We start from the raw sequence: 60,661 nt of genomic DNA on the forward strand, positions 1-60,661 counted from the left end.
TCATGGCTCACATCAACACCATTATCCCAGAAACCCTAGACCCACTCCAATTTGCATACCGCCCTAACTGATCCACAGATGACGCAATCTCTATTGCACTCCACACTGCCCTTTTTCAACTGGACAAAAGGAACACCTATGTTCCGACGAGACAGCCTATATGGAGGAGGTCAGAGACCTGGCCGTGTGGTGCCAGGACCACAACCTCTCCCTCAATGTGATCAAGACAAAGGAGATGATTGTGGACAACTGGAAAAGGAGGACAGTGCATGCCCCCATTCTCATCGACAAGGCTGTAGCGAAACAGGTTGAGAGCTTCATGTTCCTTGATGTCCACATCACCAACAAATTAACATGGTCCAAGCACACCAAGACAGTCATGAAGATGGCACGACGAAACCTATTCCCCCTCAGGATACTGAAAACATTTGGCATGGGTCCTCAGATCCTGAAAAGGTTCTACAGCTGCACCATCAAGAGCATCCTGACTGGTTGCATCACTGCCTGGTATGGCAAATGCTCGGCCTCTGACCGCAAGGCACTACATAGGGTAGTGCATACGACCCAGTACATCACCGCGGCTAAGCTTCCTGCCATCCAGGACCTCTATACCAGCCGGTGTCAGAAGGCCCTAAAAATTGTCAAAGACTCCAGCCACCATAGTCATAGACTGTTCTCTCTGCTACTGCATGGCAAGCAGTATCAGAGTGCCAAATCTAGGTCCAAGAGGCTTCTAAACAGCTTCTTCCCTCAAGCCATAAGACGCCTGAACATCTATTCAAATGCCTACCCAGACTATTTGCATTGACCCCCCCCCCCCCCCCCCCAAGGTGGACTCCAATCAAGTTGTAGAAACATCTCAAGGATGATCAATGGAAACAGGATGCACCTGACCTCAATTTCGTGTCTCATAGAAAAGGGGTCTGAATACTTATTAAAATTAAAAAACAGAAATTCCTTATCTACATAAATGTGCACATTTTTTTGTTGCTAAAAACCTGTTTTCACTTTGTCATTTTGGGGTTTAGTTTGTAGATTGCGGAGTTTTTTATTTTCCCAGAAAATATCCAAGGCATGTCATGCTCGCTACTACTAGAGCCCCCTCAAATAATTCCAGTGAATAGCAATGGGTTGAAAAATGAACAGTCAATGAACAGTCAGTTTTATTCAGTCAAATTTGGAAGTTCTCCATGTAAATGCTATAAAATCAACTTAAGGATCAATGAGGTATCTCACTGTAGAATAATGTTTCCTTAAAAGTTCATCTGAGATTCTATTCATACATTCAGTGCATCCAAATTATTGTTAAATCGTGCTCTAGGTCATGTACACTGTGCTCATGATCATGCAATGCATGCCGTTTTAATTGTTAGCAATAATACTGTACATTTGAAGTTTGATTTCAGTTAACAGTCTGAGTTGATAAATGAAAAACTTTTGAGGTGAGCCTTACAGCTCGCTGTGCTTAATCTTCTCTTGAACCAAATGCACTTTCTCAGGGAGGATCTTTGTCATGAAGGTGAAGCGGTCCCTCTTCAGGTGTTGACCAGGTACCTGCTCCAGCCCTATCCCCAGGTAATCTCCTTCTGGTCCGTACTGTGGCCACTGAACCAGGCCGACCCCGTTGGGAGACCTACACACACACACACAGTGAAGTTAATAACCTATAACTGTTACCTATTATTTTTGTTTAAACTATGTGTTTTAAAAACATAGAACAAGATCCTACCCTGTACGAGCAAAGTTGCCCCAGTAACTCATCATGATTCCGCTTAGCTGTTCATCTTCCTCTGTACATAAGGCTGAAAGAAAAAAATTCAGAGTTAGTAAACTCAGCAAAACAATAAACGTCCCCTTTTCAGAACCCTGTCTTTCAAAGATAATTTGTCAAAATCCAAATAACTTCACAGATCTTCATTGTAAAGGGTTTAACCACTATTTCAAGCTTGTTCAATGAACCATAAACAATTAATGAACATGCACCTGTGGAAAGGTCGTTAAGACACTTACAGATGTTAGGCAATTAAGGTCACAGTTATGAAAAGTTAGGACACTAAAGAGGCCTTCCCACTGACTCTGAAAAACACCAAAAGAAAGATGCCCAGGGTCCCTGCTCATCTGCGTGAACGTGCCTTAGGCATGCTGCAAGGAGGCATGAGGACTGCAGATGCGGCCAGGGCAATAAATTGCAATGTCAGTACTGTGAAAGACAGCACTACAGGGAGACAGGATGGACAGCTGATCGTCCTCGCAGTGGCAGACCACGTGTAACAACACCTGCACAGGATCGCTACATCCGAAAATCACACCTGCGGGACAGGTACAGGATGGCAACAACAACGGCCCGAGTTACACCAGGAACGCACAATCCCTCCATCAGTGCTCAGACTGTCCGCAATAGGCTGAGAGAGGCTGGACTGAGGGCTTGTAGGCCTGTTGTAAGGCAGGTCCTCACCAGACATCACCGGCAACAACGTCGCCTATGGGTACAAACCCACCGTCGCTGGACCAGACAGGACTGGCAAAAAGTGCTCTTCACTGAAGAGTCGCGGTTTTGTCTCACCAGGGATGATGGTCGGATTCGTGTTTATCGTCGAAGGAATGAGCGTTACACCGAGGCCTGTACTCTGGAGCGGGATCGATTTGGAGGTGGAGGGTCCGTCATGGTCTGGGGCGGTGTGTCACAGCATCATCGGACTGAGCTTGTTGTCTGAGCTTGTTGTAACGCACAGCATTGAGATTGCAGGCAATATGTTGAAAGTCACTGAGCTCTTCCGTATGGCCGTTCTACTGCCAATGTTTGTATATGGAGATTGCATGGCTGTGTGCTCGATTTGATATACCTGTCAGGTACGGGTGTGGCTGAAATAGCCGAATCCACAAATTTGAAGGGTATATATAGTGTACATTATTTATGGCAAAGATCAGGGGTATTGCAGGTAGAGTTGGTAGAGTATTTCTTTACCATCAATTGTAACATGTGATGTTGTGAAGCAGTATCCAAAAACAAACATAAGCTCATCTCCATGGTCAGACCCAACGAAACTCGGCCTCATCTTCTTAAGCATGCTGGGAGTTTGCTGGAACTCATACAGGTACACAGGCACACCTGCATCTGTTGGGTGGGATAAGACAATAACAATTATGGAAAGATTGCACACAACCATCTCGACAAACTAAGAACATTGATGAAACATAACTGCAAGCAGCCATGGCAGGGTTCGAACTATGGCCCCACACTCAAGACAAATTGGACACATCACTCTAGGATGAGCTACTTCTCTACTCTTTTTTTTTTTTTTTTTTTTGGGGGGGGTGGATCAGCTTAATATTGCGGAAAGAATGTTGCTTCCAATGTAATTGTCTGCATCATTTCCAATCCCCCATATTTTTTGGGGTAAATATATATATCCATTCACGTATGCATACATATACACATATATACATACACATACCTACATAGACATACATACTTTTTTAAAGAGTATACCTTTATTATTATTCCCCGCAAACCCTACCACCGATCCCCCAATTGGAGTAAACTGATAAACATTTCTGTTTTTACCTTCAATTTATACATCTTATACACATTTTACAGACACAGTCTACTTTATAATAGTTCTCTCTTGTTTGTTCTTAGTCCTTCCTCTATTTCTGTTGTCCATCCAGTTTGATTTCCACTTGTAACTGTGCTATTTCACAATAGCTCCGCACCTATACACATTTCACAGATCCCGTATGCCCTACATTGTTTATCTTGTTATTAGTCCCACCCTTCAGCTCCACTCAACCTTTCCCATCTATCTTCCAACATCATCCATTTCGGATTTTTATTTGCCATATATTTTTCAACTGTGCTGTGATGCTTCACAAAAGATTTGAATCTTCCTATTCTCATAGCTTCCACGGATTGTAAATTAAAAATAAACATTTTTGCTAAAATAATTATTATATTATTGATTGATTGACTATGGCTTTTCAAATCCCCCAGTATTGCTATCTGTAGCGTTAGTTCTACGCAAATGTTGCAATTCTTCAACCATTCCTGGACCTGTGACCAAAAACGAGCTACATGCGGACAATACCAAAATAAATGGTCTAATGACTCTGCCTCCTCACAGCAGAATCTACAGAGCTGGGAAGATTGTATCCCCCATATATATAACATTCTATTAGTTGCAAGAATTTTGTACAATAATTTAAATTGAAAAATTCGAAGTTTTGAATCCGGCGTTGTTTTGCGTATCAATTCATACACCATGTGCCATGGAATGGGTACATCGAAAATCTCTTCCCAACTATTTTGCAATTTATATGGCACAGCTGTAAGTTTTTTGGTCCTTAAATGAAATTGGTATATGTTTTTATTTATCACACTTTTCTTTAACCATTTATGTTCTTTAATATAAGGCCGACATACAAGTTCCTTACTTTTATCCCCTTCCACCTGCCTCTTCCATTTTTGTGGTAATGCTGCAATTAATTGGTTGTAATTTTGGGTAGAGCAGACATTTCCATATGTCTGCGTTAGCTGCATGTGTGACATTACTCCACCAGTCCTATTTATGATATCATTCACAAAAATGATACCTTTTTTAAACATTTCTTCGATAAATACAGTTTTTTTATCAATTACTATATTTGAATTTAACCACAAGATTTGTTGTACTATTTGTTCCGTCCTTTCAGGTGGATTAAACTGAAATTGCAACCAACTTTCTAAGGCTTGCTTAAAAAATAAAGATATTTTGGAGATTATTTCCTTTTCAAGCAACCGAAAGTGAGCAGGTGTAATCTGAATAAAGGGAAAAAGGCCCTTCTTGAACATAGGATGAGACATTCGTACCAATCTACTAGAGAACCAGTTTGTATTTAAGTATAACTTTTGTATGACTGATGCCTTTAGTGAGAGGTCTAATGCTTTAATATTTAATAATTTCTGCCCTCCGAATTCATATTCGTTATATAAATAGGCCCTTTTAATTTTATCTGGCTTGCCGTTCCAAATAAAATTGAATATTTTTTGTTCATATAATTTAAAAAGCAGGTCACTAGGTGTAGGCAAAACCATAAGCAAATAGGTAAACTGTGATATGATTAAAGAGTTAATCAGGGTGATTTTCCCACAAATAGACAGGTATTTTCCTTTCCATGGTAGCAAGATCTTATCTATTTTTGCTAACTTTCTATAAAAATTTATTGGAGTGAGATCATTTCTTTCTTTTGGGATTTGTATACCGAGTATGTCCACATCACCGTCAGACCATTTAATTGGTAAACTACATGGCAATGTAAAATGTGTATTTTTTAGTGATCCAATACGTAATATGGTACATTTATCATAATTTGGTTTTAATCCAGAGAGGATAGCAAATATATCTAGATCCTCTAAGAGGCCGTGGAGAGATTCTAGTTGTGGTTTTAAAAGAAAACATGAATCATCAGCGTACAATGACACCTTAGTTTTTAGGCCCTGGATTTCTAATCCCTTAATATTAATGTTTGATCTAATTTTAACAGCTAACATTTCGATGGCAATAATAAATAGATATGCCGATAGTGGACAACCTTGTTTTACTCCTCTAGATAGTTTAAAACTTTCTGAGATGTAGCCATTATTTACTATTTTACACCTAGGGTTACTATACATAATTTTTACCCATTTTATAAGAGATTCCCCAAAATTGAAATATTCTAGGCATTTATATATAAACTCCAGTCGTACTTTATCAAAAGCCTTTTCAAAATCAGCTATGAAAACCAGGCCTGGTGTCCCCGATATTTCATAGTGTTCTATTGTTTCCAGTACTTGCCTTATATTATCTCCAATGTATCGTCCATGTAAAAAACCTGTCTGATTAGGATGAATAATATCTGACAAAACTTTTTTTATTCTATGCGCCAAGCATTTTGCTAGGATTTTTGCATCACAACACTGAAGTGTAAGAGGTCTCCAATTTTTTAAATGGACTGGATCTTTATATATACCACTTGGGTCCTGTTTCAGTAATAATGATATCACACCTTCTTGTTGCGTGTCTGATAATCTATCATTTATATAGGAGTGGTTAAAACAAGCTAATAATGGTCCTTTGAGTATATCAAAAAAAATGTTTGTATACTTCCACTGGTATGCCATCCAGTCCTGGAGTTTTCCCATCCTTAAAGGCCCCAATTGCATCAAGTAGTTCCTCCTCTGTAATTAGGCCTTCACATGAGTCTTTCTGTACAGATGTTAATTTTACATTATTATTAGGGAAAAAATCCATACAATTAGTTTCAGTTAGTGGAGATGGAGGAGCCTGAAACGAAAATATATTCTTAAAGTACTTTACTTCCTCTTTCAAAATATCATTTGGTGAATCATGCGTGACTCCATCATTTGTAACAAGTTTTAATACGTTTTTTTTGGTAGCATTTCTATATTGAAGATTGAAAAAGAATTTGGTGCATTTTTCCCCATATTCCATCCAGTTCGCTTTATTTTTGTAATATATTACACTGGATCTTTCTTGAATAAGTTCCTCCATTTCTTTTTGTTTTTCCTCTAACTTATTCTGTGCCTCTATGGTACCGTTTTTATTGTTATCTAACTGTACTGTTAGTCCTTCAATTTCCTTTGTTAATATGGACTCTTTTGATCGAAATTGCTTTTGTTTTATAGATGAGTACTGAATTGCATGGCCTCTAAAGCCACACTTAAAAGTGTCCCATACAATATGGGGATCTGCTGTACCTATGTTATGTCTAAAAAAGTCAGTTATAAATTCTTCTGTCCTAGTTCTAAACAATTTATCATCTAGTAGGCTTTGATTAAATTTCCAATATCCTCGCCCACGTGGAAATTCTGTAAGAGTAATATATATGCCAATTATGTGATGGTCCGACCGCATTCTGTCCCCTATCAAACACTTTTTAACTTTTGGTGCCAGAGAGAATGATATAAGAAAGTAGTCAAGGCGACTAGCTTGATTAAGCCTCCGCCATGTATATCTCACTAGGTCAGGGTATTTAAGTCTCCATATATCCACTAATTCCAATATATCCATGACATTCCTGATTTCCTTAAGTGCCTGAGGGTGATAGTTTGTAGTGTGATTTCCTTTCCGGTCCATAGAGGTATTTAAGACCGTATTAAAATCTCCCACTATAATAATAGAGTCTAGTGTTGCTTGTAGAGTTGATACATTCTTATATATATTGTCAAAGAAGCTTGGATCATCATTATTCGGACCGTATAGGTTAATAAGCCATATATGTTTATTGTCCAATAACATATTTAAAATAATCCATCTACCTTGAGGATCTGTTTGGACAAGTTGCACATTTGGATCAAAGTTATTATTAATTAAAACCATCACCCCTTTTGAATTTCTTTGCCCATGGGAGAAATATATTTCGCCCCCCCAGTTCTTTTTCCACAAAACTTCATCTAAAACTGTCGAATGGGTTTCCTGTAAACAGTAGATATTATAATCCTTCTCTTTTAGCCAGGTAAATACTGATCGTCTTTTCTTATTATCTGCTAAGCCATTACAATTGTAACTGGCTATACTTATTTCACCACTTACCATAATGAGACACACCTTTCAATTATTTTTATCAAAATATATGTTTGTAAACATCCTATTAAAAAGTAACATAATGATTGAGTGTCTATATAGTTGTACCATGACATTTGCATCTCCACTAAGCAAACCTCCAATTGGTCCCCACTATTCCACCCGCCAAAAGCCCCCATCTCGAGTTGGGTTGTCATCCCAATGACCGGCAGACCACCCCCGACCCCCCGCATCGCACAGCCCCGGACCGACTGGGATCCATCCTTCGAAAAGTGCACACAGCGCCATCCACCGAACCGAAGCAGATCCATTGCCAAATGCATTTCCATCGCCCTCACCTCTATTTTTATTACATATTGCTGTGAATCATCCTCTATAGTCCCTAACATCTTTTACTTCTTCCTTCGCAACAGTTGTGGGATACACACATACACCCACACACATTCAGCCCTTACCCCCACACAACCATAAGCTCACCCTCTCAACAATTGCACCATCCCAGAGCCCAACTCAAGATGGATCATGATTTACAAATGTACTTGCAGTTGCAGCTGCATGAGAAGGCCTGCAAGACCGCGCAAAAAATGAGCATAAATGTAGAGATTTATTTACCATTGTCACATCCTAAATGATGGAGGTCAAATGTACACCTTCTTCCTGAAACACCCACAATACGGTCATCCATTTTGACCATGTTCCCAAGCATCTCCATGCAGTCCGACTTGATTTCGTGCCACCAGGGCCACAATAATATACCCCCTCTCTGAATGTCCGAGTGTGACCCCCTCCCCATGGGTTACTGCAGCTAGTGTTGCCAGCACTGCCACTGCCTGGGTGGGGGCACCCCACCGGAATCCCCACCGGCTAGGTACAAGGTCGTCAAGGTTCTCATTAGCAGCTTTGAGAATTTCCTTGTTTATTATGCTCTCCCTTTAGGGGGCTTTGGCTTTGCAGGACCAACCCTGCCAAGCAGGCTCAGAATCTTGAGGGGGCAGTGCTGCTCTTGGTCCCTGACCTCATTTTGGCTGCATACAGACCGCTTACAGCATGCACATAAAACAGTTAGGGACTTCTCCTTAGTATCTGGGCCATTCATGTGGGTGTCTAGGGTATAGGGCCATGGACCGTACCATTAAAATAGGATAATAAATAATTAGATATTTATTTTAAAAATGTAGTTCCCCATGATAGGACAATAAATAAATAAGACGTATAATTCATTATAAAAGTATATCCATCATCTGAACAACATTGAAAGCCCTCTCATACCCGGCCCACAGCAATACACTGGCTCTGGGATATGCAACTATTTCATTACTCACTCACTCAACTTTCCAAACATAACAAATAAAAATAAACACACACCACACCATCCACACATACTGTGCCTTCTGTTTACTTAGTTTTTATCTTCACTATGTAGAAATAGTGCTTGTGTTCAATTAGTTATATATGAAGATTTATAGAAAAGCTATATTTTGTATTGTATTGTTACAATCAATAACCGGGCTTGAATTGTGTTTATTTTCCTCATCTATGAGAACTTTGTAATTTTTAAAATAACCATGGAGTAGTCTTTGTGTCTCTGAACAACTGGTTATCAATATATAGTTTATCAACGACGAGAGCTACTCGTTTCGCTTTTAATCTATTTTCTTTGAAAATTGGATACAGAACTTTGCGCCGTTCTGCAATTTCTTTCGGAAACTGATCATTCATGCCAATTTTGGTCCCAGCAAGTCTTTTACCCAGGCTTTTAACCATTATTTTATCTTTAAATGAAGCAAATTTGGCAACGATTGGGCGTTCGTACCTCTGCCCTCTCTGTCCGAGGCGGTGTACACGTTCAAGTTGGATCTTATCGATAACTTCGCGTGGAATCTGAAGCGCTGCAAAAAGGAACTCTCTAACTACAGATTCAGGAACCTCTCCTTCTTTCTCTTGGATACCTGTAAGTACCAAATTCTCTCTCATGGATCTAGTTTGTATGTCTAGTAAGCATTCCTTCAGAACGGTGTTCTCCTTTTTAATTTCATTCATTTCGGTTTCAATTTTATTGACTGTCCCTTTTAGCGCGTGTGTTTCCTTCTCCAATGTCGCAGCTTTTTCATCACTCATCTCTAGGCTTGCCTTCAACTCTTTTATATCTTTACTAACTAATTCAAGTATACCCAGTTTGTCATTTATTGATTTTAACAGATCGGTTTCGACCTTTACCATTGCCGGTGGTGAGAATATTAAATCATCCGTGTCGGTTGAGGAGTCACGTTTTCGTTTTTGAATCGGTTCCCCTGTCTTACTCTCCGTCATGTTTGGGTGTTGCTTGTTTTCGTAATATTTGTCGATAAATGTCTCTAATCTTAGGATTTGTTTTGTGTTATTATCCAGATTGAAGGTTATCACCCACCAGATTATTTAGTGCTAATATTTTAGTCTAATTTAGCAGATATTTCGAATATTATGTTTTATCTTGAGGTGCTCTACATAACTTCGTTCAGTCCGCCATTACCTTTACGTTACCTTTACGTCCGCCGTCCTACGTAAGAACCACTTCTCTACTCTTACCATGCTTGCCGAATATCAGAACTCAAAATCTAACAGATCATGCAATATGCTTTTGATGTACAGGTTACTGCTAAAATAAAGGAAACACTTGAGTAAATGAGTGACACAAAGTATATTGAATGCAGATGCTTCCACACAGGTGTGGTTCCTGAGTTTCTTAACATCCCGTCAAGCTTAGGGTCATGTATGAAAATGTCCAGTTGGCCATTCTTTTGGATACCATGGCTAGACTTTGAAAGAAGGGTCTCACAGGAGCATAAGGGGGTTTAAAGTATGTGTGTGTGTCTCAGTCACCAGATCTCAACCCAATTGAGACAGCGTTTTCAAACAAAACGATGATGGAATTTCTCGTGGAGGAATCCTTCCAATAGAGTTCCAGACATTTGTAGAATCTATGCCAAGGCACATTGAAGCTGTTCTGGCGGCTCGTGGTGATCCAACGCGTTAAGACACTTTACGTTGGTGTTTCCTTTATTTCGGCAGTTACCTGTATTTTGGACTATTTTTTATGTTGTTGACTACTTTAAACGTCTTCTTCTACAGAACTACTGGACCAATTGGTACCAAATGTGGTATATAGCTTCTATAGACGCACGTCTTTTTCCCCCAGACTCTACCTTAAACAACATGGCCACTATAAGCAAATGAGCTTGCATGATTATTTTTTCCTGTCCCAACAGCGCCATCATAAGTTCAAACCTAGACTCACATCCCTGAGCATGTTTGAAAAATGGAATCGCAGAGTCAAATAGATCAAGAGATATAGCGCCACCCTATGGTGGATCTCAATGTGCGTGCTTATGTTGAGTCTTAATAGTGTTTGGAACATGTGTATCAAGTTTTGTTACAATTCGAATATTTGTGTCTGATTTATATGCATTTATGTGCCAGACAACGTCCTTGTTAATGTTAATGGTAAGTAGCGGCCATGTTGTTTGACTAACCTTGGTCCATAGATGCTATATATCAAGTTTCGTGCAGATCGGTCATTTGGTGCCAGAGGAGTTAAGTGTTTTAAAAATCCATCATATTGGGTTCTTGAGGCAAATTTGTTTAATGTGATGAGACGGATCAATGTACCAAATTTCAGGACTCTAGACCTTTCAAAAATGTGCATTTTCTTCTTTTTTTTACCCTTTTTTCTCCCCAATTTCATGGTATCCAATTGGTAGTAGTTACAGTCTTGTCTCATCGCTGCAACTCCCGTACGGACTCGGGAGAGGCAAAGGTTGAGAGCCATGCGTCCTCCGAAACATAACACAGCACAACACAGCCTGGGCTCGAACCCAGAATCTCTGGTGGCACAGCTAGCACTGCGATGCAGTGCCTTAGACCACTGCGCCACCCGGGAGGCGCCACCCGGGAGGCCCCCCCCAAAATAAGTGCATTTTCAATTGCTTGTTATAGCTCCACCATGTGGCCAATTGGCATGGCATTGTGTGAGAGGGTGTGTCCCATGACTCTTTACCATCATGCAGGGCTGCATCCTCCTAGGCATTATTATCTCACGGGAATTTGTATCTTTTCACCAAATTTAGTCCGAACCGGATTAATAACAATCAACGGCAACAAATACAATAGGGTTTCACCCAGTTTAGCTCCTTGAACCTCTAATAATTAATAGATTAAAAGGGAAGTTCAGGATTTTCCAACTTGATTTACAAGAATTTCACTACGCCCGCAATAACATTTGCTAAATATGTGTATGTGACCAATAAAAATGTATTTGAATTTGATGTCAGATGGAGTTGATTTTTGTTGATTTGGTCATGATGAAATGTAGAATATTGGACAGTTCCCCCTATCACTTCCATTGATTTTATCAGGCAGTGACTAAAGTTAGTTTAAGTTTGTAGCGGCTTGGATTAGAGTTTCTCCTGGCCCATTGACTACTTTCAGGGTGAGGAAACATCTACATCCACTTTAATGTCCTTGACTCCTGAGCTTACCTCTGTGGAAGCCTGCTGTCGTAAGAGCAGGAATGGTAAACAAAGCATCCCCAACCAGCTCAATGAACCCATCACGGTTTTTAATCCGATCTCCAGAGGTTCCCAGGTATTCATCTGCTATCAGCTCAGTTATCCACTGATCCTTGGGCTGAATGAGACAAAGACCATTCAGTGTAGCCACAGAATGTATTGTAATCAGTAATGAGGCATTTCATCTGAGCAATTTCTTGGCAGGTGGGACTGCATATACTTACATCAGGGTAGCATAATGCCAAAAGAGGCATGACCTGCTCCCGGTCTATTCCATCCACCCAACCAGGAGGTGCCATCATCTAGGGAGTACAAGGAGTACAACATTCAACCATTGCAATTGGAAAATTAAAATCAAGTCACAGTGACACTTTACATTGTCACTCTTAAAGGGATAGTTCTGGATTTTTGCAATGAGGCCTTTTATCTACTTCCCCAAAGTCAGATGAACTTGTGGATACCATTTTTATGCATCTCAATGCAGTTTGAAAGAAGTTGCTAATTAGCTCTAGCGCAATGACTGGAAGTCTATGGGAACAGCTAACATGCTTGTTAGAATTGGCTTGCGAAACTACCTCTATGTACCTTCATATTGGATGCAGATACATAAAATGGTATCCACGAGTTCTTCTGGCTCTAGGGAAGTAGATAAAGGGCATTGCAAAAATCCAGAACTATCCCTTTAAACATGTGTTGCTCTCCTTAGTAACGACATTGTATTAACATTTTACACAGTACGAGTGGAAGGTTTTTTGTTATTACAAAAGTGAAATAGTGACTTTCCCCTCATACCACTTGTATATTAATAAAAACATTACTACTTTCCTATGCATTTGAAAAGCAATTGCTAAAGAACGATTTATAACATGTTAATATGGCCTAAAGCTGTTACTATATGTGTTGAAACCGTCCCTAGTTAGCAGAAAGAACAACTTTCTGTTGTTAACTTAATGTTCTTAACTTAAAGTGTTATCCAAGTCACATCCAATATTCAGTTGTTATACATATTGAAATACATGTTCAAAGCTGACTTACGTTTGCCAGTAGCCAACCTTCGTCAGTATTGGTGCCCGTCATAAACGGCACCTTATGCATCTCATGGTTATGGAAACTCTCAGTCAACAACTTGGGCAAGAAATGCCCGCCAACAGTCACACCAATTCGCAACATTTGGTTCTTTAAAAAGACAAATGTTGAGAACATAGTTATTCAGGGGCTGCCAGTTAAAAAGTGCAAAATCACACTGCATTCAAGCAGTATGCCTCTGGGGAAAGTTTAGGCTCAGTACTCGCTCACAAACATGGCTCGCTGGAAAACACTGTAGGCTATGTTGGGCCGGCTTTAGCCTTTTGGATGCCCTAAGCAAGATTTGGTTGTGGGGCTTCACACCTTGTGGCAAATATGTTGGTGGCCCCCCTCTTGATGGTGGAGATAAATATTTTAGTTTTAAAGTACATTTCCAGCAATTCTACACATTTTGTAATGACTTATGCCATGTTAATGTGATATCTGAGTGAAAATTACTAACAAAATCCTTTGTCGATATTCGGCCATGATTACTACAAGTTTAGATAACTGGCTAGACTAACTATCAATCTAAAAATGTTGACTGTCAGTGACTGGCATAACAAGAGAAAATGGCACCTGGTGTATTCTACTATTCCAACTCTCAATAGTAAGCAGAGACCCCGACTGAGTTACAAAAAAAAAAGCTAATATAACTGAGCCTAAAAGTTTGTTGTGGCTTTTATATCAGAGAACAGTGCTCAAATAGTTCTGGTGTCCAGGACATCTCACCTGTTTATGAACATTAACTATGTCATCAGCAGTCAACTTCTCCACACAGTCTGCAATCTGCTCTGTGTTGCTGCTGTTACAGCCCAATATGGTTGCCACCATCTATGACACAAACAAAATAATCACTTGCCATGGTTGTGATGAAAAATTGATGGTGTGATGTATACCTATGACAGTGTTTACCTTTTTTTTTGTGGAGAGAAAGAGTTTGAAAATACCTGGGCTACAGACAGGGGGTCGGAATTTATGATAGCGTCCATAGCTGCAGTACCACTCTCAGCTATCGCACGATGGAACAGACCAGCAGACAACGGTGAATGAAGCTAGCGAAAAATATATATTTTTAAAGCCTGTTCAACAGCACAAACAATCTGTGTGTGTATATGTGTGTGCCCTTCTGTGTGTGTGCCCTTCTGTGTGTGTGCCCTTCTGTGTGTGTGCCCTTCTGTGTGTGTGTGCTTCTGTGTGTGTGTGCGCGCTTCTGTGTGTGTGTGGATCCTCACCAGTAACGATACACTCACTCCACCAGCAGACTCTCCAAATATGGTGACCGACTTGGAGTCGCCCCCAAAGTTGTGGATGTGCTCCTGGACCCACCGCAAAGCTTCCACTTGGTCAAGTAGTCCCATGTTCCCTGGGGCATACTTGTCTCCTGTGCTGTATGGAAGAGATGGGAAATCAAATAATGTCTTCAACATAGACCCAAAACAGGTGAAATAGACATCAAATACACTCATTAACTATGCCACCAAAATTAACTTTACAGTGTTGATCAGTGGTGGAAAAAGTACCCAATTGTTATACTTGAGTAAAAGTAAAGATACCTTAATAGAAAATGACTTAAGTGAAAGTCACCCAGTAAAATCCTACTTGAGTAAAAGTAAAAAAGTATTTGGTTTTAAATATACTTAAGTATCAAAAGTAAATGTAATTGCTAAAATATACTTTATTAAAAGTAGAATTATAAATCATTTCAAAATCCTTATATTAAGCAAACCAGATGGGACGATTTTCTTTTTCTTTTTGTATTTACAGATAGACAGGGGCACACTCCAACACTCAGACATAATTTATAAACAAAGCATTTGTGTTTAGTGACTCAGCCAGATCAGATACAGTAGATATGACCAGGGATATTCTCTTTAAGTGCGTGAATTAGACCCTTTTCCTGTCCTGTTAAGCATTCAAAATGTAATTAGTACTTTTTAGGAATGTAGTGGAGTAAAATAAAAGTTGTCAAAAATATAAATAGTAAAGTACAGATACCCCAAAAAACTACTTTAAAGTATTTTTACTTAAGTACTTTACACCACTGGTGTTGATACTGAAAACCCATTGGTCATTAAAGCCTATCCAACTGACAGCAGAGTCATGTCTTAAGTGTAAAACTAACAGTGACTCAATGATTCTGTGACTAGGGTGGGTCATCTAGGTGTTTGTGTGTCTATGTTGGCCTGTTATGGTTCCCAATCAGAGGCAGCTGTTTATCGTTGTCTCTGATTGGGGATCATATTTAGGCAGCCATTTCCCCTTTGTGCTTTGTGGGATCTTGTCTAGGTATAGTTGCCTGTGAGCACTACTCTGAGCTTCACGTTTCGTTTGTTCGTTTTGTTGTTTTTGTTCTTTTAGTTTTCTATTCCAAAATAAAGGATGGAAACATACCATGCTGCATCTTGGTCCGCTCATTCCAACGATCGTGACAGAAGATCCCACCACAAACAGACCAAGCAGCGTGGCCAGGAGGAGAAGACATCCTGGACTTGGGAGGAGAAAATGGCAGGAGACGAAAGCCTTCCATGGAAGCAGACGCAGGAGGCAGCTAAGGAGGATCAACGGCGACTCCGAAGTTCACGACCACGAAGGAAGCCCGAGAGGCAGCCCCCACATTCTTTTGGGGGGGGGGGGGGGGCACACGGGTTGGTCGGCGAAGCCGAGGGGCGAGTCTGAGAGCGAAGAGGAATGTTGGGATAGACTGAGCGAGGAGTATTGTGAGATAATTGAGCGGAGTGATGAGGTAGAGTGGATGTTTTGGTGTCTGGAGCAAGACAGTCGCCGTGAGGAGCGTGGGACCAGTCAGGCACCATGTTTTGCGGAGATACGCAATGTGTCTCCGGTGCGCATCAACAGCCCGGTGCGTCCTGTGCCAGCTCTTCGCACTTGCCGTGCGAAAGTGAGCATCCAGCCAGGACGGGTTGTGCCGGCTCAGCGCTCCTGGTCTCCAGTACGCCTCCTCAGTCCAGGATATCCTGCGCCGGCTCTACGCACTGTGTCGCCAGTGCGCCTTCACAGCCCAGTGCGTCCTGTGCCAGCGCCCCGCACTTGCCGGGCTAAAGTGAGCATCCAGCCAGGACGCGTTGTGCCAGCTCTACGCTCCAGACCTCCAGTGCGCCTCCACGGCCCAGTATATCCTGGGCCGGCCATACGTACTGTGTCTCCAGTGCTCCTTCACAGCCCAGTGCGTCCTGTGCCTCCTACCCGCACTCGCCCTGAGGTGCGTGTCATCAGCCCGGTGCCACCTGTACCAGTCCCACGCATCAGGCCTCCAGTGCGCCTCCACAGCCCAGTGCGTCCTGTGCCTCCTCCCCGCACTCGCCCTGAGGTGCATGTCATCAGCCCGGTGCCACCTGTACCAGTCCCACGCATCAGGCCTCCAGTGCGCCTCCACAGTCCAGTACGTCCTGTGCCTCCTCCCCGCACTCGCCCTGAGGTGCGTGTCATCAGCCCGGTGCCACCTGTACCGGTCCCACGCATCAGGCCTCCAGTGTGCCTCCACAGTCCAGAGCTTCCAGGGACAGTTCCCAGTCCAGAGCTTCCAGCGACAGTTCCCAGTCCAGAGCGTCCGGCGACAGGTAGGTCCCAGTCCAGAGCTTCCGGCGACGTTTTACAGTCCGGAACCTCCTGGCGACGGTCCACTGTCCGGAACCTCCTGAGACGGTCCGCGGTCCGGAACCTCCTGAGACGGTCCGCGGTCCGGAACCTCCTGAGACGGTCCGCGGTCCGGAACCTCCTGAGACGGTCCGCGGTCCGGGAACCTCCTGAGACGGTCCGCGGTCCGGAACCTCCTGAGACAATCGGCGGTCCGGTGCCTCCAGCGCCGATCGGCGGTCCGGAGCCTCCAGCGACGGTCTGCGGTCCGGAGCATCCCGCGACGACCCGTGGTCCGGTTCTTCCGGCGACGAGCCACGGTCCGGTTCCTCCGATGACGTGTCCACGAGCGGAGTGGGTACTTCGCCCCACACCGGAGCCACCCCCGACGGTAGATGCCCACCCGGACCCTCCCCTATTGAGTCAGGTTTTGCGGTCGGAGTCCGCACCTTTGGGGGGAGTACTGTCACGCCCTGACCATAGAGAGCTTTTTATTCTCTATGTTGGTTTGTTCGGGGTGTGACTAGGGTGGGTCATCTAGGTGTTTGTGTGTCTATGTTGGCCTGTTATGGTTCCCAATCAGAGGCAGCTGTTTATAGTTGTCTCTGATTGGGGATCATATTTAGGCAGCCATTTCCCCTTTGTGCTTTGTGGGATCTTGTCTAGGTATAGTTGCCTGTGAGCACTGCTCTGAGCTTCACTTTTCGTTTGTTCGTTTTGTTCTTTTTGTTTTCTATTCCAAAATAAAGGATGGAATAGACACTGCATCTCGGTCTGCTCATTTCAACGATCGTGACAGAGTTTTGCCTTCTGAGAGTGCTATAAAGTCAAAACATTATCGGCAGAGGTAGAAAATTGGCTGTTAGACGGATTAAAATAACGTATATTGTAAAACTTCTATCTGCATATTTCAAGACATGGCATATGAGGCTGCGGAAAGATACCCCATTGGGTTGCACCGTTGTAGTGAACACTCAATGAGAAAAAGGTGTAGATTCACTCGCAGAGCGCGGTAGCTGTGTACGTAACTGTGTTTAATACACCTTCACAGAAGGAAGGAATCGTGGTTACAGGCAGGCAATGGTCATACACAGGTAGGCAAACAGGCAAGTGAATCAAAACTAGGACTGAAGGCTATTATTGGTTCTCACAAACGAGCTAGGAAAAGGCTTAGTAGAGTCAAAACGAACAATACCTCACAAAGGCACAAACAGAATGAACTGAACTAAATAAGGAGCTGATGAGACCAGGTGAGTAACTAACACAGGTGAAATCAATGAACAAAAATGAAAGACAGGGAGGGCTATGTTCAAGAACACAACGAAACAGAACACAAGGTTGACTAAGAAAATAAATACAGAACCTTACAACTGTACTTTTCTCGTCAATCATTTAGAAACAAATCTAATGACTCTCCATTGTTAAGACAGTGGATGAATCAAATGCATTATTATCTAAATATTGAAAACATTTGGGCTAGAGAGAATAGAAGAAGGAGAGAAAATATTATTGTGAGATGGGCAGCATGGGTGTGGATACGGTGGGAACATGTTGGTCTGAGCAAGTGTGATGTCATTAATGTCTGTAGAAATGAATGTACGTAACTGTTAAGTTGTCTATTGTCTTCGTTTATTTTTGTATTGTAAGAAAAAAAAAATTAAAGGTGTTGTGCCAAATATTTGTCAATGACGGCTGCAGAAAAGTTGGTTCCAATTGTGTGCGGTTCAGTAGTGGTTCAGTCTTACCTGAAGAACCCCAGCAGTCCCAAACGGTATTGGATCAGCACCACAACCACATCCTGGTATGCAGCCAAAGCAGAACCATCATATGTTGACGCAGAGCCCATGATGAATCGTCCACCATGGATCCAAACCATGACCTGAGAAACACAAGCAATACATGCTGATCATCTGAACACAAGCTGTACCAGAGCGATTGATGATGATTAATTGATTAGTGGCCTACCTTTAGTAGCATCAATTTCCCTCAAAACAACAAAATGTTTAGTTTTATTAGGAACTCAGTCTGGGCCTCAAATTACTGTTAAGAGTTAGAATAGTAGAATACACAATGTGCAATTTCAAACTTCTGTTGTGCATCAGCAGTTTTTCTCTTGTTAGGTCCGTCACTGACTTTACATTTGCATTGCTCACTTTTGGGGGTTTTAGGCTGGGTTTCTGTATAAGCACTTCATGACATCTGCTGATGTAAAAAGGGCTCAATAAATACATTTGATTGATTGAATGACAATCAAAAAAATAATAATTAGATTGGAAAATTAGTCTAGCAGCCAGCTATCTAAACGTGTAGCAATCATGGTTGAATTACCAACTGGGTTGCCCTCATTGATTTTGTTAGTCACCCTCACTCATATAGTATATTCAAAACTACAAACATTTCTCTCCACCCCATGGCAAAATGAGTAGAATTGCATGAAACGAATTGCTAAATCTTATTTTCGCTGTCAAGAGTATTTTGCTAAGCAAGATGGAGATGCCCCTCAACAAACTTTTGCTTAGGGCCCCACGCTAGCGGCAGTTCTGACTGCATGTATGGGTATGGATGAGGGTGTCATGATGTTGGCTTGATGGGGGAGATTTATGATCCCCATAAATACCTTTCCCCTTTTTCTTCTCTCTACTCTACCGATGTGACTATTGAAAATCCCTTTGTTAACATGGAGAGTCTGGTGACATCAAAAGATGGGAAACGGAACCATATTTCGGTAATCCAACCAGTTGAAAATATGCGTTGGTACTTAATAAATATGATCTCAGATTTGTTGTTGTCTGAGACATTATTACTAATGACAGGATGACATAAACTGTATCTTGGAAAGTCGACACATTCTAGTTATCAGATTCACATGGAATGCAATTTGTGCAATTTAAATGTTTAAATATGAAACTATTTGTGAAAAGATTAAATGTAATTTTAGCTTCTTAATGAGAGAACGGTTTGTCAGAAGAACACCACTCTGCTCACACAGAGGCCCCGCCCATGTGAACAGACACTGGGTGTAAATCTATGAAACACGGCCCCCTCTCCCAATCCTATATAAGCCCCTTGACGAAAATGAAACTTTCTGTTCCGAGAACGTTAGGGCCACGGTCCTACTTTAAAAGGGCTCAGATAATAACCTGTTCCAAGGACGTATGGACTTGAGGTCCCCACGTTGAAAGGACAAAGACCACCTACAGAACTAAGCCAACCTTAGAGAACCTAACGAAATTAGCATCAAATTTCAATGTGAAGGTGACGACCTACACGCCGGAAGCATGCATTTTGACTATACTAGCTAGAATATAGCATGGGCATATAGCATGGCAACTTGGTATGAACTTTGAACTCTTATTCACTAAAGAAGTGATACCTCCTAGCCGTCGCATTAGCGCAGCAACTGTAGACGAGGGCTAGGAGAGGACGGACAGAGTATCTGTTCTACCATAAGACGACGGTACTACCAAGTATCCATTCTACCATCAGACATTCTTCAAAGGACAACCCGGCCTCCCATCTACGACCAACCGATCGAAGCGCAGCTCAGAGTAAATATTTATTGCATTTTCCTTTTTCAAATTGGCGGTAATTTAGAATGCATAAGATACTGTATTTACGATAGAGTAGCTGCCTACGGCCCGATAGAGACATAGCTTCTCCCTTTGTTCCTCAGTCTTCCCGCTCTTTCATTCAAAACCCCACCCCCTTTCTTTGTGTAACCAGCTGTCATATCTGTTCTGTCCGCTAAGGACGTTTTCCTTTATGACATAATTTGTAATCAATGTATGATACATTCTGTGTATATGTAATTCTGTGTGATTATTTAGGTATTTAGTAAAAAAATAATTTAACCAAATTTTGTATTGCTGATTCAACTTGTTAGCCAGGTGTAACGGCTTTCTTCCTGGGATGAAAGAGAGGACCAAAACGCAGCGCGGCTAGTGTTCAACATGATTTAATAAAGAATATAACGTGAACACTACAAGCAACAAAACAATAAATGTGAAAACCGAAAACAGTCCTATCTGGTGCAGAACACAAAGACAGGAAACAATCACCCATAAACCAACAGTGCAAACAGGCTACCTTAATATGGTTCCCAATCAGAGACAATGACAAACACCTGCCTCTGATTGAGAACCATATTAGGCCAAACAACAAACCCAACATAGAAACACAAAACATAGAATGCCCACCCAGCTCATGTCCTGACCAACTAAACAAAGACTAAACAAAGGAAATAAGGTCAGGAACGTGACAGTACCCCCCCCCCCCCCCCCCCCCCCCGCAAGGTGCGGACTCCGGCCGCAAAACCTGAACCTATAGGGGAGGGTCTGGGTGGGCATCTGTCCACGGTGGCGTCTCTGGCGCTGGACGTGGCCCCCACTCCACCATAGTTAATCCCCGCTTCCGTGGCCTCCTCCTAATGACGACCCACCAAAATAACCCCACTGTACTGATGGGCGCCTCTGGACAGAGGGGCAGCTCCGGACTGAGGGGCAGCTCCGGACTGAGGGGCAGCTCCGGACTGAGGGGCAGCTCCGGACTGAGGGGCAGCTCCGGACTGAGGAGCAATTCCGGCATCGCCGGCGTGACAGGCAGCTCTGGCAGCTCCTGGCTGACTGACGACTCTGGCAGGTCCTGGCTGACTGACGGCTCTGGCAGGTCCTGGCTGAATGACGGCTCTGGCAGGTCCTGGCTGGCTGGCGGCTCTGGCAGGTCCTGGCTGGCTGGCGGCTCTGGCAGGTCCTGGCTGACTGGCGGCTCTGGCAGGTCCTGGCTGGCTGACGGCTCTGGCAGGTCCTGGCTGGCTGACGGCTCTGGCAGATCCTGGCTGGCTGACGGCTCTGGCAGATCCTGGCTGGCTGACGGCTCTGGCAGCTCCTGGCTGACTAACGGCTCTGGCAGGTCCTGGCTGACTGACGGCTCTGGCAGCTCCTGTCTGGCGGGCGGCTCTGGCGGCTCCTGTCTGGCGGGCGGCTCTGACGGCTCAGGCCAGACGGGCGGCTCTGACGGCTCAGGACAGACGGGCGGCTCTGACGGCTCAGGACAGACGGGCGGCTCTGATGGCTCAGGACAGACGGGCGGCTCTGACGGCTCAGGACAGACGGGCGGGCGGCTCTGACGGCTCAGGACAGACGGGCGGCTATGACGGGTCAGGACAGACGGGCGGCTCTGACGGCGCTGGGCAGACGGACAGCGCAGGCGGCGCTGGGCAGACGGACAGCTCAGACGGCGCTGGGCAGACGGACAGCTCAGACGGCGCTGGGCAGACGGGCAGCGCAGGCGGCGCTGGGCAGACGGGCAGTGCAGGCGGCTCTGGGAAGACGGGCAGCGCAGGCGACGCTGGGCAGACGGGCAGCGCAGGCGGCGCTGGGCAGACAGCAGACTCTGGCCTCTGGAGACGCACAGGAGGCTTGGTGCGTGGTGCCGGAACTGGTGGTACCGGGCTGGAGACACGCACCACAGGGCGAGTAAATGGAGGAGGAACAGGGCTCTGGAGATGCACAGGAAGCCTGGTGCGTGGTGTTGGCACTGGTGGTACTGGGCTGGGGCGAGGAGGTGGCACCGGATATACCGGACCGTGAAGGCATACTGGAGCTCTTGAGCACCGAGCTTGCCCAACCTTACCTGGTTGAATGCTCCCCGTAGCCAGGCCAGTGCGGCGAGGTGGAATAGCCCGCACTGGGCTGTGCTGGCGAACCGGGGACACCATGCGTAAGGCTGGTGCCATGTACACCGGCCCGAGGAGACGCACTGGAGACCAGATGCGTTGAGCCGGCTTCATGGCACCTGGCTCGATGCCCACTCTAGCCCGGCCGATACGTGGAGCTGGGATGTACCGCACCGGGCTAAGCACACGTACAGGAGACACCGTGCGCTCTTCCGCATACCACGGTGTCTGCCCGTACTCTCGCTCTCCACGGTAAGCCCGGGAAGTTGGCACAGGTCTATCTGGTGCAGAACACAAAGACAGGAAACAATCACCCACAAACCAACAGTGCAAACAGGCTAACTTAATATGGTTCCCAATCAGAGACAATGACAAACACCTGCCTCTGATTGCGAACCATATTAGGCCAAACAACAAACCCAACATAGAAACACAAAACATAGAATGCCCACCCAGCTCACGTCCTGACCAACTAAACAAAGACTAAACAAAGGAAATAAGGTCAGGAACGTGACACCAGGGTTCGTGAAGATAACCAAGAATTTACAACTTTCAGATGAGACTAAACAAGGTGACGATTAAATATTGACTGCTATTGATGTAAAAGATTACTAGGTCTTTAAGAGTTTATTCGGAAGATAACATCTCTATAAACATTCTTTCGTGGTGCCCCATCTTTCTAGTTAATTACATTCACCTGATTAGTTTACAGAGAAATTATTTTATAGAATAGCATGTCATATCACTTAATCCGGCATAGCCAAAGACACGACAAGGGTAAGCAGACCCCCCCCAGCCACTGCGGCCCCTCATGATAAATTCAGATTTTTTTTGTGGCCCCCAGCCCCATCAAAGTTGCCCATCTATGGCCTAGTTGAATCCTGTGTGTTAGTGCATGGCTAGAACAAAAATGTGCACCTCTTTGGGTACCCAGGACCAAGACTTGATAACACAAAGTTATAATCTGTGTGTGTCTGCTATTAAACTTACAGGAAGCTTGGTATTCTCAGTAGGTTTAGCCGGGGTGTATATGTTGAGGTAAAGACAATCTTCTGACACTGCTGGGATTTCCACTTTGATTGACCAATTGGACTCAAGGTCTACTGTAAGCTGTCTGTCTTGAAGACACCTGTAAAACATGAAACACCTTTTAATGTCCAAGTTTCACCAGGTCTCTGTGCGCATTGTGTGAGCCAGGTAGTGGTTTGCACATTCTGCTTGCCTCACTGTGTACATTGACTGTGCTGGATTTGTTGATTTATCAAATTATTTACTGGTTGTTGATCTAACCTTTCTTCAACCAACCAATAACTTCCTTGAGATTAATTGTTTGTTCATGACCTTGCTGATCTTACATGAGAGGCTGCTGGGTGGCGTCCCTTACTCTCTCCCATCCCTCCACAGGCTGGGGCGGGGTCAGTCTCAGTGGGCCAACAGGTGGTTTGGCAAACGGCACACCCAGGTAGGCCTGTACCACAGTCTCCTTCCCCTTTACGCTCACATACTGCCCTCTCAGACCCCCCAGTTTGGTCTGGACCACCGGTCCAGTTTTTGGCCTGTTGAGAAATCCACAGTTGACATTGCTTTACAAGAACTCTGAATGATGTTCTTCAGTGGAAAATGACAATGTCGGAGGTAAGGATACATTCAGAAAACACACAACAAATATAACAACACAGGCATTGGATTGCAACTACAAGGACAGAGAAAGCAGGGAAGGCCATAAAACAACTAGAAATGCTCCACTTTACAAGAACAAAAGCCCTTCGGCTGAAAAGAGTAGGCTTAAGAGCCCTGGTGGATGCCCTAAGATCCTAAGGGGACCAAGAGGATTAAGTCAAGTAAGTCAAGTAGTCACTGTTTTAACTCAAGGAATTTCGTCAATCAAATTATTCATTCCCTTAAGGAAATGGTATCTGTTTGGATGAGGGGTATTAAAAGGTAATAAAAGGAGTACACCCGTGTCCAAAACAAAGGCCCCATCTCTTGACACCTTGAAGTTTTTCTCCACACATAAATTATATCGGTGCGATTATAAATCGGATGAAGAGGAAGAATTGGATGAAACGGCATCCGACACAAGGTCAGATTGCTCAAAACTCTAAATCACAAAGAAAGAAATGGTACTCAGTTGTCCCACGTCTCCCTGATATACAGTGCATTCGGAGAGTGTTCAGACCTCTTGACTTTTTCCACATTTTGTTACATTACAGTCGTATTCTAAAATGGATTAAAACCTACACACAATCTACACACAATAACCCATAATGACAAAGCAAAGAACAGGTTGACATTTTTGCACATTTATAAAAAAGAAAAGATAAAAAATATCACATTTACATAAGTATTCAGACCCTTTATTCAGTACTTTGTTGAAGCACCTTTGGCAGCGATTACAGCCTCGAGTCTTGGCTTTGACGCTACAAGCTTGGCACACCTGTATTTTCTCTTATTCGTCTCTGCAGAGTTGGATGGGGAGCGTCGCTGCACAGCTATTTTCAGGTCTTTTCAGAGATGTTCGATCGGGTTCAAATCCGGGCTCTGGCTGGGCCACTCAAGGACATTCAGAGACTTGTCCCGAGGCCACTCCTGCGTTGTCTTTGATGTGTGCTTAGGGTCATTGTCCTGTTGGAAGGTGAACCTTCACCCCAGTCTGAGGTCCTGAGTGCTGTGGAACAGGTTTTCATCAAGGGTCTCTCTGAGCTCTAGCAAAATTCCTTTGACCTCATGGCTTGGTTTTTGCTCTGACATCCACTGTCAATTGTGGGATCTTATATAGACAGGTGTGTGTTTTTCCGAATCATGTCCAATCACCTGAATTTACCACAGGTGGTCTCCAATCAAGTTGTAGAAACATCTTAAGGATGATCAATGGAAACAGGATGCACTTGGGCTCAATTTTGAGTCTCATAGCAAAGGGTCTGAATACTTATGTAAATAAGGTATTTCTGTACCAAACATTTTTTTAACCTGTTTTCGCTTTGTCATTATGAGGTATTGTGTGTAGATTGATGAGGACATTTTTTTATTTAATGCATTTTAGAATAAGGTTGTAACATAACAACATGTGGAAAAAGGGAAGGGGTCTGAATACGTTCCGAATGCACCGTAAATGAACATAAATAAAAGAATGGCACCCTACAGATCACTGTGCTCCATCTTCTCTCGACCCAAACGCAGTTTCTCAGGAACAGTCTGTGTCAGGAAGATGAAGCGGTCCCTCTTCAGGTGTTGACCAGGTACCTGCTCCAGCCCTATCCCCAGGTAATGTCCTTCTAGTCCGTACTGTGGCCACTTAACCAGGCCGGCCCCATTAGGAGACCTACACACACACACACACACACACACACACACACACACACACACACACACACACACACACACACACACACACACACACACACACACACACACACACACACACAATTGTAAATAATACTCTGTTCCTAAATATTAATTTCGTTCTACAGATACAGTGGCAGCAAAATATATTAGCACCCTTACACTTTTCTTAAATAGTTCCATAGTTCTTGTCAAATAAGTTAGAATTAAAAAAAAATAATTGTGACGTGGTGGAGTTGGACCCAGGTGCAGAGAATGGACCAGACGAGGAATCAATGGTTTAGGATAAACGTAAATACTTTACTGAAAATAAGGTAACAGAAGGATCACAGTAATACTGAAAACTCACCGATGCCCCCAGCAGAGAGCAGAAGGTCTTCCAATACCGTAAGACGAACTGGGGCCCCCGATCTGAGACAATGTCCTGGGGAAGTCCGTGTAGTTGAAAGACATGGGTAATCATAATATCAGCGGTCTCTTTTGCTGATGGCAACTTGGGTAAGGCGATGAAATTGGCTGCCTTGGAGAACCGATCGACGACCACCAGGATAGTGGTAAGCCCTTGAGATGGAGGTAGCCCAGTGATAAAGTCTCCCGACAGATGAGACCAGGGCCGGCTGGGGATGGGCAGAGGTTGGAGCAACCCGGCTGGTCACTGACGTGAAGACTTGCTTTGGGCACAGATGGAACAGGCCGCAACAAAGAATCTCACATTCTCATTGATGTTGGGCCACCATTATTTCCGCCTCAGGAACTCTAGTGTCCGATTAACCCCTGGATGCCCAGTTAATTTAGAGGAGTGTCCCCATTGTAGTACTCGGGACCGGGCTGATCGCGGAATGTAAAGTCTGTTAGTGGGTCCCCCGCCGGGGTCAGAATCTCTGATCTGGGCTTGTCGGACCGTGGTCTCAATACTCCATATCACAGGGGCCACAATGCATAAGCTGGGGATGATGGGCTCGGGGTCCCTCTCCTCGTCTGCTTTTTGATTCTTGGATCCCGGGCGATAGGCTAGTGTGAAATCAAACCTGTTAAAAAACAGAGCCCACCTAGTCTGGCGAGCGTTCAACCCCTTGGCCTCTTGAATGGTGATCAAGTTCTTATGGTCCGTCCAGATCACAAAATAATGAGGTGCCCCCTCCAACCGGTGTCTCCACCCCTCAAGGGCCCACTTAACTGCCAAGAGCTCCCGGTTGCCTACATCGTAGTTGCGTTCCGCTGGCGAGAACCGTTTGGAGAGAAAGACGCATGGGTGCAGTTTCTTGTCCTCCTAGTTCTGCTGTAAAAGGACCGCCCCCACTCCGGTGTCCGAGGCATCCACCTCCACCACAAAGGGACAAGTCGGATCAGGATGAACGAGGATGGGTCCAGAGGTGAAATGTTCCTTGAGCTCCATGAATGCCCTGTCAGCCTCGGGGTCCAGCGAAAACAGGTCTGGGACTTACGGGTTAGGACCGTGAGAGGCGCTGCCACCGCACCAAAGTTGCGAATAAAACACCTGTAAAAATAGGCAAACCTGAGGAACCACTGGACCTGCTTGAGTGAGGTGGGACGGGGCCAGTCAGCGACCGCCTCAATCTTAACGGGATCCATTTGGATGCCTGCAGTAGAGATAATGTGACCCAGGAAGGAAACTTGGGATACGTGGAACTCACGCTTCTCTATCTTGACATATAGTTGACTCTGCAGGAGGCGTCTCAGGACTTGGCGAACGTGCAGTATGTGTTCCAGAAAGGTCTTGGAGAAGATCAGGATCTCATCGAGGTAAACAAAAACGAACCGATTCAACATAAGAGCCAATTGACCAATGCTTGAAAGACTGCCGGTGAGTTTGATAATCCAAAGGGCATGACTAAATACTCATAGTGGCGACTAGGGGTGATTCTCACCAGATTGTAAGCATTGTGGAGGTCCAGTTTGGTGAAGAATTGGGCCGTTTGGGCCAACTCCAAGGCAGCGGAAATCAGGGGTAGGAGGTAACAATTCTTGATTGTCATTGTGGCCGCTTGCCTCTTACTGAAGGCCTCCCGGAGGTCGAAGTATTCGGGAGGGAGAGAGGAGAAGTCTTGGTCTTCAATGGATGCAGGAGAACACAGTGAGGCTGTTGGTGGGGGTCTGAGACATTTAGTAGGTGACCCGTGGACCAGGAAAATAGTGGGTTATGTAGCGTTAGCCAGGGGTACCCTAGGATAAGGGGGTTCTCGGGAGCCGTTATCAAAAGAAAACTAAGAGTCTCTGAGTGATTCACCCCAACTTGCAGTAGAATGAACTCTGATATTCCACCTGGCCGGAGCCAATGGGGCGTCCATTGAGGGCTCTGCAGAGGGATGGGACATTTCACGCAGGAGATTTGTAATTCGAAGTCTTGATCAATGAAGTTATCTGTGACCCTGGAGTCCACGAAGGCTTGAATCTGTTGCTGGCGGTTGTCCCAGTGGAGGATTGCGGGTAGTAACAGACGGTGACTGGGTAACCGGGAAGTAACTGAACAGCTAGTCAAGGTCTCCCCTTGTCCTGGCGAGCCCTGGCGTTTCCCTTCAGCTCTGGGCATGTAGCACGGAGATGACCGCGACCTCCACAGTAGAGGCAGCAGCCTTCGCACACGCACCTGTCACGCTCTTGTGGGCTCAGACATTTGCGTCCCAGTTGCATTGGCTCGGCAGGTAGCCTAGTGGTTAGAGAGTTGGGCCAGTAACCGAAATGTTGCTGGATCGAATCCCTGAGCTGACAAGGTACAAATCTGTCGTTCTGCCCCTGAGCAAGGCAGTTAACCCACTGTTGCCCGGGCGCTGAAGACGTGGATGTCGATTATGGCAGCCCCCCGCACCTCTCTGATTCAGCGGGGTTGGGTTAAATGCGGAACACACATTTCAGTTGAAGGCATTCAGTTGTACAACTTTCCCTTTCCTCAATGCTGAGTTTGGGGGTGCCGCCACTGGTCTGGCCCCCTGGCGGAATCTGAACAGTCGGCTTGCTGCTTCTCTTCCGCCGACTGGGTGGTCGAAGACTCGACGCAGCTCAGCAGTTAAGGCTAATATGGAGCTGCAGGATGGTGGTTGCTGTTTCCACATGGCCATTGCTCATGGCAGGGCCCTGCCCGAGAGCAGAGAGATGATGTAGGCAATCATGGCCCAATCGGTGTAGAACAAGGAGGACTGTAGCTCGAACACCAGAGAGCACTGAGTGAGGAAACCCTTACATCTTCCTGGGTGGCCGTCATACTGCTCAGGGGCTGGGATCTTGGGATCCCGGTGCAGGTTCCCTGGAGGAACTACCGCGACGCCTGTAGCACTAGGCGATGAGACTTGGGCATTGGCTCCTCCTGGGTTGGGGGTGTGCCGTGGACGGAAGGAATCGGTGAGTGCCCGGAGGGTTTCTCGGAGATCTGGGAGAGTTGTTCTTGCTGTCTTCTCAACAGTGCTCCTTAGTGGGTTATGACCTCTTTAATCTGGTTGATCTCCACTGGGTCCATGTTGGGGCAGAATCTTGCTGTGACGTGGTGGGGTTGGACCCAGGTGCAGAGAATGCACCAGATGAGGAACCATTGGTTTAGGATATACAGTACGTAAATACGTTACTGAAAATAAGGTAACAGAAGGATCACAGTAATTCTGAAAAAATACCAAACACTAGGACTAGAAAACTTACTCAGGAGACAAACACACGGGGCAACCGAAATCAAGCCTCTGCAAACAAGGACAGAAAACACACCTCTTTAAAAAGGGAAATCATAACAAAATCATAAGCAACACCGGAGTAACAAAAAAGTCTCTAGGGCAGTCTCTGCCGGCCTCTGGTGCCTGGAGAAACCATGACAATAATTTGGTCTCCACATATTGCTATTGGATTTTTAACATTGCAGAATCAATTTTGGTTTTTGAAACTTAAGTTCACAATTTTCATTTAGAAAAGAAAGAAAAGCTCAGTCTTTGGCCAAGATAACTGCTGACAAACACTTCTTGTAGCCATCAATGAGCTCGCTGCACCTTTCTAATGGATGTTTGCCTCATTCTTCAGCTGCAAACTGCTCCAATTCTGCAATGTTTCAGGGGTACCCTCCAACAACTGCTGTTTTCAGATCTCGCCATTGGTTTTCGATGGGATTCAGATCTGGACTCAGCGCTGTCTTCTCCAGAACAGTCTAGCGTTTCCTTTTGAACCATTCTTGGGTGCTTTTTAAAATGTTTGGGGTCCTTGTCCTGCTGGAAGATGCACAACCTTTGACAGGGTCCCAGTTTTCTGGACACTGGGTTGAACATTGGACTCCAAAATAGATTGATAACCTGCTGATTTCATGATGCCTTGCACACGTTCAAGGCCCCCAGTACCAGAGGCAGAAAATCCACCCAAAAGTATTATCGAACCTCTCTTGTGCCACCTGTTGGCATTATCAAACCTACTTGAAACACCTGGTGCAGTTTGATATTGAAGAGTGGGCCAAACTTCCATTAGAAAGGTCAAATAAAATAAAATAAAATGTTATCGGTTACTTACACATATTTATTGCAGGTGTAGCAAAATGCTTGTGTTGCTAGCTTCAACAGTGCAGTCATGTCAAACAATACACAACAAGACACACAAATCTAAAAAAGAAATAATGGAATTAAGAAATATATAAATGAGCAATCAAATCAAATCAAATTGTATTTGTTACATGCGCTGAATACAACAGGTGTAAACCTTACAGTAAAATGCTTACAAGCCCTTAACCAACAATGCAGTTTTTAGAAAAAATAAGTGTTAAGAAAGTATTTACTAAATAAACTGAAGTAAACAATAAACTGGGATAATGGGATAATGGCCGGGGCACAGGTTAGTCGAGGTAATTGAGGTACATGTAGGTAGAGTTAAAGTGACTATGCATAGATAATAAACAGAGAGTAAAAGCAGTGTAAAAATGTGTGTGGGGGGGGATCAATGCAAATAGTCCGGGTAGCTATTTGGTTAGCTGTTCAGGAGTCTTATGGTTTGAGGGTAGAAGCTGTTAAGAAGCCTTTTGGACCTAGACTTGGTGCTCTGGTACCGCTTGCCGTGCGGTAGCAGAGAGAACAGTCTATGACTAGGGTGGCTGGAGTCTTTGGCGATTTTTAGGGCTTTCCTCTGACACCGCCTGGTATAGAGATCCTGGATGGCAGGAAGATTGGCCCCAGTGATATACTGGGCCGTACGCACTACCCTCTGTAGTGTCTTGCGGTCGGAGGCCGAGCAGTTGCCATACCAGTGAGGATACTCTTGATGTTGCAGCTGTAGAACTTTTTCAGGATCTGAGGACCCATGCCAAATCTTTTCAGTCTCCTGAGGGGGAATATGTTTTGTAGTGCCCTCTTCCCGACTGTCTTGGTGTGTTTGGACCATGACAGTTAGTTGGTGATGTGGACACCAAGGAACTTGAAGCTCTCAACCTGCTCCACTACAGCCCAGTCAATGAGAATGGGGGTGTGCTCGGCCCTCCTTTTTCTGTATTTCCACAATCATCTCCTTTGTCTTGATCATGTTGAGGGAAAGGTTGTTCTCCTTGCACCACACGGTCAAGTCTCTGACCACCTACCCATCGGCTCTCATCGTTGTCGGTTATCAGGCCTACCACTGTTGTGTGATCTGCAAACTTGATGATGGTGTTGGAGTCATGCTTGGCCATGCAGTCATGGGTGAACAGGTAGAACAGGAGGGGACTGAGCACGCACCCCTGAGTGGCCCCCGTGTTGAGGATCAGTGTGGCGGATGTGTTGTTACCTACCCTTACCACCTGGGGGCGGCCCGTCAGGAAGTCCAGGATCCAGTTGCAGAGGGAGGTGTTTAGTACCAGGGTTCTTAGCTTAGTGATGAGCTTTGAGGGCACTATGGTGTTGAACGCTGAGCTGTAGTCAATGAATAGCATTCTCACGTAAGTGTTCCTTTTGTCCAGTTGGGAAAGGGCAGTGTGGAGTGCAATAGAGATTGCGTCATCTGTGGATCTGTTGGGTCTGTATGCAAATTGGAGTGGGTCTAGGGTTTCTGGGATAATGGTGTTGTGAGCCATGACCAGCCTTTCAAAGCACTTCATGACTACAGACGTGAGTGCTACGGGTCGGTAGTCATTTAGGCAGGTTACCTTAGTGTTCTTGGGCACAGGGACTATGGTGGTCTGCTAGAAACATGTTGGTATTACAGACTCGGTCAGGGACAGGTTGAAAATGTCAGTGAAGACACTTGCCAGTTGGTCAGCGCATGCTCGGAGTACACGTCCTGGTAATCCTTCTGGCCCTGCGGCTTTGTGAATGTTGACCTGTTTAAAGGTCTTGCTCACATCGACTACGGATTGCGTGATCACACAGTCGTCTGGAACAGCTGGTGCTCTCATGCATGCTTCAGTGTTGCTTTCCTCTAAGCGCACATAGAGGTAATTTAGCTCGTCTGGTAGGCTCGTGTCACTGGGCAGCTCACGGCTGCACTTCCCTTTGTAATAGTTTGCAAGCCCTGACACATCCGATGAGTGTAAGCAGGAATCAGGGGGATAGAGTTATGGTCAGATATGCCAAATGGAGGTAGAGGGAGAGCTATGTACCCATCTCTGTGTGTGGAGTAAAGGTGGTCTAGAGTTTTTTTCCCTCTGGTGGCACATGTAACATGGTGGTAGAAATTAGGTAAAAATGGATGTAAGTTTGCCTACATTAAAGTCCCTGGCCACTAGGAACACCGCCTCTGGATGAGCATTTTCTTGTTTGCTTATGGCCTTATACAGCTCGTTGAGTGCGGTCTTCGTGCCAGCATCGGTTTGGGGTGGTAAATAGACAGATACGAAAAATATAGATGAAAACTCTCTTGGTAAACGGTGGCAGATGTCAGCATTTGAAGTCAGCGTTCTTGTGACAGTGTTTATTTATTTCACGTTGCATTTTATGTGACGTTCCACAAGTAAACTAGTCAATTTATGATGAGGTTGAGCAGTGCTTGATATTGTATATGCCGTTCCACAGAATTGTGTCGAAATGCAGTCAATGAGCTTCAACTTCCCTCACACCCCCCTTTGCCATACCCAGGTTTAGCTGAACTGACGCCACTGTGGTTACAAAAAGTGTTTGTCAGAATTAAACATGGCCAAAGGCTGCGCAACCAAGTATTAGCTATTGGATGCAAATAATTTTGTCCTTGCCTTTTCTAAATTTAAATTTTAAACTTAAGTTTCTCAAAACTAAATTGGTTCTGGAATGTTGAAAATCCAGTAACAATGTGTGGAGATCCAATTTTTTCCTTTAATTTCTACTTATTTTAGAAGAAATTGGGAATTATTTAAGAAAAGTGAACGAGTGCAAATATATTTGCCCGCCACTTTATGTTCTAGAAACTGATGAAGAACAGTTCCTTACCCTGTACGAGCAAAGTTACCCCAGTAACTCATCATGATTCTGCTTAGTTGTTCATCTTCCTCTGCACAACCTGAGAAAAAGAGTGAGTAGTTGGTGGTGAGTGATTGTATGAAATAGAGTATTTATGGAGAACTTGGGGAACTGGATTGATGACATGTAGTACAATAGATTCAAGGTTGAGGTTAATTCCTTTACCATCCACTATAAAATATGATGTGAAGCAGAATCCAAAAACAAACATAAGCTCATCTCCGTGGTCAGACCCAACAAAACTCGGCCTCATCTTCTTATACATGCTGGTAGTTTGCTGGAACTCATACAGGTACACAGGCACACCTGCATCTGTTGTGTGGGATAAGACAGTAACATTTAGGTGAATTGGCCTCTGGAAATAGACTTGAATTCTCTACGGAGACCTCAGAATGTGATTTCTGATATACAGTGCATTCGGAAAGTATTCAGACCCGCTCACTTTTTTGACATGTTGCTACATTACAGCCGTATTCTAAAATTGATTAAAATGATTTTTTCCCCTCATCAATTTACACACAATACCCCACACTGACGAAACAAAAACAGGTTTTAGAATTTTTTGTAAATGTATAAAAATAAAAATAAATGAAAAAAACATTGAAGCAACTTTGGCAGCGATTACTGCCTCGAGTCTTCTTGGGTATGATGCTACAAGCTGGCACACCTGTATTTGGGGAGTTTCCCCCATTCTTGTCTGCAGACTCTCTCAAGCTCTGTCAGGTAGGAAGGGGAGCGTCGCTGCACAACTATTTTCAGGGGATGAGATGTTCGATCGGGTTCAAGTCCCGGCTCTGGCTGGGCCACTCAAGGACATTCAGAGATTTGTCTCGAAGACACTCCTGCGTTGTCTTGGCTGTGTGCTTAGGGTCATTGTTCTGTTGGAAGGTGAACCTTTGCCCCAGTCTGAGGTCCTGAGTGCTCTGGAGCAGGTTTTCATCAAGGATCTCTCTGTACATTGCTCTGTTCATATTTCTCTTGATCCTGACTAGTCTCCCAGTGTCTTCCCCACAGCATGATGCTGCCACCACCATGTTTCACCGTAGGGATGGTGCCAGGTTTCCTCCAGACGTGACACTTGGCATTCAGGCCAAAGAGTTCAACCTTGGTTTCATCAGACCAGAGAATCTTGTTTCTCATGGTCTGAGAGTCCTCTAGGTGCCTTTTGGCAAACTCCAAGCGGGCTGTCATGTGCCTTTTACTGAGAAGTGGCTTCCGTCTGGCCACTTTACCATAAAGGCCTGATTGGTGGAGTGCTGCAGAGATGGTTGTCCTTCTGGAAGGTTCTCCCATCTCCACAGAGGAACTCTGGAGCTCTGTCAGAGTGACCATCGGGTTCTTGGTCACCGCCCTGACCAAGGCCCATCTCCCACGATTGCTCAGTTTGGCCGGGCGGCCAGCTCATTTAAGAACGTTGGAGGCCACTGTGTTTTCGGGTACCTTCAATAATGCAAAAATGTTTTGGTACCCTTCCCCAGATCTGTGCCTCGACACAATCCTGTCTCGGAGCTCTATGGACAATTCCTTCAACCTCATGGCTTGGTTTTTGCTCTGACATGCACTGTCAACTGTGGGACCTTATATAGACTGGTGTGTGCCTTTACAAATCATGTCTAATCAATTGAATTTACCATAGGTGGACTCCAATTGTGATCCAATTACAATCATGTGTCAGGAGAGGCGAAGGTCGAGTCATGTGTCCTCCCGAAACATGACCCGCCAAACCACGCTTTTTAATACCCGCCCGCTTAACCTGGAAGCCAGCCGCACCAATGTGTCGGAGGAAACACCATTAAACTGACGACCGAAGACAGCCTGCAGGCGCCTGGCCCGCCACAAGGAGTCGCAAGAGCTCGATGAGTCAAGTAATGCCCCCCGGCCAAACCCTCCCCTAACCCGGACGACACTGTGCCAATTGTGTGCCGCCCTATGGGACTCTTGGTCACGGCCGGTTGTGACACAGTCCAGGATTGAACCTGGGTCTGTAGTGACGCCTCAAGCACTGCAATGGAGTGCCTTAGACCGCGGCGCCACTCAGGAGGCCCCCTGTTTTTTATTTTTAAGAAATTTGCAACAACAAAAAAATGTGTCATAATATTGTGTGTAGATTGATATTTAATCCATTTAGAATAAGGCTGTAACGTAACAAATGCTGAAAAAGTCAAGGGGTCTGAATAGTTTCCGAATGCACTGTACCAGTTCTAATCCTGAACTCTATGGGGCCTAGTGCTCTTACCTCTGTGGAAGTTTGCCATTTGGAGGGCAGGAATGGTAAACATAATGTCCCCAACCAGCTCAGTGAACCCATCACGGTTTTTCACCCGATTTCCAGAGGTTCCCAGGTATTCATCTGCTATCAGCTCAGTTATCCACTGATCCTTGGGCTGAAGGAGACAACAACCATTCAGTGTAGACACAGCATGTATTGTTATCAGTAGTTAGACAATATCATCTGGTGTGCTTTTGTCTTACATCAGGGTAGAACATGGCCATAATGGGCATGACCTTCACCCGGTCCACTCCATCCTCCCAACCTGGAGGAGCAAAAAACTATGGGAGAAGACACATTACTACTTGTCTAAAATCCACATTCTTTTCACTATTTAAAGAGAAAAAGAGGAGTACAAAGCCTTACAATTTAATAAATCAACTCATCTTTGGCAATAATATGTTAAAGGGGAATTTCATTCAGATTTAGTTATTTTATTCTTTAATCTAATATCTCCACCATGAGTGTAATCCTAACTTGAGATGCGTGTAACTGGCGTCACTGTTCTAGTTTAACAGCTTTGCTTCCTCCCTCAACTTGCCTCTAACTGGGCTTGAACTACGGTACTCTGCCTCGCGAACACATGTGACCACCTGCTTGACAATGTACATACCAGTCGCACCACTGAAAATGATCTGATTCAATGGCACGATTTCAAGTTGTGAATTTATCCAGTATGATCTTAATATGGTACATACACTTGATGCGTAAATCATGCAATGGTGTAAATGGAAGATAAAGTAAAATTTGGGTTGTGCAAGCGTTGAGCAAGAGATGTGTCTAACCCGGAGTCAAACTGCACTGAACAAAAATATAAATGCAACATGCAACAATTTCAAAGATTTGACTGAGTTACAGTTCATATAAGGAAATCTGTTAATTGAAATAAATAAATTAGGCCCTAATCTATGTATTTCACATGACTGGGAATACAGATATGCATCTGTTGGTCACAGATACCAATTGTGTTCATTGTCCGTAGCTTATGCCTGCCTGCCCATACCATAACCCCACCACCACCATGGGGCACTCTGTTCACAATGTTGACATCAGCAAACCGCTCACCCACACAACGCCATACGGATTCATCCGTGAAGAGCACACTTCTTCAGCGTGCCAGTGGCCATTGAAGGTGAGCATTTGCCCACTGAAGTCGGTTATGATGCCAAACTGCAGTCAGGTCAAGAACCTGGTGAGGATGAGTAGCACGCAGATGAGCTTCCCTGAGATGATTTCTGACAGCTCGTGCAGAAATGATTCGGTTGAACTAACCCACAGTTTCCTCAGCTGCCGGGGGGCTGGTATCAGACAATCCCGCAGGTGAAGAAGCCGGTTATGGAGGTCCTAGGCTGGCGTGGTTACATGTGGTCTGCGTGGTTACATGTGGCTGATTGGACATGGAAATGAACATTCAATTCTCTGGTAACAGCTCTGGTGGACATTCCTGCAGTCAGCATGCCAATTGCATGCTCCCTCAAAACATGAGACATCTGTGGCATTGTGTTGTGTGACAAAACTGCACATTTTAGAGTGGCTTTTTATTGAGCCCAGCACACGGTGCACCTGTGTAATGATCATGCTTCTTGATATACCACATCAGGTATATCGTCAGGTGGATGGATCATCTTGGCAATGGAGAAATGTTCACTAACAGGGATGTAAACAAATTTGTGCACACAATTTGAGAGAAATAAGCTTTTTGTACATATAGAAAATGTCTGGGAAATGTTATTTCAGCGCATGAAACATGTGACCAACACTTTACATATTGTGTTTATATTTTTGTTCAGTATATGTAGCATAGCAATAAAGCTGAGGATGTCACAGGATTATATCCACTCCTCAACATTAGGGTTCATTGAATGCTTTCACTTTGACAATATCAATGCTATTAATCTTAGGCTATTTGTAACTACTAATCTTTCTCCTGTGTCACTAAATCACATTTTCCATAAAACTTTGAGAAAAAAATTATTGAGAGACCGTCTTCATCAGCCTAATGTAACAGTATAACTTTACGTCCGTCCCCTCGCGAACCAGAGACCCTCTGCACACATCAACAACAGTCACCCACGAAGCGTCGTTACCCATTGCTACACAAAAGCCGCGGCCCTTGCAGAGCAAGGGGAACCACTACTTCAAGGTCTCAAAGCGAGTGACGTAACGGATTGAAACGCTATTAGCGCGCACCACCGCTAACTAGCTAGCCAATTCACATCCGTTACACTCACCCCCCTTTCGACCTCCTCCTTTTCCGCAGCAACCAGTGATCCGGGTCAACAGCATCAATGTAACAGTATAACTTTACGGCGTCCCCTCGCCCCGACTCGGGCGCGAACCAGGGACCCTCTGCACACATCAACAACGGTCACCCACGAAGCATCGTTACCCATCGCTCCACAAAGGCCGCGGCCCTTGCAGAGCAAGGGGAACCACTACTTCAAGTCTCAGAGCAAGTGACGTCACCGACTGAAAGGCTGCTAGCGCGAACCACCGCTACCTAGCTAGCCATTTCACATCGGTTACATTAACATCTAGCATTGATTGTTGAAACAAATTCAAATCGTCTTTCAAAATAAACTCACCTTTGCTAAAAGCCAGCCACCTTCATTGTCATTGGCTCCAGTCATAAACGGCACCTTGTGCATCTCATGGTTTTGAGAAATCTCCATCGCCGATTTGGACAAGAACTGCCCGTCAACAGTCACACCAAAGAATAGCATTTGATTCTTTAAAAAGACAAGATTGATAAAAAGTGAGAAAAACATGTCAACAAGACATTACAAACAAGCGGAGGCCCTCTAGAAAATGTGTCTGCAAACTATTACCAGATGAAAGGGAGTTGGTTATCATAATCTTTGATATTACCTTTTAATGCTCATGAAACAATTATAGTCTATGATGCAATCTCTATCCACATCATACCTATTTCCTGTCACAATATGCACATTTCTAGGCTCAGTGTTTTCGTTGATCTACCTCCCAATGCAGAACAGCAGAATATGTTAATATGCTGGTTGTTTTGTATGTATATTTTAATTAAGTTAGGTTTTCATTGCATTTTTTATTTAACTTTTTATTTTTCATATCTGAGTTTTGACCACATACAACATGCATGCTGACTCACTGTTGCAGGACTGTGATGGCAGGTCTGTTTGTTGGGCTTGGATAGATAGCTGCCATCACAGTCCTGCAACAGTGGCTAATGTGTAGCTAGCTAGCTAATGTGTTGTAATGTGTTGGATTTTTTGTTTCACCTAACAGTTTTTGTTTCACCTGCCGGTTCCTGTAATGATAGGGACTGTGTGTGGAGATGGGAGGCTGATGAGGCTCACAGTGGGGACTTTTCCCACTGTGAGCCTTGGCACTTCAGCTGTGCATTGGCACTTCAGCTGCTAAGGCATCACCCAGGTGGGTGGTATGCTTTCATCCACGGAGGACTAGGTACCTTCAGAGGAGTGGCTATTGCAAAGGAACTGTGAATGTCCTGGGCGGAAAGGTGCCCTGATAAAAAGCTCCTGACCTGTCTGTCAGACTGACCGTTTTTCCCCTGGCTGTAACATCAATTCCCCCTCTGCTCAAGCATTGTCCAACAGTTCCACTCAAGCCCTGCCCAACAGCTTATTTCAAGTCAACTGCTCAACAGCTTATATATTTAGTTTATTGTGTTTTAGTATCATATAAAATCATACAAAACATTAAGAACACCTGCTCTTTCCATGACATAGACTTTCCAGGCGAAAGCTATGATCCCTTATTGGTGTCACTTATTAAATCCACTTCAATCAGTGTAGATGAAGGGGAGGAGACAGGTTAAAGAACGATTTTTAAGCCTTGAGACAATTGAGACATGGATTGTGTATGTGTGACATTTAGAGGCTGAATGGGCAAGACAAAAGATTGAAGTGCCTTTGAACAGGGTATGGTAATGGGTACCAGGCGACCCGGTTTGTGTCAAGAACAGCAACGCTGCTGGGTTTTTCATGCTCAACAGTTTCCTGTGTATATCAAGAATGGTCCTCCGTCCAAAGGACATCCAGCCAACTTGACACAACTGTGGGAAGCATTAAAGTCAACATGGGCCAGCATCCCTGTGGAACGCTTTTTACACCTTGTAGAGTTCATGCCCTGATGAATTGAGGCTGTTCTGAGGGCAAAAGGGGGGGTGCAACTCAATATTAGGATGGTGTTCTGAATGTTTTGTACACTCAGTATATTTTCACACTGTAAATTGTACTCGCAATTCTGATGTCCTCATTACAATTCATAGATGTTGTATGATGTTAAGTATCACCAAATGTTAAGATTGGTGTCCTTCCCAAAGACATAGCTAGAACCCTGGCAAGATATGTTACTGTCCGGGATATCCCACCTGTTTCTGAATGTTCATAATGTGATCAGCGGTCAACTTCTTCACACAGTCTGCTATCTTCTCTGTGTTGGTGCTTTCACAGCCAATCAGGTTTGCCACTGTCTATGAGACAAGACCAATAGAATAAATCGTCATGGTTGTAATGACTATCAGGACATTGATGGATGACAACTATTGATTGGGCAGTACATTTGTTTAAATATGTGCAATGCTATTTATGTCTCTCAGAGTACTGAGTTTGGTGGAGAGAAAGTTTGAAAATACCTGTGCCACAAGCAGGGGATTGGGATTGAAGAGCACGTTCATTGCTGCGGTACCACTCTCGGCTATCGCGCCATGGAACAGACCAATAGACAACGGAGAGAGAAGCTAGCAATAAAAAAAGACAACAGGAATCAAGAAGCTAATCAAGATAGTGATGTCTCAAAACATAAAACCTATATTTCTGTCACAAGAATTATGTTCTCAATGTTCATAAACCCAATTCAATTAACTACTCAGCCTGAAACCCAGAATTTGTAGGAAACTGGTTGAAATGAATCAGACGGAGGCCCAGCTACAATAGTCAAAAAGTTTATTTACGAGAGCGCTCCTGCGCATATACAAAGACGTTCCTTTTATAATATTCTCTTAAAAACCTACGCCCATACATCCACACTAGCATTAGGATTTTCTCCTGAAGTCTCACCACAGTTTATTACCACTCAACTGACAGTTCCAGTCCCCCCCAGATAAGGGAAACCTGGAGGGGCTCTCCCTGTCCTATCTTATCTCCCCAGAGTTACAGCCGGGTCGGTTCAAACATAGTTTAATGAACCACTTTGTTTTCTTTAGGCCCACACATACATTCCTCTCTTCCCAGGTACATGCTACATAACCTCTTTCTTATGAACTAACATTATTTATTATTCCAGAAAAACAGAGTAGAATTCAGTTAGTTATAGTTCTACGTTAAATGTATACATCATTTAGTCATTATTCATAAAATTCATAACAATTTACGGGACACTCCAATTAGTATGATATGTTACGTTTTGTATGGTATGTATTAATTTGGGAATGTCCCACATCCATTTCGCATGATATGTTACGACAGCGGTTCGCAAACTAGGGGCCCGAGAACCCATGTGGGGTCGCCTGATATGAAAATGGGGTCATGGGAAAATTACCAAAATCCTGAATAAAAAAAATATATGCAAAAAATATATATAATATTGTCTTTGTATCTCAAAATCATTGTAATGTGGTTAGCCCTAAAAATTTAAATGAAAATGATTAAAATCTAAAAGATACAATTCAACCAGAGAGCACCCTTATATCATGGGAAAGGCCGCGCTTGACCGTTGCACTTGAATCATTCCCACCATGAATGGCTAGGCTCGCTTCGCTATGAAACCACACACTATTGCAGGGACTTTGATATTACCGCAATTGATATGGTGAAAACAATGTGTGGGGAGGCAGAGGTACAGAAACTCACATCAATACCTTTGTCAGATAGCACCGTTAAACAAATAATTAATACTATTACTAGCAATCAAGAGGAAACTGACTGAACGACTCAAACTCCCCAGCTTTCGCTCTCCAAATGGATGTTAGCTGTGAGGGCCGGAATGCCCATGCATTGACTTTTGTTCGCTATACATGGATGTGGATGCTATTCACAAGAACATATTGTTTTTTCTCACGATTCCACGAGCATGAAACGGCAGAAGGGATGTTCAGTGTGCTGCGTGGTTATATTAACGAAAAACAGATTGCATATGTGACCCAATTCATGAAACTAGGCATATGTCGCAAGTCACGACAGGAGAGCTGTTTGAACGTTATTTTTATTTTTTTATCAAAATGCGTTTTTTGGCAGAAATGCCTTTCATGTGCCTTGATAACAAACTTGCATGCCATCTGTAAATACGACAGAAACCTTCCCACTAGCCATGACTGGCTGAGATAATGAGTGGGCTGGACATGCCGAGAGAAGAGTTCGGATTGGTCAGCCATATAGAAGGCTTCTGTCTATTTGAGCTGTGGAATTAGAGTATGAGATGGATAAAACACCTGTCTCCGGATTACATCTTCAAACTAAGGTTTTGTGGCATGGCATCCATGACAGGGAGACGCGTCCATCATGCATGATGATGTATACAGGTAAGATAGTCTACCGTTAGCTAGCTACATTTTCAGATATTACATGTTTCTAATTTTAACAGAAAGTGGTTTCATTTCAAGCTAAAGTGTACTGTTAGCTAGCTTGGTAACGTTAGCTGGCTGGCTCCCTTGCTGATGTTATTACTCGTATCCCAGATCTGTTTGCTTTGCTAGATAGAGCCAAATGTTAGCTAGCTAACATTGAACCTGGTTGGTTAGCTCCCAGCATATTCATGCAGTATAGTAAGGACATGATTTGGCACTATATTCATTGTTGTTTAACTAGCTAACTATAGCTGGCTGGCTCGTTAGCTAATGTTACGTGACGTGTGATTTGACACGTTGTTTCCCTAGCTAGCTACATGTATTAGGCTAAAGTGTAATGTTAGCTAGCTAACGTTAGCTGGCTGGCTCCCTAGCTGACGTTGTTATTCGTATCCCAGAGCTGTTTGCTTTGCTAGTTACAGCCTAATGTTAGCTAGCAAACATTGAACCTGGTTGTTTAGCTCCCACCATATTCATGCAGTGTAGTATGACATGATTTGGCACTATGTTCATTGTTGTTTAACTTCCTGACGTTAGCTGGTTGGCTCGTTAGCTAACGTTACGTGACGTGTTATTTTACACGTTATTTACCTAGCTAGGTTCATTGTTTACCTAGCTAGCTAGCTACATGTCTTAAGCTAAAGTGTACTGTTAGCTAGCTAGCTAACGTTAGCTGGCTGGCTACCTAGCTGACGTTGTTATTCATATCCCACAGCTGTTTGCTTCGCTAGTTAGAGTCTAACTTTACCTAGCTAACATTGAATCTGGATGGTTAGCTCCCAGCATATTCATGCGGTGTACTGTAGTAACAACATGATTTGGCACTATGTTCAATGTTGTTTAATTAACTAGCTGGCTGGCTCATTAACTAACGTTGCATGACGTGTGTTGTTACAAGTTGTTTACCTAGCTAGGTTAATTGTTTACCTAGCTAGATTCATTGTTTACCTAGCTAGCTACATGTCTTAAGCTAAAGTTTACATCACGCGTTGAATATGGCCGATGTCAGTAAACATCTGCAAAGAAGCGTAATGAAATTGTTGCAGGCTGTTTTCATGTTGTCCATAGGTAAACAAATCATCGGCCAGAGCATCAAGTGTGCACTCTGAACGCTCCGAGGTCGAAACAAGATGGGTGGGGCTAAAGCTTAAGAGGGTGTGAACGATGCTGAATGGGTGTAGACAAAGAAGAGCTCTTCACTAGATACCAAAACATTCAAAGGTAATTTTCTCATAAGTGAGTTTACAAGTTTATCATCTTTCAAAGCAGAATTACATTCCCATTGTTCCTCAACAATGCAGTATGATATTCCATTTTGTAGCTCTGGGTCTCTACTTTTATCCAATGTAAAAAACACAATTTCCAATTTTGCTACATAAGACCGAATCCAGGTGGTGAGTCACATATGGTATTGAATGGTGGACTTTTGCACAGATGGGGCTACATCTATCATTGGACGGCGGTCAGGCCTCTGCACTCTAGTTATGAATGTGTTTCCCTCTGCCATATGGACGCATTGTATGATACATCGAGAGCAACTGGCAGAAAAAGAGTGCAGCAGGTAACTTCGATTGTAAACTACATCAAACCACATTCACTGCACGCAGGTCTGTTCGCAAAAATTTGTGGAGATATGGGATCAGAGCATGACAATGTTCTATTTCACACCGAGGCTTGGTGGTTATCGAGGGGGAGAGTTGGAAAGATTTTTCTCATTCAGAGAGGAACTTTTGTCATTCACTTCGGATAAAAAAAAAACAGACTTGGTTGACGTTCTGTGTAATGAAAATTAAATAACAGAAAACATCATCAGTAAGTGTCCCACACGAGTGATAACTGCTCACCTCCAATGCTTGGAAGAGCACTTTGGGATGGACCTACTTCCCAATCCGTTTGACTGTGATCCTGGCTCATTTGACATTCCGGTAATTTAAATCAAACAGCTGATCGAGCTGTCATGTGACCGATTGCTGCAGACAACGCATTCACGGGTCACTACGGAGGAGTTTTGGTTCCTGACTCAAAGGGAATAGCCTGGCGTCTCCCTCTGAGCATTAATGACGCGTTCAAAACAACTGGGAACTCAGAAATCTCAGACATCAGTGCGTTCAAGACAACTGGGAACTCGGAAAGAAACATTCAAATATTTTGAATGGACATCCAACTCGGAATTCCAACTAGGGAACTCGGGACTCTGTCTAGAGCTCTGACTTTCCAACCTAAAGATCATTGACATCATGATTTGACCTCGTATTTTTCCGAGTTCCCAGTTGTCTTGAAAGCACCATAAAATTCATTGTAGGCTACCGTTCACCAGCTCATATCTGTGTGAAGCTGGATTCAGTGCTTTTGCCTGCATCAAACCAAATATTGATCCAGGTTGGATGTGACAGCAGAGATGAGTTGCGTATTGTCGACCACACTCACTGACATTGAGAAGCTCCGTAGCCATATCCCCAAATAAAAAAGTAAACATCGGTTGTTGATTTTTTTTCACATGGGTGGGGACATGAGAATTTTCAGATATCAAAATGAGGTCATGGGCCAAAAAAGTTTGGGAACCCCTGTTACGAATTACAATTTGTATGATACTGTATGATTGGAATTGCAATTTGTAAAATATGTTACGATTTGCAAAATGATATGTTACGAATTCCAATTTGTTGCAACATACATTTTTGCCTGAAGTAACCTTCTGTCCTATGTATCCATTCCAAATGGAACATATCATACTAATTTGAGTGTCCCGGATTTACCTATACTATATTACGTCTAGTCTATGAGACCAGGCTGATATTTCACTCAAAATATTATGCAATATACTGTATTGATGGAAATATGTTTTCATACAAAATTATTTGTTAAAATAAGTGTTACAATATATAAATTATAGACAAAATGTTTGAAGCATTATATTTTACAGTTTACATAAATTGCTAAATATGTAATATATTTTGGATCTGTCTGTGTGTGTGTGTGTGGATCCTCACCAGTAACGATACGCTTGCTCCACCAGCAGACTCTCCAAATATGGTGACCGACTTGGAGTCGCCACCAAAGTTGTGGATGTGCTCCTGGACCCACCGCAAGGCTTCCACCTGGTCAAGTAGTCCCATGTTCCCTGGGGCATACTTGTCTCCTGTGCTGTATGGAAAAGATGAAAACCAGTAAAACAAGCCCAAAACAGTGACATGTTTTATTTAACTGAACAAGTCAGTTTAGAACAAATTCTTATTTTCAATGACAGCCTACCCCTGCCAAACCCTCTCCTAACCCGGACGATGCTGGGCCAATTGTGCGCCGCCCTATGGGACTCCCGATCACGGCCAGTTGTGATACAGCCCGGGATCGAACCAGGGTCTGTAATGACGCCTCTAGCACTGAGATGCAATGCCTTAGACCGCTGCACCACTTGGGATCCCTATTTTCAACCAGTAACTATCAGGAAATAACACTGATCACACTTTGGGAGTGTTAGTTTCATCAGCTGTTGTTCAATATGATACAAAACAAAAGAAAAACTCATTTTGGACTGCACTGGGCCTTTAACAGTATAGCTTCTTTCCTCAAAAGTCCTTACTGGCACTTGAACTTGGATCCTCTGCCTCGCAAAATCACACTACAGTATGTTCTTAGCCAGTTGCGCCATGGCAAAAATATCAGTTCAGCAACTCAAGTGGAGACAAATCCAACACTTGTATAGGGGCAACCGTGCAATGTTAAGAAAGGCCAAATCACCTTTACGGAATGTCAAACCAAATAATCAAGTTGATTTGACCATGACATTTAGAAAATTGCAAAGTTGTCCATATCACTTCCATTGATTTCTAGTTAGCGGAGGCTAATATTAGCTGACATTTGTTGTGGCTGTTTAAAGAAAAGCGAACCATGGATTACAGTTTCTCCTGGCTCATAGACTACTTTCAGGGTGAGGAACCGGTTGTGAAATACTGCACATCCAAATCAAACCAAATTTTATTGGTCACATGCGCCAAATTCAACAGGTGTACACTTCACAGCGAAATGCTTACTTACGAGCACATTCCCCCAACAGTGGTGCAGAGTTAAAAATTAAGACAAAAAAATAAATAAGCAAATCGTAATGCCACAAAAACAATAACGAGGCTATATACAAAGATTACCCCTTTAAAATCTCCAATTGTGTGCGGTTCAGTAGTGGTTCAGTCTTACCTGAAGAACCCCAGCAGTCCCAAACGGTATTGGATCAGCACCACAACCACATCCTGGTATGCAGCCAAAGCAGAACCATCATATGCTGATCCAGAGCCAATGGCGAATCCGCCACCATGGATCCAAACCATGACCTGAGAAACACAAGCAATACATGCTGAAAAAAGTAAATACCAGCTGCATTTAGATTCACTTTGCACTTATCATCGTACATATGTTGTATTATATGGTTTCAGGTTTTTTGTATTTTTTTACTTATTTTATGTTGAACTCAAATTGCCCTTCGGGGACAATAAATATTTTCTGAGCTGAACTATGCTTGTGTGGCCTTGTAGCCTTTGATAATCTGGACGTTTTTAGCAGTTATCGTTAACTTTGACTAATGATGAAAACATCTTCCCTGCACAGCTTCACTGCACATTGACAAGTATTCCACTAAGCACTACGATAACTGACTGAAAAAGTATGATTATTTGTCATAATACAATTCACAAAGTAGCCTACACACACCTGACAAATTTGGATTGAAAAGTGCATCGCTGATGAGAATAACATTAAAGCACTAAAATGTTTTTTTTTTAAACCCAGTAGGCCTACTGTAATACAGGAAATATCGTCTTTATTATTAAATTCTGCCACTACCGCGGTGTGACCTAACTTTCTGGAGCCCGCAACTCTATATTGTTTCAACGGCATCACTGGGAAGTCAATCAACTGTTGGCTATATGTGTCTGATATTACTTACATGAAGCCTTGTTTTCTCAGCAGGTTTAACTGGAGTGTAAATGTTGAGATAAAGACAATCTTCTGACACCTCTGGGATTTCCACTGTCATGGACAAATTGGAGTAAAGGTCTTTTGTAATTTGTCTGTCTTGAAGACACCTGAAAAACATAAAACTCATTGAGAAGTCTGATTTTATTCAATCTCATTGTTTGTCTAACCCTTATTCAAATAACCAGAAACTTGAGATGAATGGTTTGTTTGTGACCTTGCTGGGTCTTACATGAGAGGCTGCTTGATGGTGTCCCTCACTCCCTCCCATCCCTCCACAGGCTGGGGCGGGGCCAGTCTCAGGGGGCCAACAGGTGGTTTGGCAAACGGCACACCCAGGTAGGCCTGAACCACCGTCTCCTTCCCTTTTACGCTCACATATTGCCCTCTCAGTCCCCCCAGTTTGGTCTGGACCACAGGTGCTGTTGAGATGTTAAGCAGTTAGTTATAGGTGTGTTACTTTCGAAAAACAGGGGAGATGTATGGTTACTCCTTTTCATTGAGTAAAAATTGGTTTCACAACACCCTTTAAAAGTGTATAATTCAGTATGTTTATCCAGATCATATACCATTCTTGTGGACAACTCATGTCAACAGCTTTGAATGTAACCCTCTGTCCATACTGTATATCTGTGCTATGGCAATAGGCCACAGTATGTCGAAAGTACCTCTCCCATAGCACTAGCATAAAATGTGTTTTTTTATTGCATGAACACAAAGTACATTATTGCATGAGGAAAAAAATCCAGAACAAACTAAGGATTATTAGACAAAGAAAACACATAAATAACTATAAGGGGGTTATATTTCAAGGGATACGGAATTTCCATTGGAGCAGAGAATGGTCACATTAAAATAAAAGGTAGTGAGACATTGACTGACAGCAATTACTTCTCAGATGTTTTGTTAATTAATAATGATTCGAAAATGCCTTTCCAGTTGCATGTATATGATATTTACCCATATTAATGATCACATTTATTACATCAGAAATGTTATCTTGAATACCATCCATATAAAAACGATAGGAGTGGTATTTCAGGAATGACCTAAATCAAGTCTCCAAAAACCTTATTTCAATCCCATTATAAATGTGTTATTAAACTGTCTGGTAACCTGTGGAATAGACACCGGCGGGAATGCACTTTTAACCAATCAGCATTCAGGATTAAACCCACCCGTTGTATAATACAGGAGTCACATCATTTAACACAATTTGAATTAACATTCTACAGTACCATGGAAATTATTACAGTCATTGCGAGTGAAAAATGAGATTACCAGTCAAATTGCCATGGTTAGTGGTTCCAAGCCTGTTCTATTCATGCTATTTCTATGTGTGCTGCTGCTGCATTGTGGTCATTCAGTCAGCTGTTCATTCGACCCCCCCCAAAATATATTTTTCCGGTTATGATGGTTATTTTATTTTCATGGCGTCTTCATCCATAACCATCGGTTACACGGTTATACGGTAATTGTGCCAGCCCTAGCCTATAATGTGTAAACTTAATTACCAACCTGCTACACAGCCTACGGTAGTTAGGCAACATCCTGTATCTTCTATATTTCCTGACCACTGTTGTTGGCCTATGCAATGTTTCGACGATTGTTATCAGCTTACTTACCATTGGATTCGGCCAAAGTATACAGAAATAGTAGGCCAATTGACAGGGAAAGTCTCAGTAAGCCTGTAGGTTCCTTCATGGCCGCAACATTCAATGATTGAGTGCTCAGCGACACGCCTATTGTTATGCAACCCCAGACTTCAACAGAATGCGGGAAAGAGTAGTACTGAAAGGATTTGCTTAGGCTTTATAGAGTTAACCTTACAGGTGTGCCGTTTACCTTTGTACCTAATAGGGAAGGTGGGGAAATTCATTGTTGGTGTGAGTTGTTGTCCTTAAATGACCAAAGACATGACTTTGAGGCCATGTCAAATGCTTATGTACACTCAGCAAAAAAATAAATGTCCCTTTTTCAGGACCCTGTCTTTCAAAGATAATTCATAAAAATCCAAATAACTTCACAGATCTTCATTGTAAAGGGTTTAAACACTGTTTCCCATGTTCAATGAACCATAAACAATTAATGAACATGCACCTGTGGAACGGTCGTTAAGACACTAACAGCTTACAGATGGTAGGCAATTAAGGTCACAGTTATGAAAACTTAGGACACTAAAGAGGCCTTTCTACTGACTCTGAAAAACACCAAAAGAAAGATGCCCAGGGTCCCTGCTCATCTTCGTGAACGTGCCTTAGGCATGCTGCAAGAAGGCATGAGGACTGCAGATCTGGCCAGGGCAATAAATTGTAATGTCAGTACTGTGAGACGCCTAAGACAGCGCAACAAGGAGACTGGACGGACAGCTGATCGTCCTCGCAGTGGCAGACCACGTGTAACATCACCTGCACAGGATCGCTACATCCGAACATCACACCTGTGGGACAGCTGGACTGAGGGCTTGTAGGCCTGTTGTAAGGCAGGTTCTCACCAGACATCACCAGCAACAACTTTGCCTATGGGCACAAACCCACCGTCAATGGACCAGACAGGACTGGCAAAAAGTGCTCTTCACTGAAGAGTCGCGGTTTTGTCTCACCAGGGGTGATGGTCGGATTCGTGTTTATCGTCGAAGGAATGAGCGTTACACCGAGGCCTGTACTCTGGAGCGGGATCGATTTGGAGGTGGAGGGTCCGTCATGTTCTGGGGCGGTGTGTCACAGCATCATCGGACTGAGCTTGTTGTCATTGCAGGCAATCTCAACGCTGTGCGCTACAGGGAAGACATCCTCCTCCCTCATGTGGTACCCTTCCTGCAGGCTCATCGTTACATGACCCTCCAGCATGACAATGCCACCAGCCATACTGCTCGTTCTGTGCGTGATTTCCTGCAAGACAGGAATGTCAGTGTTCTGCTATGGCCAACGAAGAGCCCAAATCTCTATCCCATTGAGCACATCTGGGACCTGTTGGATCGGAGGGTGAGGGCTAGGGCCATTCCCCCCAGAAATGTCCTGGAACTTGCAGGTGTCTTGGTGGAAGAGTGGGGTAACATCTCACAGCAAGACCTGGCAAATTTGGTGCAGTCCATGAGGAGGAGATGCACTGCAGTACTTAATGCAGCTGGTGGCCACACCAGATATTGACTGTTACTTTTGATTTTGACCCCCCCTTTGTTCAGGGACACATTATTCCATTTATGTTAGTCACATGTCTGTGGAACTTGTTCACTTTATGTCTCAGTTGTTGAATCTTGTTATGTTCATAAAAATATTTACACATGTTAAGTTTGCTGAAAATAAACGCAGTTGACAGTGAGAGGATGTTTCTTTTTTTGCTGAGTTTCTAACAACTCAATTACATATACCCTATAGAAGCAAAACTGCATTATCATATATTTTAGGTTAAAGTTTTTAGCCTACCACTGTAAATTATTCTGCAATGGCCATTTCTTTTGTCCTTCACGTTTTAGAGATGTGAATGTAGCCTTTGCAAATAACAATGTTTAGCCTTTGCCATTATTATTATTATTTTGGCATAGGCCAAGGCCAACATAGGCATAGGCCAACATACAGAGACTAGTCAAGGACCATATCACCTCCACCCTACCTGACACCCTAGACCCACTCCAATTTGCTTACCGCCCCAATAGGTCCACAGACGACGCAATCACAACCACACTGCACACTGCCCTAACCCATCTGGACAAGAGGAATACCTATGTGAGAATGCTGTTCATCGACTACAGCTCAGCATTTAACACCATAGTACCCTCCAAACTCGTCATCAAGCTCGAGACCCTGAGTCTCGACCCCGCCCTGTGCAACTGGTTACTGGACTTCCTGACGGGCCGCCCCCAGGTGGTGAGGGTAGGTAACAACATCTCCACTCCGCTGATCCTCAACACCGGGGCCCCACAAGGGTGCGTTCTGAGCCCTCTCCTGTACTCCCTGTTCACCCACAACTGCGTGGCCATGCACACCTCTAACTCAATCATCAAGTTTGCAGATGACACTACAGTGGTAGGCTTGATTACCAACAACGGCAAGACGGCCTACAGGGAGGAGGTGAGGGCCCTCGGAGTGTGGTGTCAGGAAAATCACACTCAACGTCAACAAAACAAAAGAGATGATCGTGGACTTCAGGAAACAGCAGAGGGAGCACCCCCCTATCCACATCAACGGGACAGTGGTGGAGAGGGTAGTAAGTTTTAAGTTCCTCGGCGTACACATCACGGACAAACTGAATTGGTCCACCCACACAGACAGCGTGGTGAAGAAGGCACAGCAGCACCTCTTCAACCTCAGGAGGCTGAAGAAATTCGGCTTGTCACCAAAAGCACTCACAAACTTTTACAGATGCACAATCGAGAGCATCCTGTCGGGCTGTATCACCTCCTGGTACGGCAACTGCTCTGCCCACAACCGCAAGGCTCTCCAGAGGGTAGTGAGGTCTGCACAACGCATCACCGGGGGCAAACTACCTGCCCTCCAGGACACCTACACCACCCGATGTCACAGGAAGGCCATTAAGATCATCAAGGACAACAACCACCCGAGCCACTGCCTGTTCACCCCGCTATCATCCAGAAGGTGAGGTCAGTACAGGTGCATCAAAGCAGGTACCGAGAGACTGAAAAACAGCTTCTATCTCATGGCCATCAGACTGTTCAACAGCCACCACTAACATTGAGTGGCTGCTGCCAACATACTGACTAACTCCAGCCACTTTAACAATGTAAAAATTGATGAAAAAAATGTATCACTAGCCTCTTTAAACAATGCCACTTCATATAATGTTTACATACCCTACATTACTCATCTCATATGTATATACTGTACTCTATACCATCTACTGCATCTTGCCATCTTGATGTAAGAAATGTATCACTAGCCACTTTAAACAATGCCACTTTTATATGTTTACATACCCTACATTACTCATCTCATATGTATATACTGCATCTTGCCTATGCCGTTCTGTACCATCACTCATTCATATATACTTGTTGGTTATTACTGCATTGTCGGAACTAGAAGCACAAGCATTTCGCTACACTCGCATTAACATCTGCTAACCATGTGTATGTGACAAATACAATTTGATTTTATTTGATACACCCTAAAGTTGTATGATATTTTTGCTGCACTTGTTTCACCTTACCAGTGTCGTCACTAGGCTATACTGTATACACCACAGCTCTAGGCTACAGTATATATGGCTCTGACACCATCTGGCTGAATACCTGTCACTCACTTACTTAACTAAACCTTTGTACTATGCCCTATTATGCTATAGGGTACACAGACTACTTGTCATTGTTTGTCTATCAGTTAATGATCCACCATTAGCCTGCCCTGCACCTTTGGCCTGCATTGTAACAGGTAGGCCTATGTCACACCACAACAAAAATGGTGATGTTTTGAAATTAATGCGAGTAGACTACATGAAACTTCACATGGGCTATGCATTGCTTGAAATGACTGCATTATGTGTAATTTCAATGTCAATTCAGTCAACTGAAATTCTTTGAGGGAAATTCATAGCTTCCACCCCATATGACTTGCATGAATACAACCAACTGTTCTTGGACCTCGCCTACAATCCACTGCAATTCCTTTTGTATATTTTGACTTAGTCTATTTTCTATGAATTTTAATTGACTTTACATTTAAAAAATACTTCCTTAAAACTTAAATAGCTTTCTGTCACGAGAGACTAGGTGCGTGAGGAAGAATCAGGCGCAGAGAGCATAAGTTCCACAGGAAGAGGTGCACTTTAATAACGCACCGAAAAACAATGCCCACAACACAGGGCGCGGAAAACATGTGGACCAACCCAAACACACAGGGTACCAGGTCCGGAGCACGAACACCAAATATCATACACACGTAACATAAAAATAATCCCGCACAAAACTAGGGCGGGTAAACGTACTATAAATAAGGAAGCCCATCAAGCACACAAAATAGACACAGGTGCAACTAATAAGACAAACAAACAGACAACGAAAAAGGGATCGGTGGCGGCTAGTAGACTGGTGACGACGACCGCCGAGGACCGCCCGAACAGGCAGGGGAGCCAACTTCGGCGGAAGTCGTGACAGTACCCCCCCCCCCCCCCCCCCCCGACGCGCGGCCTCGAGGACGACCCAGAGGGCGAGGCGCCGGGCGATCCGGGTGGAGGCGGTGGAAGTCTCTCAGGAGGGAAGGATCCAAAATGTCCCCCACCGGTACCCAGCACCTCTCCTCCGGAACGTACCCCTCCCAGTCCACGAGGTACTGTAGGCCCCTCACCCGGCGTCTCGAGTCCAGAATGCCACGTACTGTGTACGCCGGGGACCCCTCGATGTCCAGAGGGGGCGGAGGGACCTCAGGCACCTCACCTTCCTGAAGGGGACCAGCCACCACCGGCCTGAGGAGAGACACATGAAACGAGGGGTTAATACGATAATACCCAGAAAGTTGTAACCTGTAACACACCTCGTTTATTCTCCTCAGGACTTTAAATGGCCCCACACACTGCGGCCCCAGCTTCCGGCAGGGCATGCGGAGGGGCCGGTTTCGGGTCGAGAGCCAGACCCGGTCCCCCGGTGCGAACACGGGGGCCTCACTGCGGTGCTGGTCAGCGCTCCTCTTCTGCCGTTCACCCGCCAGTCTCAGCGACTCCTGGACGGCTTTCCAGGTGTCCTTTGAGCGCTGTGCACATTCCTCTACCGCAGGAGCCTCGGTCTGGCTCTGATGCCATGGGGCCAGGACCGGCTGGTAACCCAACACACACTGAAAAGGGGACATGTTCGTTGAGGAGTGGCGGAGGGAGTTCTGAGCGAGCTCAGCCCAAGGAACATACCTCGCCCACTCACCTGGCCGGTCCCGGCAATATGACTGCAGAAACCTGCCCACATCCTGGTTTACGCGCTCCACCTGCCCATTACTCTCGGGTTGAAAACCCGAGGTCAAGCTGACCGAGACCCCCAGTCTCTCCATAAACGCCCTCCAAACTCTGGACGTGAATTGGGGGCCCCGATCAGAAACGATGTCCTCAGGCACCCCATAGTGCCGGAAGACATGGTTAAACAGGGCCTCCGCAGTCTGCAGGGCCGTAGGGAGACCGGGCAACGGGATGAGACGGCAGGACTTAGAAAACCGATCCACAACGACCAGGATCATAGTACTTCCCTGGGACGGGGGAAGGTCGGTAAGAAAGTCCACCGATAAGTGTGTCCATGGCCGTTGTGGAACGGGGAGGGGCTGTAACTTCCCTCTAGGCAAGTGTTGAGGAGCCTTGCTCTGAGCGCACACCGAGCAGGAGGAGACATAAAATCTCACGCCCTTAGCCAACGTGGGCCACCAGTATCTCCCCCAAAGACTCCGCACTGTCCTCTCGATGCCAGAATGACCCGAGGAGGGTAGAGTATGAGCCCAACGGATTCGTTTGTCATGGACCCCCCTTGGCACGTACTGAGCCCCTGCAGGACACTGAGGGGGGGCCGGGTCTAACCGTGATGCCCTCTCTATCTCCGCGTCCACCTCCCATACTACCGGTGCCACGAGACATGAAGGTGGAATGATGGGGGTTGGCTCAACGGACCGCTCCTCGGTATCATAGAGGCGGGACAGCGCGTCGGCTTTGGTGTTTTGGGAGCCTGGCCGGTACGAGATGGTGAAACGAAACCGGGTAAAAAACATGGCCCATCTAGCCTGATGCGGATTTAGTCTCCTCGCTGCCCGGATATACTCGAGATTACGATGGTCAGTCCAGATGAGAAAAGGGTGCTTAGCCCCCTCAAGCCAATGTCTCCCCACCTTCAGAGCCTTGACTACAGCTAACAACTCTCGGTCCCCCACGTCATAGTTTCGCTCCGCCGGACCGAGCTTCCTCGAAAAAAAGGCACTAGGGCGGAGCTTTGGTGGCACACCCGAGCACTGGGACAGCACGGCCCCGACCCCAGCCTCGGACGCGTCCACCTCCACTATGAACGCTAAAGAGGGGTCCGGATGCGCCAACACGGGCGCATTGGTGAACAGCTCCATCAGACGACTGAAAGCTCTGCCCGCCTCTGCTGACCAACGCAAGCGCACCGGTCCTCCCTTCAGCAGTGAGGTAATGGGAACAGCCACCTGACCAAAATCCCGGATAAACCTCCGGTAGTAATTGGCAAACCCTAAAAACCGCTGCACCTCTTTCACCGTGGTCGGAGTCGGCCAATTACGCACGGCTGTAACGCGGTCACACTCCATCACCACCCCGGAGGTAGAAATACGATAACCCAGGAAGGAAACGGCCTGTTTGAAGAACTCACATTTCTCGGCCTTGCAATACAGGTCATGCTCCAGCAGTCGCCCAAGTACCTTACGCACCAGAGACACGTACGCCGCGCGTGTGAAAGAATAGATCAAGATGTCATCGATGTACACTACCACTCCCTGCCCGAGCAGGTCTCGGAGAATCTCGTCTACAAAGGATTGGAAGACGGCTGGAGCATTCTTCAACCCATATGGCATGACACGGTACTCATAATGGCCAGATGTAGTACTAAATGCGGTTTTCCACTCATCTCCTCCCCGGATACACACCAGATTATACGCACTCCTCAGGTCCAGTTTTGTGAAGAAGCGCGCCCCGTGAAATGATTCCACCGCCGTAGCGATGAGAGGTAGTGGGTAACTAAACCCCACTGTGATAGAATTTAGACCTCGATAATCAATGCACGGACGCAGACCTCCCTCCTTCTTCTTCACAAAAAAGAAGATCGAGGAGACGGGTGATGCGCAGGGCCGAATGTACCCCTGTCCCAGCGATTCAGCAACATATGTCTCCATAGCTACTGTCTCCTCCTGGGACAATGGGTACACGTGACTCCTAGGAAGTGCAGCGTTCTCCAGGAGGACTATCGCACAGTCCCCTCGACGATGGGGTGGTAATTGGGTCGCCTTCTTTTTACTGAAGGCGATAGCCAAATCGGCATATTCAGAGGGAATGCGCACGGTGGAAAACTGGTCTGGACTCTCCACCATAGTCGCACCAACGGCAACTCCTATACACCTGCCTGAACACTCCTCTGACCACCCTCTAAGAGCCCCCTGTCGCCAGGAAATCACCGGGTTGTGCTGAGCTAGCCAGGGAATTCCCAACACCACTGGAAACGCAGGTGAATCGATAAGGAACAGACTAATCCGCTCCTTATGACCCCCCTGCGTTACCATGTCCAATGGCACCGTGGCCTCCCTGACCACTCCTGACCCTAATGGTCAGCTATCTAAGGAGTGCACGGGGAAAGGTAGGTCTAACGACACCAGGGGAATCCCTAGCCTAAACGCAAGCCCACGATCCATGAAGTTCCCAGCTGCGCCTGAATCGACTAGCGCCTTATGCTGTAGAGAGGGAGAAAACCCAGGAAAAGAGGTTAACAAAAACATATGACCGACAGGAAGCTGCCCTCCCGACTCCCAGACGAGTTCCTCCAGCACCGGTTGGCCGTGTGTCCTCGCCGACCACAACTGGTGCAGGAGGAAACTCCTCCTCCGGTCCCCCTCGATGCAGCCCCCCCTAACTCCATGGGGATGGGAGCAGGAGGGCCTGGAGGTAGAAACGACAGGGCCTGTTCCGAACGCCCGCGGGCAGCCAGCAGGTTATCAAGACGAATGGACATGTCTATAAGTTCATCCAACGTGAGGGTGGTGTCCCGACACGCTAGCTCCCTGCGGACGTCCTCCCTGAGGCTACATCGGAAATGGTCTATCAAAGCCCTGTCGTTCCACCCTGCTCCTGCGGCCAAGGTCCTGAACTCCAGGGCAAAGTCCTGCGCGCTCCTCGCCTCCTGTTCCAGGTGGAACAGCCGTTCACCCGCCGCACGACCCTCTGGTGGGTGATCGAACACAGCTCGGAATCAGCGGGTGAACTCGGGGTAGTGATCCCTCGCCGAGTCTGGGCCATTCCACACTGCATTTGCCTACTCCAGGGCTCGTCCCGTCAGACAGGAGACGAGGACGCTCACGCTCTCCTCCCCTGAGGGAGTAGGACGGACGGTCGCCAGGTATAGTTCTAGTTGGAGGAGGAACCCCTGACACCCAGCCGCCGTCCCATCATACTCCCTAGCCGCAGAGCCCCGGAGCCAGATGCTGTAGCAGGGGTAGGAGGTGCTGGTGGAGGGGGTGCTGGAGATGAGGTGGGAAGGCCACTCCTCTCTCATTGGTCCATCCTCTCCATCATCAGATCCATCGCCGATCCTATACGGTGGAGAATGCTGGTGTGATGGAGGACCCTTTCCTCCATCGACGGGAGAGGAGGTGCGGCTGCTCCTGCTGATTCCATATTAGGGGTGCGGGATTCTGTCACGAGAGACTAGGTGCGTGAGGAAGAATCAGGCGCAGAGAGCATAAGTTCCACAGGAAGAGGTGCACTTTAATAACGCACCGAAAAACAATGCCCACAACACAGGGCGCGGAAAAAATATGGACCAACCCAAACACACAGGGTACCAGGTCCGGAGCACGAACACCATATATCATACACATGTAACATAAAAATAATCCCGCACAAAACAAGGGCGGGTAAACGTACTATAAATAAGGAAGCCCATCAAGCACACAAAATAGACACAGGTGCAACTAATAAGACAAAACAAACCGACAACGAAAAAGGGATCGGTGGCGGCTAGTAGACCGGTGACGACGACCGCCGAGCACCGCCCGAACAGGCAGGGGAGCCAACTTCGGCGGAAGTCGTGACACTTCCATTCCATTTGACTTGCATGAATACACCCAACTGTTATTGGTTCAGGGACCTCTTCCCTCCAATCCACGGCAAAAGTTTTTTGACTTTGTAATTTAAAAAAAATGAATTTTAATTGAATTAAATGAGAAAAACCTCTTTAAAGCTGCAATATTTAACTTTTTGAACGACGTGACCAAATTCACATAGAAATAAGTGTTATAGATCTGTCATTCTCATTGAAAGCAAGTCTAAGAAGTGATAGATCTGATCTATGTGCACTATTTCTGTGCTTCCCGTTCTTAAGTTTAGTTGTTGCATCTTTTACTTTCGGGTTTTGAACACCAGCTACAAACAGCTGAAAATACAATAGTTTTGGTTATGGAAAATATATTTCACAGCAGTTTAGATGGGACAATGATTATCTTCACAATACTTGCTTGTTTTGTCACATAAACTGAAATTAGGTAAACTATTACAATTTTAGCAACCAAGAAATTCTAAATTTTTGTATTTAATACCATTTTAAATTTAAAGGATTTCAGTTGGAGGAGTTAGCGTATTTTTTGTTGTTGTTTGGGCGCCATTTAGGTTTACTCGATTTGTGACTCCCCACCTGGATTTGGTCTTATGTAGCAAAATTTGAAATTGTTTTTTTTACATTAGATAAAAGTAGAGACCCAGAGTCACAAAATGGTATATCATACATAGCATTTTTGAGGAACAATAGGAAAGTATTTCTACTTTGAAAGTTGACACACTTGTAAACTCACTTTTGAGAAAAGGGCCTTTGAATGATTTGGTACCTACTAAAGAGCTCACCTTTGTCTACGCCCATTCAGCATTGTTCACACTCTCTTAAGCCAGCTCCACCCCTCTCTTTAAAGATTCACACGAGGTCATGTGAGTAGTGTGGTAAAGATTAATACTAAAAGTGGTAGTAGCCCACAATAAAGAAAAATTCCAGGTAAACAGAAAGTGTCCAGAAAACTATATTTTATAAATATTAGATGATGCTTACCCAGACACAATTGTCTAAATTGATGGGTAATGTGAAATAAACGCTTTAACCCCCAGCCACATCCAGTGGTGGAAAAATTACTAAATACTTGAGTAAAAGTATAAATCATTTCAAATTCCTTATATTAAACCGGACGGAACAATTATTTTTTTATTACATTTTTTATTGACGGAAAGCCAGGGACGCCCGGGTTTACTTCTCTTCCTGCTCCATCTGGGCCCAGTCAAAGACACCCAGAACACCACCCTTATGGAATGCTCCTTCCCCTGCCGGTTCCACAATGGCCCTGGTCTCACCTCTCGGTGGACTTTGTCACTGACCTTCCCCCCTCCCAGGGGAACACCACCGTTCTCATTGTTGTGAACAGGTTTTCCAAAGCTTGTCGCCTCCTTCCTTTGCCTGGGCTCCCGTCAGCCATACAAACTGCCGAGTGTCTTTTTACCACTTCTTCTGGGAGGACATTGTGTCAGACCGTGGCCATCTGTTCACCTCACGCGTATGGAAAGTGTTCATGGAACGCTTGGAGGGTCACAGTCAATCTCACCTCTGGGTACCGTCCTAAAGCTAATGGGCAGGTGGAGAGGGTCAATCAGGAAGTGGGCAGGTTTCTGAGGTGTCACTGTCAGGACCGACCAGGGGAGTGGGCGGATTTTCTACCTTGGGCTGACTACGCGCAGAATTCCCTCCGCCACTCCTACACTAACCTCACTCCTTTCCAGTGCGTGTTGGGGTATCGTGTTGGGGTATCGTCAGTCGAGGATGCCTGGTCGTTCTTTAAAAGTAATTTCCTCACCATCTTAAATAAGCATGCCCCTTTCAAAAAATTTCTAACTAAGAACAGATATTGCCGTTGGTTCACTCCAGACCTGACTCCCCCGATCAGCACAAAAACATCCTGTGGCGGACTGCACTAGCATTGAATAGTCCCCGCGATATGCAACTTTTGTCAGGAACCAATACATGCAGTCAGTCAGGAAAGCAAAGACTAGCTTTTTCAAACAGAAATTGGCATCCTGTAGCTCTAACTCCAAAAAGTTTTGGGACACTGTAAAGTCCATGGAGAATAAGAGCACCTCCTCCAAGCTGCCCACTGCACTGAGGCTAGGTAACACTGTCACCACCGATAAATCCACGATAATCGAGAATTTCAATAAGCATTTCTCTACGGCTGGCCATGCTTTCCTCCTGGCTACCCCAATCCCGGCCAATAGTGCCGCACCCCCCGCAGCTACTTGCCCAAGCCTCCCCTGCTTCTCCTTCACCCAAATCCAGATAGCAGATGTTCTGAGAGAGCTGCAAAACCTGGACCCGTACAAATTAGCTGGGCTAGACAATCTGGACCCTCTCTTTCTAAAATTATCTGCCGCCATTTTTGCAACCCCTATTGACAGTCTGTTCAACTTCTCTTTCGTATTGTCCGAGATCCCTAAAGATTACAAAGCTGCCGCGGTCATCCCCCTCTTCAAAGGGGGTGACACTCTAGACCCAAACTGTTATAGACCTATATCCATCCTGCCCTGCCTTTCTAAAGTCTTCGAAAGCCAAGTTAATAAACAGATCACTGACCATTTCGATGCCCACCGTACCTTCTCCGCTGTGCAATCCGGTTTCTGAGCTGGTCACGGGTGCACCTGAGCCACGCTCAAGGTACTAAACAATATCATAACCGCCATCCATAAAAGATAGTACTCTGCAGCCGTCTTCATCGACCTGGCCAAGGCTTTCGACTCTGTCAATCACCGTATTCTTATCGGCAGACTCAAGAGCCTTGGTTTCTCAAATGACTGCCTCGCCTGGTTCACTAACTACTTCGCAGACAGAGTTCAGTGTGTCAAATCGGAGGGCCTGTTGTCCGGACCTCTGGCAGTCTCTATGGGGGTACCACAAGGTACAATTCTCGAGCCGACTCTTTTCTCTGTATATATCAACGATGTTGCTCTTGCTGCGGGTGATTCCCTGATCCAC

General features: G+C 44.9%; 1 protein-coding gene across 1 annotated transcript; it reads right to left on the reverse strand.

Annotated features, from left to right (window-relative positions):
- Positions 1 to 1,131: 1,131 nt before the first annotated feature.
- Positions 1,132 to 48,734, reverse strand: ces2b (carboxylesterase 2b). The gene is made up of 25 exons (XM_039017745.1): positions 48,585 to 48,734; positions 47,192 to 47,381; positions 46,931 to 47,069; positions 46,186 to 46,319; positions 44,985 to 45,138; positions 40,066 to 40,170; positions 39,802 to 39,903; positions 38,015 to 38,158; positions 35,633 to 35,710; positions 35,397 to 35,544; positions 33,326 to 33,472; positions 33,131 to 33,200; positions 25,585 to 25,764; positions 23,798 to 23,998; positions 23,433 to 23,571; positions 18,514 to 18,647; positions 14,407 to 14,560; positions 14,122 to 14,226; positions 13,904 to 14,005; positions 13,142 to 13,282; positions 12,331 to 12,408; positions 12,077 to 12,224; positions 2,966 to 3,115; positions 1,730 to 1,802; positions 1,132 to 1,633 (listed from the first exon to the last, which is right to left on the reverse strand). Exons 1-25 carry the CDS (start codon positions 48,661 to 48,663, stop codon positions 1,450 to 1,452), a joined length of 3,279 nt encoding a protein of 1,092 aa, XP_038873673.1. The 5' UTR covers positions 48,664 to 48,734; the 3' UTR covers positions 1,132 to 1,449.
- Positions 48,735 to 60,661: the final 11,927 nt, after the last annotated feature.

The sequence above is a fragment of the Salvelinus namaycush genome, chromosome 21, assembly GCF_016432855.1.
Source record: "Salvelinus namaycush isolate Seneca chromosome 21, SaNama_1.0, whole genome shotgun sequence".
Lineage (NCBI taxonomy): Eukaryota > Metazoa > Chordata > Actinopteri > Salmoniformes > Salmonidae > Salvelinus > Salvelinus namaycush.

Coding starts and splice junctions, on each gene's coding strand:
- ces2b (XM_039017745.1), bottom strand. CDS start 48,663: ATGAAGGAACCTACAGGCTTACTGAGACTTTCCCTGTCAATTGGCCTA. Junction 14,006..14,121: donor ACCCCCTGTCTGTAGCCCAG/GTATTTTCAAAC, acceptor TTTGTGTCATAG/ATGGTGGCAACCATATTGGG. Junction 13,283..13,903: donor TAGTTAATGTTCATAAACAG/GTGAGATGTCCT, acceptor GTCTTTTTAAAG/AACCAAATGTTGCGAATTGG.